At 42.3% G+C, this 51,675-nt stretch overlaps 3 protein-coding genes across 4 annotated transcripts; all 3 read left to right on the top strand.

Annotated features, from left to right (window-relative positions):
• Positions 1–2,533: 2,533 nt before the first annotated feature.
• LOC116358931 (zinc finger protein 436-like) lies at positions 2,534–40,400 on the top strand. 2 transcript variants are annotated; one of them, XM_031811362.1, is made up of 2 exons: positions 2,534–3,447; positions 39,264–40,400. In XM_031811362.1, exons 1-2 carry the CDS (start codon positions 2,778–2,780, stop codon positions 40,151–40,153), a joined length of 1,560 nt encoding a protein of 519 aa, XP_031667222.1. In that variant the 5' UTR covers positions 2,534–2,777; the 3' UTR covers positions 40,154–40,400. The 2 variants fall into 2 exon arrangements, with proteins under 2 accessions (XP_031667222.1, XP_031667224.1); XM_031811364.1 differs by lacking the exon at positions 39,264–40,400 and adding an exon at positions 18,890–19,599 and having other exon boundaries at positions 2,536–3,447.
• LOC116358950 (gastrula zinc finger protein XlCGF7.1-like) lies at positions 21,522–22,357 on the top strand. Its single transcript, XM_031811401.1, has one exon. The coding sequence runs from the start codon at positions 21,635–21,637 to the stop codon at positions 22,262–22,264; it is 630 nt and encodes a 209-aa protein (XP_031667261.1). The 5' UTR covers positions 21,522–21,634; the 3' UTR covers positions 22,265–22,357.
• A 5,967-nt stretch (positions 40,401–46,367) lies between the features above and the next one.
• Positions 46,368–48,264, top strand: LOC116358951 (proline-, glutamic acid- and leucine-rich protein 1-like). Its single transcript, XM_031811402.1, has 2 exons — positions 46,368–47,673; positions 48,058–48,264. The coding sequence occupies exons 1-2, from the start codon at positions 47,373–47,375 to the stop codon at positions 48,174–48,176; spliced, it is 420 nt and encodes a 139-aa protein (XP_031667262.1). The 5' UTR covers positions 46,368–47,372; the 3' UTR covers positions 48,177–48,264.
• Positions 48,265–51,675: the final 3,411 nt, after the last annotated feature.

Below are 51,675 nucleotides of genomic sequence, written 5' to 3'. Positions count from 1 at the left end.
AAATGAGCTCGCTGGCATAAGAGATTCCATTCCAAGCACAGAGGAGTTATTCTATTGGACAGAGGAGTTATTCTATTGGACAGAGGAGTTATTCTATTGGACAGGGGAGTTATTCTATTGGACAGAGGAGTTATTCTATTGGACAGAGAAACGCTGTTGGTTTCCATGCAAGCATTTCATTCTAATAGTAATATATCATGTTGTTGACCTTCACCAGATGCCCAGCCTTTCATTCTAATAGTAATATATCATGTTGTTGACCTTCACCAGATGCCCACCATTTCATTCTAATAGTAATATATCATGTTGTTGACCTTCACCAGATGCCCAGCATTTCATTCTAATAGTAATATATCATGTTGTTGACCTTCACCAGATGCCCAGCCTTTCATTCTAATAGTAATATATCATGTTGTTGACCTTCACCAGATGCCCAGCCTTTCATTCTAATAGTAATATATCATGTTGTTGACCTTCACCAGATGCCCAGCCTTTCATTCTAATAGTAATATATCATGTTGTTGACCTTCACCAGATGCCCAGCCTTTCATTCTCATAGTAATATATCATGTTGTTGACCTTCACCAGATGCCCAGCCTTTCATTCTCATAGTAATATATCATGTTGTTGACCTTCACCAGATGCCCAGCCTTTCATTCTCATAGTAATATATCATGTTGTTGACCTTCACCAGATGCCCAGCCTTTCATTCTAATAGTAATATATCATGTTGTTGACCTTCACCAGATGCCCAGCCTTTCATTCTAATAGTAATATATCATGTTGTTGACCTTCACCAGATGCCCAGCCTTTCATTCTCATAGTAATATATCATGTTGTTGACCTTCACCAGATGCCCAGCCTTTCATTCTAATAGTAATATATCATGTTGTTGACCTTCACCAGATGCCCAGCCTTTCATTCTAATAGTAATATATCATGTTGTTGACCTTCACCAGATGCCCAGCCTTTAACAGGAAAATAACAGTTGGGAGAGGAAAAGGCTTCTATTTAAATGGGGTTCCATTTCAAGTTGTTGGCACAAAGACGTATGAATGCCACCAAGAGGAAAGACAGACAAACAAAAGCCAAAGCGAAATATGAAGCTGAAATTAACAAGAAGACTGTAATTGCAAAGACAGATCACTGTAATTAATGCCATACCTATTTACAACACTAATTTCACTTGAATTATGTTGAATTACTAACTAACAATGGAATGTTCCTCAACAAAATGGAACAAGATGGGACTTTAAACTGGTGTCTCAACTCTGTGGTCACTAAAGATCCCATGGCACTTATGAATCCGGTCAGCGTACACACTCCCCCGTCTGATTGGTCGAGGAGGCGGGCCTTCTGACTTTGTGGCTGTGGTTACTGGTGGAGGAGAGGGATTTTTGTACCGAATTTCCTGACTGAGTAAAACGGGGTGAAGGAAGCATGACCTTTCAAAGTGTACATTTTCAACCTCTTGTTTATAGCGCCACCATCTGGCCAATCGGTGTCATTTTGTATGTGCCAGATCTCTCTGGCCAAGACGCATCATTTACCCAAGTTTAGTTTAATCAGGTTTAGAGGGAGACGTAGACAATGAGTCTAGTTTTGGAGTGACGGTTCGTCTGGCGTTGCTACTCTGATTGGTTGAGGATGAGCCAATCGTTGATTACTTTGGTTTCTGCAACACCGCTCATTTAGACGTCACAACAATCGACTTCAATGATGTCAGTCTCAGACTGAAGTATGTTGCTAAGGACAGAACAGTGGAATAATTCAGTTTGAGCCGAAAGGCCACTCTATCGCTAATCTTTCCTAAGAGAAAGTTACATATTTTTGTTTGTTTTGTGCGGCGATAGAGCGCTGCATGAACTAGGGCTTAGATGCTCATATAGATGCTCTTTAAAATCAAATCCTGTGATGTGCTGTAAAATAACATCTAATTGTATTGGCCACATACACATATTTAGCAGATATTATTGCGGGTGTAGCGATATGATTGTGTTCCTAGCTCCAACAGCACAGTAGTATCTAACGATTCACAACAATACACACACATCTAAAAGTAAAATAATGGAATTGAGAAATATATAAATATTAGGATGAGCAATGTGGCATTGACTAAAATACAGTAGAATACAGTATATGCATATGAAGTGAGTACAACAGTATGTAAACATGATTAAAGTGACCAGTGATTCCATGTCTATGTACATACGCCGGCAGGGTTGAGTAACCGGGTGGTAACCAGCTCAGTGATAGATAAAAAAACAGTATGATGGCCTTGAGATAGAAGCTGTTTTTCAGTCTCTCGGTCCCAGCTTTGTTGATGTCTCGTCATTGTTGGTAATCAGACCTACTACTGTTGTGTCTTATAGTATTTAAATTCCCTCTTTACAAAATCCGCACTAATTCATGAACACACTTCTATGAAACAAATGTCCCCCCCCCCCCCCCCCCAAAAAAAAAGAAATACAACTGCGTTACCCACTCCAGTCAGCAGATGGCGATGTGCAGATTTCAGGCGATACTTATAGTGTGACGTCTAATGTAGTGGACGGGACACTTCATCAACAGTAACAACAGTTCGTCGGCCACCTCCGTATCCAACATTATCGAAAACAGTCACTGTGTTTTAAACATACTTCTGTCGTGTCTATTTGTTGGCCCATTTAATGTAACGTTAATATTTACGTTGTTTGTCAGGTAGCTGGCTTGCTAAGTTAGCTTTGCACGAGGCTAATCGCTAATGCTAAGTAGCTAGCTAGTTAACATCCCCGACCATGAGTTCACTTAGCTACTCCACTCCTGCTGAAGAAGAGGGGGTCTGCTGGACGGAGAAAGAAGAAGAGGCTGACACAGTTAAACAAGAAGTAGAGGATGAGTCTGTTACTGTGAAAGAAGAAGCGAATGAAGCTTTCAGAGTGAAAGAGGAGGAGGAAGTTACAGTGAAAGACGAGGAGGCTGTTACTGTGAAAGAAGAGAAAGAAGCTTTCAGAGTGAAAGAGGAGGAGGATGTTACTGTTAAACAAGAGGAGGAAGAAGTTTTTGGAGTGAAGATGGAGGGGGAGATTACTGGCACGTTGGAAGAGGAAGAGGAGGGGCAGATTACTGTCACGTTGGAGGAGGGGCAGATTACAGGCATGTTGAAAGAGGAAGAAGAGGAGGGGCAGATTACTGTCACGTTGAAAGAGGAAGAAGAGGAGGGGCAGATTACTGTCACGTTGGAGGAGGAGGAAGAGGAGGGGCAGATTACTGTCACGTTGAAAGAGGAGGGGCAGATTACTGTCACGTTGAAAGAGGAAGAAGAGGAGGGGCAGATTACTGTCACGTTGAAAGAGGAAGAAGAGGAGGGGCAGATTACTGTCACGTTGAAAGAAGAAGAAGAGGAGGGGCAGATTACTGTCACGTTGAAAGAGGAGGAAGAGGAGACGGGAGATCTGAGTAACACCAGTAAGTAGTGTCTTAAAAACAGGGGCACAAACTCCTCAGTCCTTGAAGATTGTTCGGTCACATGTTTGAAGACGAGGTATTGAAATGTAAAAGTGACTAATATTAGTATACAAACACATTGTGGACATATTTGTCATTACCGTAACAGTCCTGTATACCGTAACAGTCCTGTATACCGTAACAGTCCTGTATACCGTAACAGTCCTGTATACCGTAACACTTGTTCAAGTTGCTGTAAAAACTCCACTATTAGTTTTTATTCAGTTTTATTCACCCATGATGCATCATCTAGTGAAGGAGCCCTGAGATGAGCACAAGTTCGTTTACATTTTTCACTTATGCATTCAGAATGAGGATCTTATTCTCAAACACCCCCTTTACGACACTTGACCTTGACATTGACAAAAAAGATTAGATTGGGAAAAACTTAAGAGACCCATTACCTTATCAACATGGAGGCATGAATGGGCTTTAGTGATGTGGTAAACACTTAGAGAACCAATACCTTACCAACATGGAGGCATGAATGGGCTTTAGTGATGTGGTCAACACTTAGAGACCCATTACCTTACCAACATGGAGGCATGAATGGGCTTTAGTGATGTGGTCAACACTTAGAGACCCATTACCTTACCAACATGGAGGCATGAATGGGCTTTAGTGATGTGGTAAACACTTAGAGAACCATTACCTTACCAACATGGAGGCATGAATGGGCTTTAGTGATGTGGTCAACACTTAGAGAACCATTACCTTACCAACATGGAGGCATGAATGGGCTTTAGTGATGTGGTCAACACTTAGAGAACCATTACCTTATCAACATGGAGGCATGAATGGGCTTTAGTGATGTGGTAAACACTTAGAGAACCAATACCGTACCAACATGGAGGCATGAATGGGCTTTAGTGATGTGGTCAACACTTAGAGACCCATTACCTTACCAACATGGAGACATGAATGGGCTTTAGTGATGTAGTAAACACTTAGAGACCATTACCTTACCAACATGGAGGCATGAATGGGCTTTAGTGATGTGGTCAATAGTTTGCTGACTCATAATGTCTGTCTCCTATTTCTTCCAGATGAAGCTGAGGGCCTCTCTTTACTAAAACACACATTTCTCATTACCGCATCATTTTTAGGCTCGTTTCAGTAATGAGAACCTTCATTTCGGTAATGATAATAAGTTAATTCTAATGTATCGTCAGTGGGTGTGCTGTGCTGGTAACTTTCATTATTTACTAGGACCACCTATTGTATAGGTGAAAGCAGTAGGGGTTAAGTAGGGGTTGTCAATAAACATGGGTGTATAAACCCCATTTAATTAACATGAAGTCACAATCTGGAGTTTGTGTTTCAGCAAAGAGCAACCCCTCCACTTAAAGAAGGATATCCCCCTATTTTGACATGAGCACCTATTATAACACCTACCTATAGTGTTGTTAGATATCCTACCTGTTATAACACCTACCTGTAGTGTTGTTAGATATCCTACCTGTTATAACACCTACCTATAGTGTTGTTAGATATCCTACCTGTTATAACACCTACCTATAGTGTTGTTAGATATCCTACCTGTTATAACACCTACCTATAGTGTTATTAGATATCCCAGTTGTTATAACACCTACCTATAGTGGGGCCTGGGGGTTGAAGCTGTTTAGAAGCCTCTTGGACCTAGACTTGGCGCTCCGGTCCTGCTTGCCGTGCGGTAGCAGAGAGAACAGTCTATGATTAGGATGGCTGGAGTCTTTGACATTTTTTAGGGCCTTCCTCTGACACCACCTAGTATAGAGGTCCTGGATGGCAGGAAGCATGGTCCCAGTGATTTACTGGGCCGTTCGCACTACCCTCTGTCGTGCCTTGCAGTCGGAGGCCGAGCAGTTGCCGTACCAGGCAGTGATGCTGTAGGACCTTTTGAGGATCTGAGGACCTATGCCAAATATTTTCAGTCTCCTGAGGGGGAATAGGTTTTACCGTGCCCTCTTCACAGGTGTCTTGGTGTGCTTGGACCATGTTAGTTTGTTGGTGATGTGGAAAATCAAGGAACTTGAAGCTCTCAACCTGCTCCACTGCAGTCCCATCGATGAGAATGGGGGTGTGCTCGGTCCTCTTTTTCCTGTAGTCCATAATCATCTCCTTTGTCTTGATCACGTTGAGGGAAAGGTTGTTGTCCTGGCACCACATGGACAGGTCTCTGACCTCCTCCCTATGGGCTGTCTTGTTGTTGTCAGTGATCAGGCCTACCATCGAAAAATAAATGATGGTGTTGGAGTCGTGCCTGGCCATGCAGTCATGAGTGAACAGGGAGTACAGGAGGGGACTGAGCACACACCCCTGAGGGGCCCCTGTGTTGAGGATCAGCGTGGCGGATGTGTTGTTACCTACCCTTACCACCTGGGGGCGGCCCATCAGGAAATCCAGGATCCAGTTGCAGAGGGATGTGTTTAGTCCCAGGGTCCTTAGTTTAGTGATGAACTTTGAGGGCACTATGGTATTTAACGCTGAGCTGTAGTCCATAAATAGTATTCTCACATAGGTGTTCCTTTTGTCCAGGTGGGAAAGAGCAGTGTGGAGTGCAATAGAGATTGCATCATCTGTGCATTTGTTGGGGTGGTATGCAAATTGGAATGGGTCTAGGGTTTCTGGGATGATATTGTTGATGTGAGCCATGACCAGCCTTTCAAAGCACTTGGAATTTACTGAGTTATAGTTCACATAAGGAAATCAGTTAGTTGAAATAAATTCATTAGGCCCTAATCTATGGATTCCACATTACTGGGCAGGGGCACAGCCATAGGTGGGCCTGGAGTGCATAGGCCCACCCACTTAGGAGCCAGGCCCAGCCAATCAGAATGAGTTTTCCCCACAAAAGGGCTTTATTACAGACAGAAATACTCATCAGTTTCATAAGCTCTTCAGGTGGCCGGTCTCAGACAATCCCGCAGGTGAAGAAGCCGGATGTGGAAGTCCTCGGCTGGCGTGGTTACACGTGGTCTGTGGTTGTGAGGCTGGTTGGACGTACTGCCAAATTCTCTGGCAATAGCTCTTGTGGATATTCCTGCAGTCAGCATGCCAATTACACGCTCCCTCAAAACTTGAGACATTTGTGGCATTGTGTTGTGTGACAAAACTGCACATTTTTACAGTGGCCTTTTATTGTCCGCAGCACAAGGTGCACGTGTGTAATGATCATGCCGTTTAATCAGCTATACCTGTCAGATGGATGGATTATCTTGGCAAAGGAGAAATGTTAACGAACTGGGATGTAAAATTGTCTCAACATTCAGCTCATTAGCAAATGGCAAAACATTCTGGGATCTTTAATTTCAGCTCATGAAACATGGGGCCAACACTTTACATGTTGCATTTATATTTTTATTCTGAATATTATTATAGAACTCTGCTCAGCCAATAAACATGACAATATATAATTATAGAACTCTGCTCAGCCAATAAACATGACAATATATAATTATAGAACTCTGCTCAGCCAATAAACATGACAATATATAATTATAGAACTCTGCTCAGCCAATAAACATGACAATATATAATTATAGAACTCTGCTCAGCCAATAAACATGACAATATATAATTATAGAACTCTGCTCAGCCAATAAACATGGCAATATCTATTATAGAACTCTGCTCAGCCAATAAACATGACAATATCTATTATAGAACTCTGCTCAGCCAATAAACATGACAATATATAATTATAGAACTCTGCTCAGCCAATAAACATGACAATATCTATTATAGAACTCTGCTCAGCCAATAAACATGACAATATCTGTTATAGAACTCTGCTCAGCCAATAAACATGACAATATCTATTATAGAACTCTGCTCAGCCAATAAACATGACAATATCTATTATAGAACTCTGCTCAGCCAATAAACATGACAATATATAATTATAGAACTCTGCTCAGCCAATAAACATGACAATATCTATTATAGAACTCTGCTCAGCCAATAAACATGGCAATATCTATTATAGAACTCTGCTCAGCCAATAAACATGATAATATATAATTATAGAACTCTGCTCAGCCAATAAACATGACAATATCTATTATAGAGCTCTGCTCAGCCAATAAACATGACAATATATAATTATAGAGCTCTGCTCAGCCAATAAACATGACAATATCTGTTATAGAACTCTGATCAGCCAATAAACATGACAATATCTATTATTGAACTCTGCTCAGCCAATAAACATGACAATATATAATTATAGAGCTCTGCTCAGCTAATAAACATGACAATATCTGTTATAGAACTCTGCTCAGCCAATAAACATTACAATATCTATTATTGAACTCTGCTCAGCCAATAAACATGACAATATATAATTATAGAGCTCTGCTCAGCCAATAAACATGACAATATCTGTTATAGAACTCTGATCAGCCAATAAACATGACAATATCTATTATAGAGCTCTGCTCAGCCAATAAACATGACAATATCTATTATAGAACTCTGCTCAGCCAATAAACATGACAATATCTGTTATAGAACTCTGCTCAGCCAATAAACATGACAATATCTGTTATAGAACTCTGCTCAGCCAATAAACATGACAATATCTGTTATAGAACTCTGATCAGCCAATAAACATGACAATATCTATTATAGAACTCTGCTCAGCCAATAAACATGACAATATCTATTATAGAACTCTGCTCAGCCAATAAACATGACAATATCTATTATAGAGCTCTGCTCAGCCAATAAACATGACAATATATAATTATAGAGCTCTGCTCAGCCAATAAACATGACAATATATAATTATAGAGCTCTGCTCAGCCAATAAACATGACAATATCTGTTATAGAACTCTGCTCAGCCAATAAACATGACAATATCTGTTATAGAACTCTGATCAGCCAATAAACATGACAATATCTATTATAGAACTCTGCTCAGCCAATAAACATGACAATATCTATTATAGAACTCTGCTCAGCCAATAAACATGACAATATCTATTATAGAACTCTGCTCAGCCAATAAACATGACAATATATAATTATAGAGCTCTGCTCAGCCAATAAACATGACAATATATAATTATAGAGCTCTGCTCAGCCAATAAACATGACAATATCTATTATAGAACTCTGCTCAGCCAATAAACATGACAATATATAATTATAGAGCTCTGCTCAGCCAATAAACATGACAATATCTATTATAGAACTCTGCTCAGCCAATAAACATGACAATATCTATTATAGAGCTCTGCTCAGCCAATAAACATGACAATATATAATTATAGAGCTCTGCTCAGCCAATAAACATGACAATATCTGTTATAGAACTCTGCTCAGCCAATAAACATGACAATATCTATTATAGAACTCTGCTCAGCCAATAAACATGACAATATATAATTATAGAACTCTGCTCAGCCAATAAACATGACAATATCTATTATAGAGCTCTGCTCAGCCAATAAACATGACAATATATAATTATAGAGCTCTGCTCAGCCAATAAACATGACAATATCTGTTATAGAACTCTGATCAGCCAATAAACATGACAATATCTATTATTGAACTCTGCTCAGCCAATAAACATGACAATATATAATTATAGAGCTCTGCTCAGCCAATAAACATGACAATATCTGTTATAGAACTCTGCTCAGCCAATAAACATGACAATATCTATTATTGAACTCTGCTCAGCCAATAAACATGACAATATATAATTATAGAGCTCTGCTCAGCCAATAAACATGACAATATCTGTTATAGAACTCTGATCAGCCAATAAACATGACAATATCTATTATAGAGCTCTGCTCAGCCAATAAACATGACAATATCTATTATAGAACTCTGCTCAGCCAATAAACATGACAATATCTGTTATAGAACTCTGCTCAGCCAATAAACATGACAATATCTGTTATAGAACTCTGCTCAGCCAATAAACATGACAATATCTGTTATAGAACTCTGATCAGCCAATAAACATGACAATATCTATTATAGAACTCTGCTCAGCCAATAAACATGACAATATCTATTATAGAACTCTGCTCAGCCAATAAACATGACAATATATAATTATAGAACTCTGCTCAGCCAATAAACATGACAATATCTATTATAGAGCTCTGCTCAGCCAATAAACATGACAATATATAATTATAGAGCTCTGCTCAGCCAATAAACATGACAATATCTGTTATAGAACTCTGATCAGCCAATAAACATGACAATATCTATTATTGAACTCTGCTCAGCCAATAAACATGACAATATATAATTATAGAGCTCTGCTCAGCCAATAAACATGACAATATCTGTTATAGAACTCTGCTCAGCCAATAAACATGACAATATCTATTATTGAACTCTGCTCAGCCAATAAACATGACAATATATAATTATAGAGCTCTGCTCAGCCAATAAACATGACAATATCTGTTATAGAACTCTGATCAGCCAATAAACATGACAATATCTATTATAGAGCTCTGCTCAGCCAATAAACATGACAATATCTATTATAGAACTCTGCTCAGCCAATAAACATGACAATATCTGTTATAGAACTCTGCTCAGCCAATAAACATGACAATATCTGTTATAGAACTCTGCTCAGCCAATAAACATGACAATATCTGTTATAGAACTCTGATCAGCCAATAAACATGACAATATCTATTATAGAACTCTGCTCAGCCAATAAACATGACAATATCTATTATAGAACTCTGCTCAGCCAATAAACATGACAATATATAATTATAGAACTCTGCTCAGCCAATAAACATGACAATATCTATTATAGAGCTCTGCTCAGCCAATAAACATGACAATATATAATTATAGAGCTCTGCTCAGCCAATAAACATGACAATATCTGTTATAGAACTCTGATCAGCCAATAAACATGACAATATCTATTATTGAACTCTGCTCAGCCAATAAACATGACAATATATAATTATAGAGCTCTGCTCAGCCAATAAACATGACAATATCTGTTATAGAACTCTGCTCAGCCAATAAACATGACAATATCTATTATTGAACTCTGCTCAGCCAATAAACATGACAATATATAATTATAGAGCTCTGCTCAGCCAATAAACATGACAATATCTGTTATAGAACTCTGATCAGCCAATAAACATGACAATATCTATTATAGAGCTCTGCTCAGCCAATAAACATGACAATATCTATTATAGAACTCTGCTCAGCCAATAAACATGACAATATCTGTTATAGAACTCTGCTCAGCCAATAAACATGACAATATCTGTTATAGAACTCTGCTCAGCCAATAAACATGACAATATCTGTTATAGAACTCTGATCAGCCAATAAACATGACAATATCTATTATAGAACTCTGCTCAGCCAATAACATGACAATATCTATTATAGAACTCTGCTCAGCCAATAAACATGACAATATCTATTATAGAGCTCTGCTCAGCCAATAAACATGACAATATATAATTATAGAGCTCTGCTCAGCCAATAAACATGACAATATATAATTATAGAGCTCTGCTCAGCCAATAAACATGACAATATCTGTTATAGAACTCTGCTCAGCCAATAAACATGACAATATCTGTTATAGAACTCTGATCAGCCAATTAAACATGACATATCTATTATAGAACTCTGCTCAGCCAATAAACATGACAATATCTATTATAGAACTCTGCTCAGCCAATAAACATGACAATATCTATAAGAACTCTGCTCAGCGCAATAACAGGACAATATCTATTATAGAGCTCTGCTTCAGCCAATTAAACCATGACGAATATATAATTATAGAGCTCTGCTCAGCCAATAAACATGACAATAGATAATTATAGAGCTCTGCTCCAGCCAATAAACATGACAATATATATTATAGAGCCTTGCTCAGCCAATAAACATGACAATATATAATTATAGAGCTTCTGCTCAGCCAATAACATGACAATATCTGTTATAGAACTCTGATCAGCCAATAAACATGACAATATCTATTATAGAAGCTCTGCTCAGCCAATAAACATGACAATATCTATTATAGAACTCTGCTCAGCCAATAAACATGACAATATCTGTTATAGAACTCTGCTCAGCCAATAAACATGACAATATCTGTTATAGAACTCTGCTCAGCCAATAAACATGACAATATCTGTTATAGAACTCTGATCAGCCAATAAACATGACAATATCTATTATAGAACTCTGCTCAGCCAATAAACATGACAATATCTATTATAGAACTCTGCTCAGCCAATAAACATGACAATATCTATTATAGAGCTCTGCTCAGCCAATAAACATGACAATATATATTATAGAGCTCTGCTCAGCCAATAAACATGACAATATATAATTATAGAGCTCTGCTCAGCCAATAAACATGACAATATCTGTTATAGAACTCTGCTCAGCCAATAAACATGACAATATCTGTTATAGAACTCTGATCAGCCAATAAACATGACAATATCTATTATAGAACTCTGCTCAGCCAATAAACATGACAATATCTATTATAGAACTCTGCTCAGCCAATAAACATGACAATATCTATTATAGAACTCTGCTCAGCCAATAAACATGACAATATATAATTATAGAGCTCTGCTCAGCCAATAAACATGACAATATATAATTATAGAGCTCTGCTCAGCCAATAAACATGACAATATCTATTATAGAACTCTGCTCAGCCAATAAACATGACAATATATAATTATAGAGCCCTGCTCAGCCAATAAACATGACAATATATAATTATAGAGCTCTGCTCAGCCAATAAACATGACAATATCTGTTATAGAACTCTGCTCAGCCAATAAACATGACAATATCTGTTTTAGAACTCTGATCAGCCAATAAACATGACAATATCTATTATAGAACTCTGCTCAGCCAATAAACATGACAATATCTATTATAGAACTCTGCTCAGCCAATAAACATGACAATATCTATTATAGAACTCTGATCAGCCAATAAACATGACAATATCTATTATAGAACTCTGCTCAGCCAATAAACATGACAATATCTGTTATAGAACTCTGATCAGCCAATAAACATGACAATATCTATTATAGAACTCTGCTCAGCCAATAAACATGACAATATCTATTATAGAACTCTGCTCAGCCAATAAACATGACAATATCTGTTATAGAACTCTGATCAGCCAATAAACATGACAATATCTATTATTGAACTCTGCTCAGCCAATAAACATGACAATATATAATTATAGAGCTCTGCTCAGCCAATAAACATGACAATATCTGTTATAGAACTCTGATCAGCCAATAAACATGACAATATCTATTATAGAGCTCTGCTCAGCCAATAAACATGACAATATCTATTATAGAACTCTGCTCAGCCAATAAACATGACAATATCTATTATTGAACTCTGATCAGCCAATAAACATGACAATATCTATTATAGAACTCTGCTCAGCCAATAAACATGACAATATCTGTTTTAGAACTCTGATCAGCCAATAAACATGACAATATCTATTATAGAACTCTGCTCAGCCAATAAACATGACAATATCTATTATAGAACTCTGATCAGCCAATAAACATGACAATATCTATTATAGAACTCTGCTCAGCCAATAAACATGACAATATCTATTATAGAACTCTGCTCAGCCAATAAACATGACAATATCTATTATAGAACTCTGCTCAGCCAATAAACATGGCAATATCTATTATAGAACTCTGCTCAGCCAATAAACATGACAATATCTATTATAGAGCTCTGCTCAGCCAATAAACATGACAATATCTATTATAGAACTCTGCTCAGCCAATAAACATGACAATATCTATTATAGAACTCTGCTCAGCCAATAAACATGACAATATCTATTATAGAGCTCTGCTCAGCCAATAAACATGACAATATCTATTATAGAACTCTGCTCAGCCAATAAACATGACAATATCTATTATAGAACTCTGCTCAGCCAATAAACATGACAATATCTGTTATAGAACTCTGATCAGCCAATAAACATGACAATATCTATTATAGAACTCTGCTCAGCCAATAAACATGACAATATCTATTATAGAACTCTGATCAGACAATAAACATGACAATATCTATTATAGAACTCTGCTCAGCCAATAAACATGACAATATCTATTATAGAACTCTGCTCAGCCAATAAACATGGCAATATCTATTATAGAACTCTGATCAGCCAATAAACATGACAATATCTATTATAGAACTCTGCTCAGCCAATAAACATGACAATATCTATTATAGAACTCTGCTCAGCCAATAAACATGACAATATATAATTATAGAGCTCTGCTCAGCCAATAAACATGACAATATATAATTATAGAGCTCTGCTCAGCCAATAAACATGACAATATCTATTATAGAACTCTGCTCAGCCAATAAACATGACAATATATAATTATAGAGCCCTGCTCAGCCAATAAACATGACAATATATAATTATAGAGCTCTGCTCAGCCAATAAACATGACAATATCTGTTATAGAACTCTGCTCAGCCAATAAACATGACAATATCTGTTTTAGAACTCTGATCAGCCAATAAACATGACAATATCTATTATAGAACTCTGCTCAGCCAATAAACATGACAATATCTATTATAGAACTCTGCTCAGCCAATAAACATGACAATATCTATTATAGAACTCTGATCAGCCAATAAACATGACAATATCTATTATAGAACTCTGCTCAGCCAATAAACATGACAATATCTGTTATAGAACTCTGATCAGCCAATAAACATGACAATATCTATTATAGAACTCTGCTCAGCCAATAAACATGACAATATCTATTATAGAACTCTGCTCAGCCAATAAACATGACAATATCTGTTATAGAACTCTGATCAGCCAATAAACATGACAATATCTATTATTGAACTCTGCTCAGCCAATAAACATGACAATATATAATTATAGAGCTCTGCTCAGCCAATAAACATGACAATATCTGTTATAGAACTCTGATCAGCCAATAAACATGACAATATCTATTATAGAGCTCTGCTCAGCCAATAAACATGACAATATCTATTATAGAACTCTGCTCAGCCAATAAACATGACAATATCTATTATTGAACTCTGATCAGCCAATAAACATGACAATATCTATTATAGAACTCTGCTCAGCCAATAAACATGACAATATCTGTTTTAGAACTCTGATCAGCCAATAAACATGACAATATCTATTATAGAACTCTGCTCAGCCAATAAACATGACAATATCTATTATAGAACTCTGATCAGCCAATAAACATGACAATATCTATTATAGAACTCTGCTCAGCCAATAAACATGACAATATCTATTATAGAACTCTGCTCAGCCAATAAACATGACAATATCTATTATAGAACTCTGCTCAGCCAATAAACATGGCAATATCTATTATAGAACTCTGCTCAGCCAATAAACATGACAATATCTATTATAGAGCTCTGCTCAGCCAATAAACATGACAATATCTATTATAGAACTCTGCTCAGCCAATAAACATGACAATATCTATTATAGAACTCTGCTCAGCCAATAAACATGACAATATCTATTATAGAGCTCTGCTCAGCCAATAAACATGACAATATCTATTATAGAACTCTGCTCAGCCAATAAACATGACAATATCTATTATAGAACTCTGCTCAGCCAATAAACATGACAATATCTGTTATAGAACTCTGATCAGCCAATAAACATGACAATATCTATTATAGAACTCTGCTCAGCCAATAAACATGACAATATCTATTATAGAACTCTGATCAGACAATAAACATGACAATATCTATTATAGAACTCTGCTCAGCCAATAAACATGACAATATCTATTATAGAACTCTGCTCAGCCAATAAACATGGCAATATCTATTATAGAACTCTGATCAGCCAATAAACATGACAATATCTGTTATAGAACTCTGCTCAGCCAATAAACATGACAATATCTATTATAGAACTCTGCTCAGCCAATAAACATGACTGCAGTAGAGAGAGAAGGGCCCATACAGATCCGAACGTGACTTCTGCAGTAGAGAGAGAAGGGCCCATACAGATCTGAACGTGGATTCTGCAGTAGAGAGAGAAGGGCCCATACAGATCTGAACGTGACTTCTGCAGTAGAGAGAGAAGGGCCCGTACAGATCTGAACGTGACATCTGCAGTAGAGAGAGAACGGCCCGTACAGATCCGAACGTGACTTCTGCAGTAGAGAGAGAAGGGCCCGTACAGATCTGAACGTGACTTCTGCAGTAGAGAGAGAAGGGCCCATACAGATCTGAACGTGACTTCTGCAGTAGAGAGAGAAGGGCCCATACAGATCTGAACGTGACTTCTGCAGTAGAGAGAGAAGGGCCCATACAGATCTGAACGTGACTTCTGCAGTAGAGAGAGAAGGGCCCATACAGATCTGAACGTGACTTCTGCAGTAGAGAGAAGGGCCCATACAGATCTGAACGTGACTTCTGCAGTAGAGAGAGAAGGGCCCATACAGATCCGAACGTGACTTCTGCAGTAGAGAGAGAAGGGCCCATACAGATCTGAACGTGGATTCTGCAGTAGAGAGAGAAGGGCCCATACAGATCTGAACGTGACTTCTGCAGTAGAGAGAGAAGGGCCCGTACAGATCTGAACGTGACATCTGCAGTAGAGAGAGAAGGGCCCATACAGATCCGAACGTGACTTCTGCAGTAGAGAGAGAAGGGCCCGTACAGATCTGAACGTGACTTCTACAGTAGAGAGAGAAGGGCCCGTACAGATCTGAACGTGACTTCTGCAGTAGAGAGAGAAGGGCCCGTACAGATCTGAACGTGACTTCTGCAGTAGAGAGAGAAGGGCCCATACAGATCTGAACGTGACTTCTGCAGTAGAGAGAGAAGGGCCCATACAGATCTGAACGTGACTTCTGCAGTAGAGAGAGAAGGGCCCATACAGATCTGAACGTGACTTCTGCAGTAGAGAGAAGGGCCCATACAGATCTGAACGTGACTTCTGCAGTAGAGAGAGAAGGGCCCATACAGATCTGAACGTGACTTCTGCAGTAGAGAGAGAAGGGCCCATACAGATCTGAACGTGACTTCTGCAGTAGAGAGAGAAGGGCCCATACAGATCTGAACGTGACTTCTGCAGTAGAGAGAGAAGGGCCCATACAGATCTGAACGTGACTTCTGCAGTAGAGAGAGAAGGGCCCATACAGATCTGAACGTGACTTCTGCAGTAGAGAGAGAAGGGCCCATACAGATCTGAATGTGACTTCTGCAGTAGAGAGAGAAGGGCCCGTACAGATCCGAACGTGACTTCTGCAGTAGAGAGAGAAGGGCCCGTACAGATCCGAACGTGACTTCTGCAGTAGAGAGAGAAGGGCCCGTACAGATCCGAACGTGACTTCTGCAGTAGAGAGAGAAGGGCCCGTACAGATCTGAACGTGACTTCTGCAGTAGAGAGAGAAGGGCCCATACAGATCTGAACGTGACTTCTGCAGTAGAGAGAGAAGGGCCCATACAGATCTGAACGTGACTTCTGCAGTAGAGAGAGAAGGGCCCATACAGATCTGAACGTGACTTCTGCAGTAGAGAGAGAAGGGCCCATACAGATCTGAACGTGACTTCTGCAGTAGAGAGAGAAGGGCCCATACAGATCTGAACGTGACTTCTGCAGTAGAGAGAGAAGGGCCCATACAGATCTGAACGTGACTTCTGCAGTAGAGAGAGAAGGGCCCATACAGATCTGAACGTGACTTCTGCAGTAGAGAGAGAAGGGCCCGTACAGATCCGAACGTGACTTCTGCAGTAGAGAGAGAAGGGCCCGTACAGATCCGAACGTGACTTCTGCAGTAGAGAGAGAAGGGCCCGTACAGATCCGAACGTGACTTCTGCAGTAGAGAGAGAAGGGCCCGTACAGATCTGAACGTGACTTCTGCAGTAGAGAGAGAAGGGCCCATACAGATCTGAACGTGACTTCTGCAGTAGAGAGAGAAGGGCCCATACAGATCTGAACGTGACTTCTGCAGTAGAGAGAGAAGGGCCCATACAGATCTGAACGTGACTTCTGCAGTAGAGAGAAGGGCCCATACAGATCTGAACGTGACTTCTGCAGTAGAGAGAGAAGGGCCCATACAGATCTGAACGTGACTTCTGCAGTAGAGAGAGAAGGGCCCATTCAGATAATAAAGTAGTTAAAAAAATACAACTTTCCTGCTGCTTTTTGTTAGTTCGGATCCGGGTGGTAGAACCCCAGGTCCCTTTAGGATCCGGGTGGTAGAACCCCAGGTCCCTTTAGGATCCGGGTAGAACCCCAGGTCCCTTTAGGATCCGGGTAGAACCCCAGGTCCCTTTTGGATCCGGGTAGAACCCCAGGTCCCTTTTGGATCCGGGTGGTAGAACCCCAGGTCCCTTTTGGATCCGGGTGGTAGAACCCCAGGTCCCTTTTGGATCCGGGTGGTAGAACCCCAGGTCCCTTTAGGATCCGGGTGGTGGAACCCCAGGTCCCTTTTGGATCCGGGTGGTAGAACCCCAGGTCCCTTTTGGATCCGGGTGGTTGAACCCCAGGTCCATTTTGGATCCGGGTGGTAGAACCCCAGGTCCCTTTTGGATCCGGGTAGAACCCCAGGTCCCTTTTGGATCCGGGTGGTAGAACCCCAGGTCCCTTTAGGATCCGGGTAGAATCCCAGGTCCCTTTAGGATCCGGGTAGAACCCCAGGTCCCTTTTGGATCCGGGTAGAACCCCAGGTCCCTTTTGGATCCGGTTGGTAGAACCCAAGGTCCCTTTAGGATCTGGGTAGAACCCCAGGTCCCTTTAGGATCCGGGTAGAACCCCAGGTCCCTTTTGGATCCGGGTGGTAGAACCCCAGGTCCCTTTTGGATCCGGGTAGAACCCCAGGTCCCTTTTGGATCCGGGTAGAACCCCAGGTCCCTTTTGGATCCGGGTGGTAGAACCCCAGGTTCCTTTCGGATCCGGGTGGTAGAACCCCAGGTCCCTTTCGGATCCGGGTGATAGAACTCCAGGTCCCTTTCGGATCCGGGTGGTAGAACCCCAGGTTCCTTTCGGATCCGGGTGGTAGAACCCCAGGTCCCTTTAGGATCTGGATGGTAGAACCCCAGGTCCCTTTAGGATCCGGGTGGTAGAACCCCAGGTCCCTTTCGGATCCGGGTGGTAGAACCCCAGGTCCCTTTCAGAACGGGTCCAACTTTTTGGACCCGTGAAGACCTCTACCTCCAACCAGGATATCTGGAAAACTTGGGATTTTTGTGAAAAGCTACCTGGGGTTTTGCAACCCTAATAGAAATAAAGTTGTATCATGTTTCAGGTTTCATTCAGGTCTTTGTTTAACACAATAATATGTCTTTGGCAGGAAAGAGACCAGATTCTCACTCCAGTAGGAAGAGATTCTCCAATAGCGGGAAGAGTCCTTCAGGGAAACCAGAACCAGAGACTCCCAAACCAGCAAGACGACACCACTGTTCCCATTGTGGAAAGAGTTTTATGAAGTTACGGAACCTTAAAGAGCATGAGAGGACACACACGGGAGAAAAGCCTTTCCAATGTTCCCAATGTGGAAAGAGTTTTACCGTGTTAGTTAACATGAAAAGGCATGAGAGGACACACACAGGAGAAAAGCCTTTCCAATGTTCCCAATGTGGAAAGAGTTTTACCTTGTTAGTTAACATGAAAAGGCATGAGAGAATACACACAGGAGAAAAACCTTACAAATGTTCTCTGTGTGGCAAGAGTTTTACCCAGTTAGGGAGCCTGAAAATACATAACAGAATACACTCTGGAAAGAAGTCTTACCACTGCTCCCAATGTGGGAAGAGTTTTAACCTGTTAAAGCACCTGAAATCACATGAAAGAACACATTCAGGAGAGAAGCCTTTCCACTGTTCTCAATGTGGAAAGACATTTTCTCAGTCAGAGGACTTGAAATCACATGAGAGAATAGAGAGGCTGTGTTCTGACTTGTGTTTTTGACTGGGAATTTGTGTTTTTGTTTATGCAACTTGAAGTCATACTGTTTTTATGAAACCTTACTCACATAAATATTTTTTTTTACATGAAACCTTACTCTAAAATATCAATCTAATTGTTTAAATGAAACCCTACTAACATACACCTTAGCCAAATATATTTAAACTCAGTTTTTCACAATTCCTGACATTAAATCCTTGTAAAAAAGCCCTGTCTTAGGTCAGTTAGGATCACCACTTTATTTTAAGAATGTCAAATGTCAGAATAATAGTAGAGAGAATAATTTATTTATGCTTTTATTTCTTTCATCACATTCCCAGTGGGTCAGAAGTTTACATACACTCAATTATTTGGTAGCATTGCCTTTAAATTGTTTAATTTGGGTCAAACATTTTGGGTAGCCTTCCACGAGCTTCCCACAATAAGTTGGGTGAATTTTGGCCCATTCCTCCTGACAGAGATGGTGTAACTGGGTCAGGTTTGTAGGCCTCCTTGTTCGCACACTCTTTTTCAGTTCTGCCCACACATGTTCTATAGGATTGAGGTCAGGGCTTTGTGATGGCCACTCCAATACCTTGACTTTATTGTCCAGTTAAGTAATTTTGCCACAACTTTGGAAGTATGCTTGGGACCATTGTCCATTTGGAAGACCCGTTTGCAACCAAGCTTTAACTTCCTGACTGATGTCATGAGATGTTGTTTCAATATTCTGCAGTAGAGAGAGAAGGGCCCATACAGATCTGAACGTGACTTCTGCAGTAGAGAGAGAAGGGCCCATACAGATCTGAACGTGACTTCTGCAGTAGAGAGAGAAGGGCCCATACAGATCTGAACGTGACTTCTGCAGTAGAGAGAAGGGCCCATACAGATCTGAACGTGACTTCTGCAGTAGAGAGAGAAGGGCCCATACAGATCTGAACGTGACTTCTGCAGTAGAGAGAGAAGGGCCCATTCAGATAATAAAGTAGTTAAAAAAATACAACTTTCCTGCTGCTTTTTGTTAGTTCGGATCCGGGTGGTAGAACCCCAGGTCCCTTTAGGATCCGGGTGGTAGAACCCCAGGTCCCTTTAGGATCCGGGTAGAACCCCAGGTCCCTTTAGGATCCGGGTAGAACCCCAGGTCCCTTTTGGATCCGGGTAGAACCCCAGGTCCCTTTTGGATCCGGGTGGTAGAACCCCAGGTCCCTTTTGGATCCGGGTGGTAGAACCCCAGGTCCCTTTTGGATCCGGGTGGTAGAACCCCAGGTCCCTTTAGGATCCGGGTGGTGGAACCCCAGGTCCCTTTTGGATCCGGGTGGTAGAACCCCAGGTCCCTTTTGGATCCGGGTGGTTGAACCCCAGGTCCATTTTGGATCCGGGTGGTAGAACCCCAGGTCCCTTTTGGATCCGGGTAGAACCCCAGGTCCCTTTTGGATCCGGGTGGTAGAACCCCAGGTCCCTTTAGGATCCGGGTAGAATCCCAGGTCCCTTTAGGATCCGGGTAGAACCCCAGGTCCCTTTTGGATCCGGGTAGAACCCCAGGTCCCTTTTGGATCCGGTTGGTAGAACCCAAGGTCCCTTTAGGATCTGGGTAGAACCCCAGGTCCCTTTAGGATCCGGGTAGAACCCCAGGTCCCTTTTGGATCCGGGTGGTAGAACCCCAGGTCCCTTTTGGATCCGGGTAGAACCCCAGGTCCCTTTTGGATCCGGGTAGAACCCCAGGTCCCTTTTGGATCCGGGTGGTAGAACCCCAGGTTCCTTTCGGATCCGGGTGGTAGAACCCCAGGTCCCTTTCGGATCCGGGTGATAGAACTCCAGGTCCCTTTCGGATCCGGGTGGTAGAACCCCAGGTTCCTTTCGGATCTGGGTGGTAGAACCCCAGGTCCCTTTAGGATCTGGATGGTAGAACCCCAGGTCCCTTTAGGATCCGGGTGGTAGAACCCCAGGTCCCTTTCGGATCCGGGTGGTAGAACCCCAGGTCCCTTTCAGAACGGGTCCAACTTTTTGGACCCGTGAAGACCTCTACCTCCAACCAGGATATCTGGAAAACTTGGGATTTTTGTGAAAAGCTACCTGGGGTTTTGCAACCCTAATAGAAATAAAGTTGTATCATGTTTCAGGTTTCATTCAGGTCTTTGTTTAACACAATAATATGTCTTTGGCAGGAAAGAGACCAGATTCTCACTCCAGTAGGAAGAGATTCTCCAATAGCGGGAAGAGTCCTTCAGGGAAACCAGAACCAGAGACTCCCAAACCAGCAAGACGACACCACTGTTCCCATTGTGGAAAGAGTTTTATGAAGTTACGGAACCTTAAAGAGCATGAGAGGACACACACGGGAGAAAAGCCTTTCCAATGTTCCCAATGTGGAAAGAGTTTTACCGTGTTAGTTAACATGAAAAGGCATGAGAGGACACACACAGGAGAAAAGCCTTTCCAATGTTCCCAATGTGGAAAGAGTTTTACCTTGTTAGTTAACATGAAAAGGCATGAGAGAATACACACAGGAGAAAAACCTTACAAATGTTCTCTGTGTGGCAAGAGTTTTACCCAGTTAGGGAGCCTGAAAATACATAACAGAATACACTCTGGAAAGAAGTCTTACCACTGCTCCCAATGTGGGAAGAGTTTTAACCTGTTAAAGCACCTGAAATCACATGAAAGAACACATTCAGGAGAGAAGCCTTTCCACTGTTCTCAATGTGGAAAGACATTTTCTCAGTCAGAGGACTTGAAATCACATGAGAGAATAGAGAGGCTGTGTTCTGACTTGTGTTTTTGACTGGGAATTTGTGTTTTTGTTTATGCAACTTGAAGTCATACTGTTTTTATGAAACCTTACTCACATAAATATTTTTTTTTACATGAAACCTTACTCTAAAATATCAATCTAATTGTTTAAATGAAACCCTACTAACATACACCTTAGCCAAATATATTTAAACTCAGTTTTTCACAATTCCTGACATTAAATCCTTGTAAAAAAGCCCTGTCTTAGGTCAGTTAGGATCACCACTTTATTTTAAGAATGTCAAATGTCAGAATAATAGTAGAGAGAATAATTTATTTATGCTTTTATTTCTTTCATCACATTCCCAGTGGGTCAGAAGTTTACATACACTCAATTATTTGGTAGCATTGCCTTTAAATTGTTTAATTTGGGTCAAACATTTTGGGTAGCCTTCCACGAGCTTCCCACAATAAGTTGGGTGAATTTTGGCCCATTCCTCCTGACAGAGATGGTGTAACTGGGTCAGGTTTGTAGGCCTCCTTGTTCGCACACTCTTTTTCAGTTCTGCCCACACATGTTCTATAGGATTGAGGTCAGGGCTTTGTGATGGCCACTCCAATACCTTGACTTTATTGTCCAGTTAAGTAATTTTGCCACAACTTTGGAAGTATGCTTGGGACCATTGTCCATTTGGAAGACCCGTTTGCAACCAAGCTTTAACTTCCTGACTGATGTCATGAGATGTTGTTTCAATATTCTGCAGTAGAGAGAGAAGGGCCCATACAGATCTGAACGTGACTTCTGCAGTAGAGAGAGAAGGGCCCATACAGATCTGAACGTGACTTCTGCAGTAGAGAGAGAAGGGCCCATACAGATCTGAACGTGACTTCTGCAGTAGAGAGAAGGGCCCATACAGATCTGAACGTGACTTCTGCAGTAGAGAGAGAAGGGCCCATACAGATCTGAACGTGACTTCTGCAGTAGAGAGAGAAGGGCCCATTCAGATAATAAAGTAGTTAAAAAAATACAACTTTCCTGCTGCTTTTTGTTAGTTCGGATCCGGGTGGTAGAACCCCAGGTCCCTTTAGGATCCGGGTGGTAGAACCCCAGGTCCCTTTAGGATCCGGGTAGAACCCCAGGTCCCTTTAGGATCCGGGTAGAACCCCAGGTCCCTTTTGGATCCGGGTAGAACCCCAGGTCCCTTTTGGATCCGGGTGGTAGAACCCCAGGTCCCTTTTGGATCCGGGTGGTAGAACCCCAGGTCCCTTTTGGATCCGGGTGGTAGAACCCCAGGTCCCTTTAGGATCCGGGTGGTGGAACCCCAGGTCCCTTTTGGATCCGGGTGGTAGAACCCCAGGTCCCTTTTGGATCCGGGTGGTTGAACCCCAGGTCCATTTTGGATCCGGGTGGTAGAACCCCAGGTCCCTTTTGGATCCGGGTAGAACCCCAGGTCCCTTTTGGATCCGGGTGGTAGAACCCCAGGTCCCTTTAGGATCCGGGTAGAATCCCAGGTCCCTTTAGGATCCGGGTAGAACCCCAGGTCCCTTTTGGATCCGGGTAGAACCCCAGGTCCCTTTTGGATCCGGTTGGTAGAACCCAAGGTCCCTTTAGGATCTGGGTAGAACCCCAGGTCCCTTTAGGATCCGGGTAGAACCCCAGGTCCCTTTTGGATCCGGGTGGTAGAACCCCAGGTCCCTTTTGGATCCGGGTAGAACCCCAGGTCCCTTTTGGATCCGGGTAGAACCCCAGGTCCCTTTTGGATCCGGGTGGTAGAACCCCAGGTTCCTTTCGGATCCGGGTGGTAGAACCCCAGGTCCCTTTCGGATCCGGGTGATAGAACTCCAGGTCCCTTTCGGATCCGGGTGGTAGAACCCCAGGTTCCTTTCGGATCCGGGTGGTAGAACCCCAGGTCCCTTTAGGATCTGGATGGTAGAACCCCAGGTCCCTTTAGGATCCGGGTGGTAGAACCCCAGGTCCCTTTCGGATCCGGGTGGTAGAACCCCAGGTCCCTTTCAGAACGGGTCCAACTTTTTGGACCCGTGAAGACCTCTACCTCCAACCAGGATATCTGGAAAACTTGGGATTTTTGTGAAAAGCTACCTGGGGTTTTGCAACCCTAATAGAAATAAAGTTGTATCATGTTTCAGGTTTCATTCAGGTCTTTGTTTAACACAATAATATGTCTTTGGCAGGAAAGAGACCAGATTCTCACTCCAGTAGGAAGAGATTCTCCAATAGCGGGAAGAGTCCTTCAGGGAAACCAGAACCAGAGACTCCCAAACCAGCAAGACGACACCACTGTTCCCATTGTGGAAAGAGTTTTATGAAGTTACGGAACCTTAAAGAGCATGAGAGGACACACACGGGAGAAAAGCCTTTCCAATGTTCCCAATGTGGAAAGAGTTTTACCGTGTTAGTTAACATGAAAAGGCATGAGAGGACACACACAGGAGAAAAGCCTTTCCAATGTTCCCAATGTGGAAAGAGTTTTACCTTGTTAGTTAACATGAAAAGGCATGAGAGAATACACACAGGAGAAAAACCTTACAAATGTTCTCTGTGTGGCAAGAGTTTTACCCAGTTAGGGAGCCTGAAAATACATAACAGAATACACTCTGGAAAGAAGTCTTACCACTGCTCCCAATGTGGGAAGAGTTTTAACCTGTTAAAGCACCTGAAATCACATGAAAGAACACATTCAGGAGAGAAGCCTTTCCACTGTTCTCAATGTGGAAAGACATTTTCTCAGTCAGAGGACTTGAAATCACATGAGAGAATAGAGAGGCTGTGTTCTGACTTGTGTTTTTGACTGGGAATTTGTGTTTTTGTTTATGCAACTTGAAGTCATACTGTTTTTATGAAACCTTACTCACATAAATATTTTTTTTTACATGAAACCTTACTCTAAAATATCAATCTAATTGTTTAAATGAAACCCTACTAACATACACCTTAGCCAAATATATTTAAACTCAGTTTTTCACAATTCCTGACATTAAATCCTTGTAAAAAAGCCCTGTCTTAGGTCAGTTAGGATCACCACTTTATTTTAAGAATGTCAAATGTCAGAATAATAGTAGAGAGAATAATTTATTTATGCTTTTATTTCTTTCATCACATTCCCAGTGGGTCAGAAGTTTACATACACTCAATTATTTGGTAGCATTGCCTTTAAATTGTTTAATTTGGGTCAAACATTTTGGGTAGCCTTCCACGAGCTTCCCACAATAAGTTGGGTGAATTTTGGCCCATTCCTCCTGACAGAGATGGTGTAACTGGGTCAGGTTTGTAGGCCTCCTTGTTCGCACACTCTTTTTCAGTTCTGCCCACACATGTTCTATAGGATTGAGGTCAGGGCTTTGTGATGGCCACTCCAATACCTTGACTTTATTGTCCAGTTAAGTAATTTTGCCACAACTTTGGAAGTATGCTTGGGACCATTGTCCATTTGGAAGACCCGTTTGCAACCAAGCTTTAACTTCCTGACTGATGTCATGAGATGTTGTTTCAATATATCCATATAATTTTCCTTCCTCCTGATGCCATTTATTTAGTGAAGTGCAACAGTCCCTGCTGCAGCAAAGTACCCACACAACATGATGCTGTCACCCCGTGCTTCACAGTTGGGATGGTGTTCTTCGGCTTGCAAGCCTCCCCCTTTTTCCTCCAAAAATAATGATGGTCATTATGGCCAAACCTTTCAGGTGTGGCTAGCCAGTAAGGAGCAGGGATGGGAGGAGTTTGTACAATCTAGTCTAAAATCAGATTTTAAAATGTGTATTTTATTGTGATCTATGGATTATAATTGATTGAAGTGTGAACCCTTAGACATTAATGATATGATTTGGGTCAAATTCTAATTGTCGATTATTAGATTTTATATCGTTGTTTTATTCTAACTTTGAAACCTCTTGCATTTTGTTGTTTTGTTTCATTGAGTTTGTGTAACTAGTCAACAAGCTAAAGGCAAAGATACTGTTGGAGAGGTAAGGTAAAAGTAGCCGAAAGTCGACCTGTCGGAGGAGGCACCGACAGCACTTAGATGTACAAGGAGGGAGAATGACAATGACATGACATGTTAATCTCTCCTGGCTCAAAGTTGAGGCGAGATTGACTGCATCACTATTGGTCTTTTGTGTGAGGTGTTGATGTGTTGAATGTAACGACTGTCTGTTTCAACCAGTTAGCACACAGTTTGAACATTCATGGGTTCAACACAAGACATGCAACCAGTGGTCTCTTCACAGTCCCCAGGTCCAGAACAGAGGCTAGGAAAAGCACAGTATTAAATAGAACTCTCTGTCACCCAGGTAACTCAAGATAGACAGTATTAAATAGAACTCTGTCACCCAGGTAACTCAAGATAGACAGTATTAAATAGAACTCTCTGTCACCCAGGTAACTCAAGATAGACAGTATTAAATAGAACTCTCTGTCACCCAGGTAACTCAAGATAGACAGTATTAAATAGAACTCTGTCACCCAGGTAACTCAAGATAGACAGTATTAAATAGAACTCTCTGTCACCCAGGTAACTCAAGATAGACAGTATTAAATAGAACTCTGTCACCCAGGTAACTCAAGATAGACAGTATTAAATAGAACTCTGTCACCCAGGTAACTCAAGATAGACAGTATTAAATAGAACTCTCTGTCACCCAGGTAACTCAAGATAGACAGTATTAAATAGAACTCTCTGTCACCCAGGCAACTCAATATAGACAGTATTAAATAGAACTCTCTGTCACCCAGGCAACTCAAGATAGACAGTATTAAATAGAACTCTCTGTCACCCAGGCAACTCAATATAGACAGTATTAAATAGAACTCTCTGTCACCCAGGCAACTCAAGATAGACAGTATTAAATAGAACTCTCTGTCACCCAGGCAACTCAATATAGACAGTATTAAATAGAACTCTCTGTCACCCAGGCAACTCAAGATAGACAGTATTAAATAGAACTCTCTGTCACCCAGGTAACTTAAGATAGACAGTATTAAATAGAACTCTCTGTCACCCAGGCAACTCAATATAACAATAAAAAGAGATTAAAACCAGACAAAAGAACACCTTACGGCAGGACGGGAGAGTGAGAAGAGAGACATTGTTTTATAATAGATGTTGTATTATATGATTATGTGATTATGTGGTGGTTGTGATACCACTGTGGTATATGTCTGTCTGGGCCTGGGTATGTGATACCACTGTGGTATATGTCTCTCTGGGCCTGGGTATGTGATACCACTGTGGTATATGTCTGTCTGGGCCTGGGTATGTGATACCACTGTGGTATATGTCTGTCTGGGCCTGGGTATGTGATACCACTGTGGTATATGTCTGTCTGGGCCTGGGTATGTGATACCACTGTGGTACATGTCTGCCTGGGTATGTGATACCACTGTGGTATATGTCTGTCTGGGCCTGGGTATGTGATACCACTGTGGTATATGTCTGGGCCTGGGTATGTGATACCACTGTGGTATATGTCTGTCTGGGCCTGGGTATGTGATACCACTGTGGTACATGTCTGCCTGGGTATGTGATACCACTGTGGTATATGTCTGTCTGGGCCTGGGTATGTGATACCACTGTGGTATATGTCTGGGCCTGGGTATGTGATACCACTGTGGTATATGTCTGTCTGGGCCTGGGTATGTGATACCACTGTGGTATATGTCTGGGTCTGGGTATGTGATACCACTGTGGTATATGTCTGTCTGGGCCTGGGTATGTGATACCACTGTGGTATATGTCTGCCTGGGTATCTTAATGCACTCAGCTGTGTGGGTCTCTGGATGTGATACCACTGTGGTATATGTCTGCCTGGGTATGTGATACCACTGTGGTATATGTCTGCCTGGGTATCTTAATGCACTCAGCTGTGTGGGTCTCTGGATGTGATACCACTGTGGTATATGTCTGCCTGGGTATGTGATACCACTGTGGTATATGTCTGCCTGGGTATCTTAATGCACTCAGCTGTGTGGGTCTCTGGATGTGATACCACTGTGGTATATGTCTGCCTGGGTATGTGATACCACTGTGGTATAATTCTGCCTGGGTATCTCAATGCACTCAGCTGTGTGGGTCTCTGGATGTGATACCACTGTGGTATATGTCTGCCTGGGTATCTTAATGCACTCACCTGTGTGGGTCTGGGTATGTGATACCACTGTGGTATAATTCTGCCTGGGTATCTTAATGCACTCAGCTGTGTGGGTCTGGGTATGTGATACCACTGTGGTATAATTCTGCCTGGGTATCTTAATGCACTCAGCTGTGTGGGTCTGGGTATGTGATACCACTGTGGTATATGTCTGCCTGGGTATCTTAATGCACTCAGCTGTGTGGGTCTGGGTATGTGATACCACTGTGGTATATGTCTGCCTGGGTATGTGATACCACTGTGGTATATGTCTGCCTGGGTATGTGATACCACTGTGGTATATGTCTGCCTGGGTATCTTAATGCACTCAGCTGTCTGGGTCTCTGGATGTTTAATGTAGTACTGGGTTTTGTTTGTTGTGTTTTGATTCCTTTTCTGGACCCCAGGAAGAGCAGCCGCTGCCTCGGCACCAGCTAGTTCAGGGGAACCTTAATAAATAAACTATTCTGACTCTGAAAGATTCTGACTGTATCGTCATTGATTTGATGCATGTCAGCATCACAGTAGTCTAAGTTACTGGGTGAACAGTATGACCCAGTGTACAGAACAGGATTAGACTGTACATCAGTTCACATTAGTTACTGGGTGAACAGTATGACCCGGTGTACAGAACAGGATTAGACTGTACATCAGTTCACATTAGTTACTGGGTGAACAATATGACCCGGTGTACAGAACAGGATTAGACTGTACATCAGTTCACATTAGTTACTGGGTGAACAATATGACCCAGTGTACAGAACAGGATTAGACTGTACATCAGTTCACATTAGTTACTGGGTGAACAATATGACCCAGTGTACAGAACAGGATTAGACTGTACATCAGTTCACATTAGTGATTATGTAAATGCCAGATCTCTACGGCAAGACGCGTCATTCACCCAAGTGTCTTCAAAATGGTGCCCGTTCTGTCTGAGATCTCGTATGCGACTAAAGATACAAACCTACCGACATAATAAAGTACGAACAGACCGAGACCCGTCCACAGTAACAGAATGCCAAGAGTAAAGCAAATCTGTCATCAAGGCAAAGGATGGCTTTTTGAAGAATCTCAAATATAAAAGATATTCTGGATTTGTTTTTTTGTTTGTTTACTACATGATTCCATATGTGTTATTTCATAGTTTTGATGTACCTCTACGATAACTCTGGATCTGAGTACCTCCACGATAACTCTGGATCTGAGTACCTCCACGATAACTCTGAATCTGTGTACCTCCACGATGACTCTGGATCTGAGGACCTCCACGATGACTCTGGATCTGAGTACCTCCACGATGACTCTGGATCTGAGTACCTCCACGATGACTCTGGATCTGAGGACCTCCACGATGACTCTGGATCTGAGTACCTCCACGATGACTTTGGATCTGAGGACCTCCACGATGACTCTGGATCTGAAGACCTCCACAATGATTCTGCATCTGAGTACCTCCACGATGACTCTGCATCTGAGTACCTCCACGATGACTCTGCATCTGAGTACCTCCACGATGACTCTGGATCTGAGTACCTCCACGATGATTTTTAGAACAGAAAAACATTTGAACTGTTCTGATTGGCCCCAGAAACCGATGGGTTTGGCCACAGCGGAGGTTTGAAAATGCGTTGTTGTCTTTGCTACTCTGATTGGTTAGAGATGATCCAATCGCTGATTACTTGTTTTTTACAACACCCCTCATTTTGACGTCACCACAAACGACTTCAATGATGTCAGTTTCCTACTGAAGTACACTACATGGCCAAAAGTATATGGAGACCTGCTCGTCGGACATCCCAAAATCGTGGGCATCAATATGGAGTTGGTCCCTCCTTTGCTGCTATAACAGCCTCCACTCTTCTGGGAAGGTTTTCCACTAGATGTTGGAACATTGCTGCAGGGACTTTCTTCCATTCAGCCACAAGAGCATTGGTGAGGTTGGGCACTGATGTTGGGCGATTAGCCCTGGCTCGCAGTCGGCATTCCAATTCATCCCAAAGGTGTTCGATGGGGTTGAGGTCAGGGCTCTGTGCAGGCCAGTCAAGTTCTTCTACAACGATCTCGACAAACCATTTCTGTGGTTTCGCTTTGTTCACAGGGGCATTGTCATGCTGTCGTTGGTTCATATCCCACTGTATATAGATACTTAATGGGCAGATCATGTTATTCAATTTCCCGCAGAATCCCAGTCAGTTTAGAAATGCACCTAAAATACATTAGAATCACACTTATCCACATCAATATTACCTGTGAAGACCTTGGGTCATCTGCATTAAGACCAGTGATTTTATTATTATGCAAGGATATTGGTGTTAACAAATGACAGTCTGGTGATGTATTGGGGTCTCTGATAGAGATCAGTACAGTCTGGTGATGTATTGGGGTCTCTGATAGAGATCAGTACAGTCTGGTGATGTATTGGGGTCTCTGATAGAGATCAGTACAGTCTGGTGATGTATTGGGGTCTCTGATAGAGATCAGTACAGTCTGGTGATGTATTGGGGTCTCTGATAGAGATCAGTACAGTCTGGTGATGTATTGGGGTCTCTGATAGAGATCAGTACAGTCTGGTGATGTATTGGGTCTCTGATAGAGATCAGTACAGTCTGGTGATGTATTGGGGTCTCTGATAGAGATCAGTACAGTCTGGTGATGTATTGGGGTCTCTGATAGAGATCAGTACAGTCTGGTGATGTATTGGGGTCTCTGATAGAGATCAGTACAGTCTGGTGATGTATTGGGGTCTCTGATAGAGATCAGTACAGTCTGGTGATGTATTGGGGTCTCTGATAGAGATCAGTACAGTCTGGTGATGTATTGGGGTCTCTGATAGAGATCAGTACAGTCTGGTGATGTATTGGGGTCTCTGATAGAGATCAGTACAGTCTGGTGATGTATTGGGGTCTCTGATAGAGATCAGTACAGTCTGGTGATGTATTGGGGTCTCTGATAGAGATCAGTACAGTCTGGTGATGTATTGGGGTCTCTGATAGAGATCAGTACAGTCTGGTGATGTATTGGGGTCTCTGATAGAGATCAGTACAGTCTGGTGATGTATTGGGGTCTCTGATAGAGATCAGTACAGTCTGGTGATGTATTGGGGTCTCTGATAGAGATCAGTACAGTCTGGTGATGTATTGGGGTCTCTGATAGAGATCAGTACAGTCTGGTGATGTATTGGGGTCTCTGATAGAGATCAGTACAGTCTGGTGATGTATTGGGGTCTCTGATAGAGATCAGTACAGTCTGGTGATGTATTGGGGTCTCTGATAGAGATCAGTACAGTCTGGTGATGTATTGGGGTCTCTGATAGAGATCAGTACAGTCTGGTGATGTATTGGGGTCTCTGATAGAGATCAGTACAGTCTGGTGATGTATTGGGGTCTCTGATAGAGATCAGTACAGTCTGGTGATGTATTGGGGTCTCTGATAGAGATCAGTACAGTCTGGTGATGTATTGGGGTCTCTGATAGAGATCAGTACAGTCTGGTGATGTATTGGGGTCTCTGATAGAGATCAGTACAGTCTGGTGATGTATTGGGGTCTCTGATAGAGATCAGTACAGTCTGGTGATGTATTGGGGTCTCTGATAGAGATCAGTACAGTCTGGTGATGTATTGGGGTCTCTGATAGAGATCAGTACAGTCTGGTGATGTATTGGGGTCTCTGATAGAGATCAGTACAGTCTGGTGATGTATTGGGGTCTCTGATAGAGATCAGTACAGTCTGGTGATGTATTGGGGTCTCTGATAGAGATCAGTACAGTCTGGTGATGTATTGGGGTCTCTGATAGAGATCAGTACAGTCTGGTGATGTATTGGGGTCTCTGATAGAGATCAGTACAGTCTGGTGATGTATTGGGGTCTCTGATAGAGATCAGTACAGTCTGGTGATGTATTGGGGTCTCTGATAGAGATCAGTACAGTCTGGTGATGTATTGGGGTCTCTGATAGAGATCAGTACAGTCTGGTGATGTATTGGGGTCTCTGATAGAGATCAGTACAGTCTGGTGATGTATTGGGGTCTCTGATAGAGATCAGTACAGTCTGGTGATGTATTGGGGTCTCTGATAGAGATCAGTACAGTCTGGTGATGTATTGGGGTCTCTGATAGAGATCAGTACAGTCTGGTGATGTATTGGGGTCTCTGATAGAGATCAGTACAGTCTGGTGATGTATTGGGGTCTCTGATAGAGATCAGTACAGTCTGGTGATGTATTGGGGTCTCTGATAGAGATCAGTACAGTCTGGTGATGTATTGGGGTCTCTGATAGAGATCAGTACAGTCTGGTGATGTATTGGGGTTACTGATAGAGATCAGTACAGTCTGGTGATGTATTGGGGTCTCTGATAGAGATCAGTACAGTCTGGTGATGTATTGGGGTCTCTGATAGAGATCAGTACAGTCTGGTGATGTATTGGGGTCTCTGATAGAGATCAGTACAGTCTGGTGATGTATTGGGGTCTCTGATAGAGATCAGTACAGTCTGGTGATGTATTGGGGTCTCTGATAGAGATCAGTACAGTCTGGTGATGTATTGGGGTCTCTGATAGAGATCAGTACAGTCTGGTGATGTATTGGGGTCTCTGATAGAGATCAGTACAGCCTGGTGATGTATTGGGGTTACTGATAGAGATCAGTACAGTCTGGTGATGTATTGGGGTCTCTGATAGAGATCAGTACAGTCTGGTGATGTATTGGGGTTACTGATAGAGATCAGTACAGTCTGGTGATGTATTGGGGTCTCTGGTAGAGATCAGTACAGTCTGGTGATGTATTGGGGTCTCTGATAGAGATCAGTACAGTCTGGTGATGTATTGGGGTCTCTGATAGAGATCAGTACAGTCTGGTGATGTATTGGGTTTACTGATAGAGATCAGTACAGTCTGGTGATGTATTGGGGTCTCTGATAGAGATCAGTACAGTCTGGTGATGTATTGGGGTCTCTGATAGAGATCAGTACAGTCTGGTGATGTATTGGGGTCTCTGATAGAGATCAGTACAGTCTGGTGATGTATTGGGGTCTCTGATAGAGATCAGTACAGTCTGGTGATGTATTGGGGTCTCTGATAGAGATCAGTACAGTCTGGTGATGTATTGGGGTCTCTGATAGAGATCAGTACAGTCTGGTGATGTATTGGGGTCTCTGATAGAGATCAGTACAGTCTGGTGATGTATTGGGGTCTCTGATAGAGATCAGTACAGTCTGATGATGTATTGGGGTCTCTGATAGAGATCAGTACAGTCTGGTGATGTATTGGGGTCTCTGATAGAGATCAGTACAGTCTGGTGATGTATTGGGGTCTCTGATAGAGATCAGTACAGCCTGGTGATGTATTGGGGTTACTGAATCTCTGATAGAGATCAGTACAGTCTGGTGATGTATTGGGTTACTGAATCTCTGATAGAGATCAGTACAGCCTGGTGATGTATTGGGTTACTGAATCTCTGATAGAGATCAGTACAGTCTGGTGATGTATTGGGGTCTCTGATAGAGATCAGTACAGTCTGGTGATGTATTGGGGTCTCTGATAGAGATCAGTACAGTCTGGTGATGTATTGGGGTCTCTGATAGAGATCAGTACAGTCTGGTGATGTATTGGGGTCTCTGATAGAGATCAGTACAGTCTGGTGATGTATTGGGGTCTCTGATAGAGATCAGTACAGTCTGGTGATGTATTGGGGTCTCTGATAGAGATCAGTACAGTCTGGTGATGTATTGGGGTCTCTGATAGAGATCAGTACAGTCTGGTGATGTATTGGGGTCTCTGATAGAGATCAGTACAGTCTGGTGATGTATTGGGGTCTCTGATAGAGATCAGTACAGTCTGGTGATGTATTGGGGTCTCTGATAGAGATCAGTACAGTCTGGTGATGTATTGGGGTCTCTGGTAGAGATCAGTACAGTCTGGTGATGTATTGGGGTCTCTGATAGAGATCAGTACAGTCTGGTGATGTATTGGGGTCTCTGATAGAGATCAGTACAGTCTGATGATGTATTGGGGTACTGAATCTCTGGTAGAGATCAGTACAGTCTGGTGATGTATTGGGGTACTGAATCTCTGGTAGAGATCAGTACAGTCTGATGATGTATTGGGGTTACTGAATCTCTGATAGAGATCAGTACAGTCTGATGATGTAATGGGGTCTCTGATAGAGATCAGTACAGTCTGATGATGTATTGGGGTCTCTGATAGAGATCAGTACAGTCTGGTGATGTATTGGGGTCTCTGATAGAGATCAGTACAGTCTGGTGATGTATTGGGGTTACTGATAGAGATCAGTACAGTCTGGTGATGTATTGGGGTTACTGAATCTCTGATAGAGATCAGTACAGTCTGGTGATGTATTGGGGTCTCTGATAGAGATCAGTACAGTCTGGTGATGTATTGGGGTTACTGAATCTCTGATAGAGATCAGTACAGTCTGGTGATGTATTGGGGTCTCTGATAGAGATCAGTACAGTCTGGTGATGTATTGGGGTCTCTGATAGAGATCAGTACAGTTTGGTGATGTATTGGGGTCTCTGATAGAGATCAGTACAGTCTGGTGATGTATTGGGGTTACTGATAGAGATCAGTACAGTCTGGTGATGTATTGGGGTTACTGATAGAGATCAGTACAGTCTGGTGATGTATTGGGGTCTCTGATAGAGATCAGTACAGTCTGGTGATGTATTGGGGTCTCTGATAGAGATCAGTACAGTCTGGTGATGTATTGGGGTCTCTGATAGAGATCAGTACAGTCTGGTGATGTATTGGGGTCTCTGATAGAGATCAGTACAGTCTGGTGATGTATTGGGGTCTCTGATAGAGATCAGTACAGTCTGGTGATGTATTGGGGTCTCTGATAGAGATCAGTACAGTCTGGTGATGTATTGGGTTACTGATAGAGATCAGTACAGTCTGGTGATGTATTGGGTTACTGATAGAGATCAGTACAGTCTGGTGATGTATTGGGTTACTGATAGAGATCAGTACAGCCTGGTGATGTATTGGGGTTACTGAATCTCTGATAGAGATCAGTACAGTCTGGTGATGTATTGCGGTCTCTGATAGAGATCAGTACAGTCTGGTGATGTATTGGGGTCTCTGATAGAGATCAGTACAGTCTGGTGATGTATTGGGGTCTCTGATAGAGATCAGTACAGTCTGGTGATGTATTGGGGTCTCTGATAGAGATCAGTACAGTCTGGTGATGTATTGGGGTCTCTGATAGAGATCAGTACAGTCTGGTGATGTATTGGGTTACTGATAGAGATCAGTACAGTCTGGTGATGTATTGGGTTACTGATAGAGATCAGTACAGTCTGGTGATGTATTGGGTTACTGATAGAGATCAGTACAGCCTGGTGATGTATTGGGGTTACTGAATCTCTGATAGAGATCAGTACAGTCTGGTGATGTATTGGGGTCTCTGATAGAGATCAGTACAGTCTGGTGATGTATTGGGGTCTCTGATAGAGATCAGTACAGTCTGGTGATGTATTGGGGTCTCTGATAGAGATCAGTACAGTCTGGTGATGTATTGGGGTCTCTGATAGAGATCAGTACAGTCTGGTGATGTATTGGGGTCTCTGATAGAGATCAGTACAGTCTGGTGATGTATTGGGGTCTCTGATAGAGATCAGTACAGTCTGGTGATGTATTGGGGTCTCTGATAGAGATCAGTACAGTCTGGTGATGTATTGGGGTCTCTGATAGAGATCAGTACAGTCTGGTGATGTATTGGGGTCTCTGATAGAGATCAGTACAGTCTGGTGATGTATTGGGTTACTGAATCTTACTGAATCAGTACAGTCTGGTGATGTATTGGGGTTACTGAATCTTACTGAATCAGTACAGTCTGGTGATGTATTGGGTTACTGAATCTCTGATAGAGATCAGTACAGTCTGGTGATGTATTGGGGTCTCTGATAGAGATCAGTACAGTCTGGTGATGTATTGGGGTTACTGAATCTCTGATAGAGATCAGTACAGTCTGGTGATGTATTGGGGTCTCTGATAGAGATCAGTACAGTCTGGTGATGTATTGGGGTCTCTGATAGAGATCAGTACAGTCTGGTGATGTATTGGGGTCTCTGATAGAGATCAGTACAGCCTGGTGATGTATTGGGTTACTGAATCTCTGATAGAGATCAGTACAGTCTGGTGATGTATTGGGGTTACTGAATCTCTGATAGAGATCAGTACAGTCTGGTGATGTATTGGGTTACTGAATCTCTGATAGAGATCAGTACAGTCTGGTGATGTATTGGGGTTACTGAATCTCTGATAGAGATCAGTACAGTCTGATGATGTATTGGGGTTACTGAATCTCTGATAGAGATCAGTACAGTCTGGTGATGTATTGGGGTCTCTGATAGAGATCAGTACAGTCTGGTGATGTATTGGGGTCTCTGATAGAGATCAGTACAGTCTGGTGATGTATTGGGGTCTCTGATAGAGATCAGTACAGTCTGGTGATGTATTGGGTTACTGAATCTCTGATAGAGATCAGTACAGTCTGGTGATGTATTGGGGTTACTGAATCTCTGATAGAGATCAGTACAGTCTGGTGATGTATTGGGTTACTGAATCTCTGATAGAGATCAGTACAGTCTGATGATGTATTGGGGTTACTGAATCTCTGATAGAGATCAGTACAGTCTGGTGATGTATTGGGGTTACTGAATCTCTGATAGAGATCAGTACAGTCTGATGATGTATTGGGGTTACTGAATCTCTGATAGAGATCAGTACAGTCTGATGATGTATTGGGGTTACTGAATCTCTGATAGAGATCAGTACAGTCTGATGATGTATTGGGGTTACTGAATCTCTGATAGAGATCAGTACAGTCTGGTGATGTATGGGGTTACTGAATCTCTGATAGAGATCAGTACAGCCTGGTGATGTATTGGGGTTACTGAATCTCTGATAGAGATCAGTACAGTCTGGTGATGTATTGGGGTTACTGAATCTCTGATAGAGATCAGTACAGTCTGGTGATGTATTGGGGTTACTGAATCTCTGATAGAGATCAGTACAGTCTGGTGATGTATTGGGGTTACTGAATCTCTGATAGAGATCAGTACAGTCTGGTGATGTATTGGGGTTACTGAATCTCTGATAGAGATCAGTACAGTCTGGTGATGTATTGGGGTTACTGAATCTCTGATAGAGATCAGTACAGCCTGGTGATGTATTGGGTTACTGAATCTCTGATAGAGATCAGTACAGTCTGGTGATGTATTGGGTTACTGAATCTCTGATAGAGATCAGTACAGTCTGGTGATGTATTGGGTTACTGAATCTCTGATAGAGATCAGTACAGTCTGATGATGTATTGGGTTACTGAATCTCTGATAGAGATCAGTACAGTCTGATGATGTATTGGGTTACTGAATCTCTGATAGAGATCAGTACAGCCTGGTGATGTAATGGGTTACTGAATCTCTGATAGAGATCAGTACAGTCTGATGATGTATTGGGTTACTGAATCTCTGATAGAGATCAGTACAGTCTGATGATGTATTGGGTTACTGAATCTCTGATAGAGATCAGTACAGCCTGGTGATGTATTGGGTTACTGAATCTCTGATAGAGATCAGTACAGTCTGATGATGTATTGGGTTACTGAATCTCTGATAGAGATCAGTACAGTCTGGTGATGTATTGGGTTACTGAATCTCTGATAGAGATCAGTACAGCCTGGTGATGTATTGGGTTACTGAATCTCTGATAGAGATCAGTACAGTCTGATGATGTATTGGGGTTACTGAATCTCTGATAGAGATCAGTACAGCCTGGTGATGTATTGGGGTTACTGAATCTCTGATAGAGATCAGTACAGTCTGGTGATGTATTGGGGTTACTGAATCTCTGATAGAGATCAGTACAGTCTGGTGATGTATTGGGGTTACTGAATCTCTGATAGAGATCAGTACAGTCTGGTGATGTATTGGGGTACTGAATCTCTGATAGAGATCAGTACAGTCTGGTGATGTATTGGGGTTACTGAATCTCTGATAGAGATCAGTACAGTCTGATGATGTATTGGGGTTACTGAATCTCTGATAGAGATCAGTACAGTCTGATGATGTATTGGGTTACTGAATCTCTGATAGAGATCAGTACAGTCTGGTGATGTATTGGGTTACTGAATCTCTGATAGAGATCAGTACAGCCTGGTGATGTATTGGGTTACTGAATCTCTGATAGAGATCAGTACAGTCTGATGATGTATTGGGGTTACTGAATCTCTGATAGAGATCAGTACAGTCTGGTGATGTATTGGGGTTACTGAATCTCTGATAGAGATCAGTACAGTCTGGTGATGTATTGGGGTTACTGAATCTCTGATAGAGATCAGTACAGTCTGGTGATGTATTGGGGTACTGAATCTCTGATAGAGATCAGTACAGTCTGGTGATGTATTGGGGTTACTGAATCTCTGATAGAGATCAGTACAGTCTGATGATGTATTGGGGTTACTGAATCTCTGATAGAGATCAGTACAGTCTGGTGATGTATTGGGGTACTGAATCTCTGATAGAGATCAGTACAGTCTGATGATGTATTGGGGTTACTGAATCTCTGATAGAGATCAGTACAGTCTGGTGATGTATTGGGGTTACTGAATCTCTGATAGAGATCAGTACAGTCTGGTGATGTATTGGGGTACTGAATCTCTGATAGAGATCAGATTGGGAATACAGGTACCTTAGCATATGCTACTGTACCTGTAGACTTCCAGTCATTGCGCTAATGCTAGTTACCAGAATCTCTCTGTATTCCTCTAAAGCCACACTGTAAAATGGATCTGATTTGGATTAAATATGTGGAATAAATATGTGGAATCATGTGGAAGTTTCATACATGTCTCTATGATTAAATAAACACTTTGTTTGTTTTTGGCAGGAGAAAGACCAGACTCTGAGGAACCAGAGGAAGAAACGTCCAAACCAGCAAGACCATACCACTGCTCCCAGTGTGCGAAGAGTTTTACCCAGTTAGGGAACATGAAAAGACATGAGAGGACACACACAGGTGATAAACCTTACCACTGCTCCCAGTGTGGAAAGAGTTTTACCCGGATAGGGTCCCTGAAAATGCATGAGAGAATGCACACAGGAGACAAGCCTTACCCCTGCTCCTTGTGTGTAAAGAGATTTTCCTCATCAGGATGCCTGAAAATACATGAGAAGACGCACACAGGCGATAAACCTTTCCAATGCTCCCAGTGTGGAAAGAACTTTTCCTTGTCAGCGAGCCTGAAAAGACATGAGAGGACACACACAGGAACTACTCCTCATCACTGCTCCCAGTGTGGAAAGAGTTTTACCCGGATAGGGTCCCTGAAAATGCACGCGAGAATACATACAGGAGAAAAGCCATACCACTGCTCCCAGTGTGGAAAGAGTTTTAACCAGTCAAGGGACCTGAAAGATCATGAGAGAATACATACAGGAGAAAAGCCACACCACTGCTCCCAGTGTGGAAAGAGTTTTAACCAGTCAAGGGACCTGAAAGAACATGAGAGAATACATACAGGGGAAAGGCCATACCACTGCTCCCAGTGTGCAAAGCGTTTTACACAGTTAGGTCACCTGAAACGTCATCAAAGAACACACACCGGAGAGAAGCCTTACCACTGCTCTCAGTGTGGAAAGAGTTTTGCCCAGTTAAGTCACCTGAAAGAACACAAGAGATTGCACACAGGGGAGAAGCCTTACCACTGCTCCCAGTGTAGAAAGAAATTTTCCTCGCTAGCAAACCTGAAAAGACATGAGGACACACACAGGAGATAAGCCTTCCAATGCTCCCAGGACCTGTAAATTGATATTTCACATCATCAGAGAACATTGCTCCCATTGTCTTATATTTTTTTTTACGAAGAATGTGTTTTTTGATTATGCCATATGAAATCGAACTGTACAAAAAATAGATTTGTATGTTTTTATTAGAAAAACATTAATTGAATATGGAGTATTTCAGTTTAAATATACAGTACGCCCGTGTTAATGTAGACTGCTCTGTGATTAAATTATCATTTTAAAACTCTGGCGATGTGTGTGTTTGTGTGTTTATCGGAGTGTGTCATTCCTCCAGCACTACAGATAATCTATTTGGATGTGATGCATTTTGCTCCATTGTTTCCCTCCAAGTAGCCACCATTGGAAGACACAAGGAGTTACTTCTTAATGTTGTGGAGGGCCTCCGTACCTTGGCGGGAACCCTTCAATGCATTGCTGGAACAAGCCACAACGGTAACCTTCCAGACTCCTAGTAACCCCACTACCAGAGGTGTTTCTCCCCATACCCATTTCAGTTGGTGGCCCACTCTGATGATTTATATCTGACAGAGTGGCTGTAAAATAAATAGTATGGTCACATTTGACAGATGAAGCTTGATTTGGAATGTCTGAGTAGTTCTATCTTATGTCATAATAGACCCCTCTTATAGTGATCCATTTGCTCCATTGTTTCCATGTCAGTTGGCTTCCCACTCTGATGGTTTATATCTGACAGAGGGGCTGTAAATGAATAGTATGACGACATCATACAGATCTTGGTGGAGTTCCTGACCGACTTGACGTGCACATGTTGCATTGCATCAACCAATGGTTGCGTGTCACGTCTTTAACTGTGCAGTAGGGCATCAGAATGCTATATCATATGATGTGGTTAGCTGATATGTTAAATATCTATTCAGACGTTGTAAGATGAGATCTGGCATGCGTCTGCAACCTAACCAGGGAGGTACACAGAGTGGCTTTAACTTCACTAGGGTAGGGGGCAGCATTCGGAATTTTGGATGAAAAGCCCAAATTAAACTGCCTAAATCTTCCACTCTAACGTTTCCAAAACTGTCTGTAAGTATAACAGAACTGATACGGCAGGCGAAAACCTGAGGAGAATCCAACCCAAGTATTTATATTTTTTTATAATGACTTTCTATGGGAATATCAAATGGAATACTTCCCAGATTGCAGTTCCTGGGGCTTCCAGTAGATGTCAACAGTCATTAGAAAGAGTTTCAGGCTTGTTTTTGGAAAAATGAGCTAGAATTTGTAGGTGGCTCCCGTGAAGCACGGGCGTGGCAGCATCATTTTGTGGGGGTGCTTTGCTGCAGGAGAGACTGGTGCACTTCACAAAATAGATGGCATCACGAGGGAGGAAAATTATGTGGATATATTGAAGCTACATCTCAAGACATCAGTCAGGAAGTTAAAAGCTTAGTTGCAAATGGGTCTTCCAAACGGACAATGACCCCAAGCATATTTCCACTCTAAAGTATCCAAAACTGTTAAAATAATGTCTGTGTATAACAGAATGGATATGGCAGGGGAAAACCAGAGGAAAATCCAAAATAGATGGCATCATGAGGGAGGAAAATTATGTGGATATATTGAAGCTACATCTCAAGACATTAAGACATTAAGTTAAAAGCTTAGTTGCAAATGGGTCTTCCAAACGGACAATGACCCCAAGCATATTTCCACTCTAAAGTATCCAAAACTGTTAAAATAATGTCTGCGAGTATAACAGAATGGATATGGCAGGGGAAAACCAGAGGAGAATCCAACCAGGATGTTCTATTATTTTGAAAGGCTGTTTTTCCATTGAAAGCCTTTCCACCAAACAAAGACTTAGGACCCAGTTCACAAGCTATGTGGCTTCCTCTACATGTGACCAGTGTTTAGGCATTGTTTCAGGCTTTTACTCTGAAAAATGAGGGAGATACAGCACTTTCTATGAGAGGACAGTGGGAATTTCCAGACATGAGCCAAGCGCCTGATCGTGAACGCGCCTTTCTTGTTTCTCCTTTCCTATTGACGAAGCTTTTGTCCGGTTGAAATATTATTGACAAAAACAACCCGAGGTTTGATTTTAAATATCGTTTGGCATGCTTTTACTAACTTTTGTTGTACTTTTTTAAAACTTTTCGTCTGGACTTAGTGCACGCGCCTTCTGCATTCGGATTACTGGACAAAACGCACCAACAAAATGGAGGTATTTGGACATAAAGATGAACATTTATTGTCTAACATGGAGACCTGGGAGTGCCACCAGATGAAGATCATCAAAGGTAAGTGATTAATTTTTATCTCTATTTCGGACTTTTGTGACACCTCTCCTTGGTTGGAAAATGGCTGTATGGTTCTCTGTGGCTAGGGGCTGACCTAACATAATCACAAAGTGTGCTTTCGCCTTAAAGCATTTTTCAAATCTGACACAGCGGTTGCATTAAGGAGAGGTTTATCTGTATTCTTATGTTTAACACCTTTTATCCATGTTTATGATGAGTATTTCTGCCATTTGATGTGGCTCTCTGCACTTTCACCGGATGTTTGTTTGAGACAATGCAATATTCTGAACATGACAACAATTTCAAATGAGGTTTTTGGACATAAATATTAACTTTATCGAACATAACACACATTTATTGTGTAACATGAAGTCCTGTGAGTGCCATCTGATGAAGATCACCAAAGGTATGTGATTAATTTTAATCGCTATTTCTGACTTTTATGAGCCCTCTCCATGACTGGAAAATGGCTGTATGGTTTTCTGTGACTAGGTGCTGACCTAACATAATCGGTTGGTGTGCTTTCGCCGTAAAGCCTATTTTAAATCGGACACTGTGGCTGGATTTACAAGAAGTTGATCTTTAAAATAGCGTAAAATACTTCTATGTTTGAGGAATTTTAATTATAGGATGTCTGTTGTTTTGAATTTGGCGCCCTGCAATTCACTGGCTGTTGTCGAGGTGGGACGCTAGTAGTCTGGTCACATCTAACAGAGTGGCTTTCAATGTCTGATCACATCTAACAGAGTGGCTTTGTATATTACAGCCAGGCCATCAATAAGAATTTGTTCTTAATTTACCTGCCTGATAAAATAAAGGCAGAACAATTGGTCTGTAATTGTTTAGTGTGTTGGGGTCCTGGTGTATTCAAAAAACAAAATCTCCCCCTTTTGACCCCAATTTCGTGATGTCCCATCGCTGTAACTCCCGTACAGACTCGGGAGAGGCGAAGGTTGAGAATAATGCGTCCACCGAAACACGACCCTGCCAGCCGCACTGCTTCTTGACACATTGCTCTCTTACCCCGGAAGCCAGCCGCACTGCTTCTTGACACATTGCTCTCTTACCCCGGAAGCCAGCTGCACCAATGTGTCGGAGGAAACACTGTACAGCTGGCGACCTGAAGGTGGACACCAGTCCAGGTGTTTTCAAGGTTGGTTTAATGGAGGCAGAGTCTTCAGGGAATAAGGCACAGTGCCTGAATTAAGAGAGTTATTTATGATTGTGGTTGGAATGAGAAGAGCAGCTTTCATAGAATGGAGATCACCGTTAAACCATATGGTGCAGAATGGAGATCACCGTTAAACCATATGGTGCAGAATGGAGATCACCTTTAAACCATATGGTGCAGAAAGGAGATCACCGTTAAACCATATGGTGCAGAATGGAGATCACCGTTAAACCATATGGTGCAGAATGGAGATCACCGTTAAACCATATGGTGCAGAATGGAGATCACCGTTAAACCATATGGTGCAGAATGGAGATCACCTTTAAACCATATGGTGCAGAATGGAGATCACCTTTAAACCATATGGTGCAGAAAGGAGATCACCTTTAAACCATATGGTGCAGAATGGAGATCACCTTTAAACCATATGGTGCAGAATGGAGATCACCGTTAAACCATATGGTGCAGAATGGAGATCACCATTAAACCATATGGTGCAGAATGGAGATCACCTTTAAACCATATGGTGCAGAATGGAGATCACCGTTAAACCATATGGTGCAGAATGGAGATCACCATTAAACCATATGGTGCAGAATGGTGATCTCTTCCTCTTTTTCCCCTATAACAGCCTCCTCTTTCATTCTGATAGCTTCTACCTCCTCCTCTTCCACTATGACAGCCTCTATCCCCTCCAAACGGAGATGTCATCTGAAAAAACTGCTGACTGACTGGAGTGGGTAACGCAGTTTGGAAACAATATTTACAACATTGTTTACATTAGTAAAAAAAATGTCATTTTTCAAACACAAGATATGTTTTCTCTTACGTCTTGCAAATAATACCTTCATATACACAGACGTAGAACCCTCAAGGAAAATTCCCATTGGATTCCCATTTTTTTTAAACAGGGTTACAGGTAGTTTTCATATTGGAATGTCATATTGTATATGTTATTGTACCTATGGGCCACTAGAAAGAAGAAGAAACGCATACAGAACAGTATGGGCTCTCGAGTGGCACAGCGGTGGTACTGCATCTCAGCGCTAGAGGCGTCAATACAGACAACCCTGGTTCGAATCCAGGCTGTATCGCAAACTCTTGCATGTCAGTTGGCACAGGTACAGCTAGGTACAGACAGGTACAGCTAGGTACAGCCAGGTACAGGTAGGTACAGCTAGGTACAGCTAGGTACAGCCAGGTACAGGTAGGTACAGCTAGGTACAGCTAGGTACAGCCAGGTACAGCTAGGTACAGCCAGTTACAGCTAGGTACAGCCAGGTACAGGTAGGTACAGCCAGGTACAGCTAGGTACAGCCAGGTACAGACAGGTACAGCTAGGTACAGCTAGGTACAGCCAGGTACAGCTAGGTACAGCCAGGTACAGCCAGGTACAGCCAGTTACAGCCAGGTACAGCCAGGTACAGCTAGGTACAGCCAGGTACAGCTAGGTACAGCTAGGTACAGCCAGGTACACAACTCCATGTGTTGCCACCATCATGTATCCTACCATGACTATATCCAACCCATCTCCATGTGTTGTCACTATCATGTATCCTACCATGACTATATCCAACCCAACTCCATGTGTTGTCTCTATCATGTATCCTACCATGACTATATCCAACCCACCTCCATGTGTTGTCACTATCATGTATCCTACCATGACTATATCCAACCCAGCTCCATGTGTTGTCTCTATCATGTATCCTACTTGCCTGAAGCTTTGATCCAGTGGAAGAAGTATTGAGGAGCGGGAGGTTAAAGGTCAGTAAAGTCCTATTAAATCATTTTATTTTTATTTATTTTTTATTCCGTAGTTTTTTCTTTTCTCTAATTTCATTTTCTTTGTTTAGTTTTTCCAGGTTTCTGTCCTGGTTTTCCTGTTTCCTGTTTTTCTACCAAAATGTTTTCATTTTTGGATGTAGATACCCTTTCATTCAAGTGGCACCAGCAAGAGCCTTGCTTGGTTAGTGGTGTCTCTGTAGCACACAAGAGCCTTGCTTGGTTAGTGGTGTCTCTGTAGCACACAAGAGCCTTGCTTGGTTAGTGGTGTCTCTGTAGCACACAAGAGCCTTGCTTGGTTAGTGGTGTCTCTGTAGCACACATGTGATTGCAGAGTCTGCTGAACAAATCACAACTGGATTGATGCAAATAATCATGATATCATTCTGCCAGGGAGGAACAGACTGCTTTGTTGTTAACATTTAATTGACAAGGTTTGTGGGAAAGCCTTTTCATCAACCAGAAGATAGTTGTCATTAGCATCATCGCTAACAGCTACACATAGTGGTAGACTGCACTCAGACACTACACACCGTCATTGGCTCCCGAGTGGCGCAGACACTGCATCTCAGTGCTAGAAGCGTCACTACAGACCCTGGTTTGATCCTGGGCTGTATCACAACCGGCCGTGATTGGGAGTCCCATGGGGCGGCACACAATTGGCCCAGCATCGTCCGGGTTAGGGTTTGGCCGGGGTAGGGCGTCAATGTAAATAAGAATTTATTCTTAACTGACTTGCCTAGTTAAATAAAGGTAAAAAAATAAAAAAAATAAAAACAGCTACTCATAGTGGATCATTAGCATCATCGCTAACAGCTACACATAGTGGATCATTAGCATCATCGCTAACAGCTACACATAGTGGATCATTAGCATCATCGCTAACAGCTACACATAGTGGATCATTAGCATCATCGCTAACAGCTACACATAGTGGATCATTAGCATCATCGCTAACAGCTACACATAGTGGATCATTAGCATCATCGCTAACAGCTACACATAGTGGATCATTAGCATCATCGCTAACAGCTACACATAGTGGATCATTAGCATCATCGCTAACAGCTACACATAGTGGATCATTAGCATCATCTCGAACAGCTACATATAGTGGTAGACAAATGCAGTCAGACGGCATTTCTGGGCTGTTTCCTCTTCAGAACGTGAAGGAAACTACAAATCACTGAGGTGAATTTAACAACGACTTGCAGATAGTGGGTTCAGAATAACTGATGAGAAAAAATGAATACAAACTATTCCACCACCATAAAGGGCACTTCAGAGACAGGAAGGACAAAGGGGCATCTTTCTCTACACAGGTAGAGTCCTATCTGTCCATGTTGCCTTTTGCAAAGCGGGCACTGCTTCATGTGGAAACAGCAACACTCACCTAAATAGCCCATATGCCACTGGGTGAGAGAAGTGTTCACTGTATTTGAGCAGCATTATGTGAGGTGTTATTATGTGTTGTTAGCGATGAGCCTTGGTCAATTTAGCTCGAATATGCCACCCTCGTCAATCTGTCACCTAATCCTACCTAATGAGCAGGCCAAACCTGGAGGAAAGTATTGGCTGTTAGAAGTAAGAGAAAACAACATTGGTTGTTTTGTAATTACTACTTATGTTGTTGCTTGCCAGAATAAACATTGTAATTAATACTTTTCCAATCTGCGTTATCCACTTCAGTCAGCAGGAGGCGGTGTGAGTCTTTCACGTGATGCTTCTTGCGTGACGTATATTCTAGTGGACGGAACTGGAAGCGTCCTCAACAGCGACAAAGGGCTTCTGATTCACCCACCGCGGTGGTTTGCTAGCGAACGTAAAACATTGATGCTCTTTAGACCAATCGTGTGTATGTTACTCTTGGTGTTTAGAACATAATTATGTTTACGTATCTACTAGTTCATTTAAACGTGATTTGCTTGTTAAATTAGCAAATGTGTTAAATTGATACTGCACTAGGCTAATCGCTCGGAACATGAGCTCACTAAGCTCGACGGAGAAAGAAGCTCTGGTGAAAGGAGAGGAAGAGGCTTTCAGGATGAAAAGGGAGGAAGAGGAGGCTATCACATTGAAAGAAGAAGAGGATGATATTACAGTTAAAGAGGAAGATGGGAAAGAGGTTGTCAGAGTGGAAGAAGAGGAGGTAGAAGCTTTCGGAATCAAAAAGGAGGAAGATGCCATAACATTGAAAGAAGAGGAAGAACCTTTTGGAGTAAAAGAGGAAGAGGAGGATATCTCAATAAAAGAGGAAGAGACTGAAGTTCCGATTTCCACCAGTGAGTACTGTCTTAAAAACACAAACTACCCAGTTCTTGAACTAATGTGTGGTTTTAAAGGGCCATTCTACTGAAGATGTACTCTTGAATATGTACTTCAGTTCTGTAGGAATTGTTTAAGGCGCAATCTGCCATTGGTACATATGTTATGGGATTTCGATGTATTGAATTCTCCATGTCGTCTATATTAAAGTTCCCATCATCTAATATAACAGGCTTTTAAAGTTCAATGCATAATTTCTACTTAAAATAATAAAGGGACGCAAAAGCCACCCATTTTGTTGATTGATTATTTTAGATATGTATTCATTCCTCTTGTAAGACTCTGTAATTGCAATAGAAGCTCATAAGTTCACCATCTGTTTGATATTCTCATTCATACAGGAGAGAGACATGACTGTCCTGGATCCTCTGGGGAGCCTCAACAACATCCTGATGCTGATGAGGCAGAGAAGAGTCTCTCCAGATCAGAACACCAGATGGTACAGCTTGGTCTGGTCTAGCATACAGCTTACTCTCAGGGTCTGGTCTGGGCTTCTGTAAAGCACTTTATGACAACAGTGACATCAACATCCATCATGATATGTCTGTGTCCCCTCTTTATCGTTACCAGGACAAAGCTAGCCCTTCCTCCCTCCCGGAGTCCCTGTATCGTGCCTCTCCCGGTAGCACCTTACTGCTGGGTATGAAAAGGTTGTCTGTGCTGCTGGTGGACTGCAGGAAAACAACGGAGCTGACTGGAACTGTGAGAGGAGGAGAAGAGAAGGAAGGATCAGATTTGACTCATCAAAGTAAGTGCTGTAATTGAGTTTGAACAAATAAAATAGATCTGCCCACTGGTATCTGTTCCCAGTAGGGCTGTCCCCGACTAATACAAATACAATAGATCTGCCCACTGGTATCTGTTCCCACTAGGGCTCTCCCCGACTAATACAAATACAATAGATCTGCCCACTGGTATCTGTTCCCAGTAGGGCTGTCCCCAACTAATACAAATACAATAGATCTGCCCACTGGTATCTGTTCCCAGTAGGGCTGTCCCCAACTAATACAAATACAATAGATCTGCCCACTGGTATCTGTTCCCAGTAGGGCTGTCCCCGACTAATACAAATACAATAGATCTGCCCACTGGTATCTGTAACCAGTAGGGCTGTCCCCGACTAATACAAATACAATAGATCTGCCCACTGGTATCTGTTCCCAGTAGGGCTGGTATCTGTTCCCATTAGGGCTGGTATCTGTTCCCAGTAGGTCCCCGACTAATACAAATACAGCTTTGCAGACTCTTGGCATTCTCTCAACCAGCTTCACCTGGAATTATTTTCCAACAGTCTTCAAACCAAACTTTATTTACCACATGCGCTGAATACAGCAAGTGTAGACTTTACAGTGAAATGCTTTACTTAACCAACAGTGCAGTTCAATGTAAATTGTCCAGTGGGGATTTTTATGAATTGTTCAGCAGTCTAATGGCTTTGAGGTAGAAGCTGTTGAAGAGCCTCTTGGTCCTAGACTTGGCGCTCCGGTACCGCTTGCCGTGGGGTAGCAAAGAAAACAGTCTATAACTTGGGTGAGTCTCAGACAATTTTAGGAGGAGTTCCCACATATGCTGGGCGCTTTTCCTTCGCTCTGCCGTCCAACTTATCCAAAACCATCTCAATTGGGTTGAGGTCGGTTGATTTGTGGAGGCCAGGTCATCTGATCCAGCACTCTCCAAAAATCTCATCAGACCAAAGGACAAATTTCCAGCTGTCTAATGTCCATGGGTCGTGTTTCTTGGCCCAAGCAAGTCTCTTCTTCTTATTGGTGTCCTTTAGTAGTGGTTTCTGTGCAGCAATTCAACCATGAACACCTGATTCACGCAGTCTCTTCTGAACAGTTGATGTTGAGATGTCTGCCTGTTACTGGAATTCTGTGAAGCGTTTATTTGGGCTGCAATCTGAGGTGCCGTTAACTCGTTCTTAAGAGCAGGGATAACTGTGTCTTCCTGTCCTGTGGCGGTCCTCATGAGAGACAGACAAGCTGAGGTGCCGTTAACTCGTCCTCTGCAGCAGGGATAACTGGGTCTTCCTGTCCTGTGGCGGTCCTCATGAGAGTCAGACAATTTGAGGTGCCGTTAACTCGTCCTCTGCAGCAGGGATAACTGGGTCTTCCTGTCCTGTGGCGGTCCTCATGAGAGTCAGACAATTTGAGGTGCCGTTAACTCGTCCTCTGCAGCAGGGATAACTGGGTCTTCCTGTCCTGTGGCGGTCCTCATGAGAGACAGACAATCTGAGGTGTCGTTAACTCGTCCTCTGCAGCAGGGATAACTGGGTCTTCCTGTCCTGTGGCGGTCCTCATGAGAGACAGACAATCTGAGGTGCCGTTAACTCGTCCTCTGCAGCAGGGATAACTGGGTCTTCCTGTCCTGTGGTGGTCCTCATGAGAGACAGACAATCTGAGGTGCCATTAACTCGTCCTCTGCAGCAGGGATAACTGGGTCTTCCTGTCCTGTGGCGGTCCTCATGAGAGACAGTTTCATCACATCTTCTCTATACCAACTCTACCTTGTCATAACACAACTGATTGGCTCAAATGCAATAAGAAGGAAAGAAATTAACTTTTAACAAGGCACATCTGTTAATTGAAATGATTTCTAGGTGACTACCTCGTGAAGCTGGTTGAGAGAATGCCAAGAGTGTACAGAGCTGTCATCAAGGCAAAGGGTGGATAATTTGAAGAATCTCAAATATAAAATACATTTTGATTTTATTTAACACTTTTAACACTTTTTTTTTATTACTACATGATTCCATATGTGTTATTTGATAGTGGATGTCTTCACACCTGTTTGATGATTGAAATGCATTCCAGGGGGAAATGACGGATAGGGCGGCCATGTTTTTAGCTCTTAGGAAACTTTACACTATATTTATTTTTTGGATGTGTGTTTTTTTTTTACATTATTAGCCCAGAAAAATTTTGATGTTACATACAGCCGGATATCAGAGTAACTGGTAACTCACCAGCATTACGACCAGGAATTCAACTTTCCTGAATCTGATCCTTTGTTCGTAGCCCCCAATTTGACTGATTCCAGAGGCTGATCCAAAAAAATGCCGGTGGAAAAGAGGTACTCTGAGTGGGCTTCTAGTCTGACTCAGGAGGCGTGCACACCACCCACTGCTTCTGTGTATATTACTTGTGGAAGGGAGGTACTCAGAATAGGCTTCTAGTCTGACTCAGGAGGCGTGCACACCACCCACCGCTTCTGTGTATATTACTTGCAAATGTTCAGTCTCTGGATAGTAAAGTTGACGAGCTCATGGTGAGGATTCCCTTCCAGAGAGATATTGGGGATTGTAGCATATTTCAAGGAAACATGGCATAGTGTAGTTATGTGTAGTTATTCCCTCCGTAAGGCAATCAAACAGGCAAACCGTCAGTATAGAGACAAAGTGGAGTCACAATTCAACGGCTCAGACACGAGACGTATGTGACAGGGTCTACAGACAATCACGGACTACAAAGGGAAAACCAGCCACGTCGCGGACACCGACGTCTTGCTTCCGGACAAGCTAAACACCTTCTTCGCCCGCTATGAGGATAACACAGTGCCACCGACGTGGCCCGCTACCAAGGACAGTGGAGATCTCCTTCTCCGTGGCTGACATGAGTAAGACATTTAAGCGTCTTAACCCTTGCAAAGCTGTCGGCTCAGACGGCATCCCAAGCCGCATCCTCAGAGCATGTGCAGACCAACTGGCTGAACATATTCAACATATTCAATCTCTCCCTATCCCAGTCTGCTGTCCCCACATGCTTCAAGATGTCCACCATTGTTCCCATACCCAAGAAATCAAAGGTAACTATTGTCCTGTAGCACTCACTTCTGTCGTCATGAAGAGCTTTGAGAGACTAGTCAAGGATCATATCACCTCTACCTGACACCCTAGACCCATTTCAATTTGCTTACCGCACCAATAGATCCACAGACGATGCAATCACCATCACACTGCA

Source organism: Oncorhynchus kisutch, unplaced genomic scaffold (assembly GCF_002021735.2).
Source record: "Oncorhynchus kisutch isolate 150728-3 unplaced genomic scaffold, Okis_V2 Okis01b-Okis20b_hom, whole genome shotgun sequence".
NCBI classification, from domain to species: domain Eukaryota; kingdom Metazoa; phylum Chordata; class Actinopteri; order Salmoniformes; family Salmonidae; genus Oncorhynchus; species Oncorhynchus kisutch.
This window is presented reverse-complemented; position numbering and strand designations above follow the sequence as displayed.

Bases quoted from the DNA above. Each gene is read 5' to 3' on its own strand.
- LOC116358951 (XM_031811402.1), top strand. From the start codon at position 47,373: ATGAGCTCACTAAGCTCGACGGAGAAAGAAGCTCTGGTGAAAGGAGAG. The intron at 47,674-48,057 runs GTGAGTACTGTC...TCATTCATACAG, and splicing joins TGAAGTTCCGATTTCCACCA to GAGAGAGACATGACTGTCCT.
- LOC116358931 (XM_031811362.1), top strand. From the start codon at position 2,778: ATGAGTTCACTTAGCTACTCCACTCCTGCTGAAGAAGAGGGGGTCTGC. The intron at 3,448-39,263 runs GTAAGTAGTGTC...TGTTTTTGGCAG, and splicing joins GGGAGATCTGAGTAACACCA to GAGAAAGACCAGACTCTGAG.
- LOC116358950 (XM_031811401.1), top strand. From the start codon at position 21,635: ATGTCTTTGGCAGGAAAGAGACCAGATTCTCACTCCAGTAGGAAGAGA.